This window comes from Bos indicus x Bos taurus, chromosome 21 (genome assembly GCF_003369695.1).
Source record: "Bos indicus x Bos taurus breed Angus x Brahman F1 hybrid chromosome 21, Bos_hybrid_MaternalHap_v2.0, whole genome shotgun sequence".
Lineage (NCBI taxonomy): Eukaryota > Metazoa > Chordata > Mammalia > Artiodactyla > Bovidae > Bos > Bos indicus x Bos taurus.
The window spans coordinates 2,657,686-2,729,774 of NC_040096.1; the positions used below are offsets into that span (position 1 = coordinate 2,657,686).

Consider the following 72,089-nt stretch of genomic DNA (forward strand, 5'->3'; position numbering starts at 1 on the left):
GCTTGGGTTCCTCAAGCTGCTTCTGTGTCCTCCCTATCCCTTCTAGCTCCAGGAGCTTCTGATCCCAGCTGCCAGATTGCTGGAATAGCCAGTTGTCCCCCAAGTCCCCACTCTCTATTGCTACCAATGCTCCCTTGAATCACGAGGGCACTGGCTATGTTTCCACTTTCCTGGCTGAGCTCAGCTCCTGCCAAGGATCTGAGTAACCCTCCTTCTCCCCAGTCCTTGTTGGCAGTTTGGATTTCCTGTTTCTCCCTGTCTTTTCCTGTGGACTGGGAAAGCTGGTGAAAAACAGCCGGCTTGGAAGAAAGAATTGCAGTGGCAAGGGGATTCTAGAATAGGGCATCTTCCCACCCAGCCATCTTTGCACCCTTTCCCTGGATCATTTCAGATTTTCTTCCAATAGGAAGTGTGTGCCTCCAAAGGTAGTGGCGGGTTGTGCTTTGCACTCATGAGGAGGACGCAGGGAGCATGATGATTCTGCTGCCACAGCAGGAGGTGCACCAGCACTGGGGGCTGTCTGGCCTGCAGAAAAGTCTCAGGCACTTGCTGCTGCGTTTTCCATGTCTAGACAGGAATGTGCACAGGAGCACAGAGGTCTGTGGGGCTGCTGCCTCCATGTGTCAGGGACGTGCGTGGGCTCATGAGTATGCATTCAGCAGGCTATGCAGTGGGCATCCAACATACATAGTGTGTGAGGCAGTGTGCTGAGATCCAGGCAGACTGCCCATAGTTAGAATGTGGCCTTGAGCAAGGAAAACTACTTGACCCCTGGTCCTTTTACTGCCATCTGAAGATAGACGGTTATGTGTGTGTGTGTGTGTGTGTGTGTGTGTTATATACACATACACACATATATATTTGCATACACATGTGCTATATATGTGTGTATATATATGTATGTATATGTACATATATATATACACATACATACGTATATATAGGCTTACCATGTGGCACTAGTGGTAAAGAACCCACCTGCCAAGGCAGGAGGCATAAGAGAAATGGGTCAGGACGATCCCCTGGAGGAGGGCATACAACCCACTCCAGTATTCTTGCCTGGAGAATCCCATGGACAGAGGAGTCTGGTGGGCTACAGTCCATGGGATCACAAAGAGTGATTGAAGCAACTTTGCAAGCAAGCATATATATGTGTGTGTGTGTGTCTTTTAATTAAAAACAAAACTCCAAAGCAATAGTCCCCAGGTGCCAGTCCCTGTGTGGTGCCCAGCACTGATGAAGTGTTCATGGGCCCCTGTCAAAACAGACAAACCAGGACAATGGAATTGCAGAAACAAAATATAATCATGTTGAGATTATGTCCTCCTTACTTTTTTGGTGGTAAAATATTCTTTCTCTAATCAAATGGTGGTGACACTAAAGGATATTTTTTAAAAATTAAGTTCTTATTGGCAAAATTAAAAGATACCATTCACCCCCTTTTAATATGCTGCTTTGTGAAAATGCGGAAACTACTAATGTGATGGGTAAAATTCTATTAGGGGGTAATGTGTTTGGATTTTATACTGTGTGGTTCTTGACACCAGGAAAGTTTTTTTTTTTTAAGCAAGTGTTTACTGGGGCCCCTGCTACAGGAGGGGGGTGGGACGGTGAGAACAAACAACCGATTCCCTTGCTGCTTGCTCCCTGAGTGTTATCTTGAATGGAGAGGATTTTCTTTGTGTGACCTATGGCCTTGGGATTCAGAAGTGTCCCAACAGGATGGTCCTATGTTTGCCCTTCAAATTTCACGAGTTCCAGGCTAGTGGATATATTGAATTTTCAGTGTATGGTTTCTGCATCTTATGATGCAGAACTTGGATTCTCTCCTGTAAATGATACCAGTTTGGGATTTTGATTTCTGTGAGGTGACATTTTTTAAATTTATTTTTTTATTGAAGGATAATTGCTTTACAGAATTTTGTTGTTTTCTGTCAAACCTTAACTTGAATCAACCATAGGTATACATATATACCCTCCCTTTTTGAAACTACCTCCCATCTCCCTCCCCATCTGACCCCTCTAGATTGATACAGAGCCCCTGTTTGAGTTTCCTTAGCCATACAGCAAAATCTCATTGACTATCAATTTCACATAGGGTAATGTAAGTTTCCATGTTACTCTTTGCATGCATCTCACCATCTCTTCCCCTCTCCCCATGTCCATAAGTCTATTCTCTGTCCATAAGTCTATTCTCTGTCCATAAGTCTGTTCTCTATGTCTCTTTCTCCATTGCTCTCCTATAAATAAATTTCTCAGTACCATTTTTCTAGATTCCATATATATGTGTTAGAATATGATATTTATCTTTCTCATTCTGATTTACTTCATTCTGTATAACAGGTTCTAGGTTCATCCACCTCATCAGAACTGACTGAAATTCATTGCTTTTTATGGCTGAAAAATATTCCATTGTGTATATGTACCACAACTTCTTTATCCTTTCATCTGTTGATGGACATCCAGGTTACTTCCATGCTCTAGCTATTGTAAATAGCACTACAATGAACAAGAGGATATATGTGTCTTTTTCAATTTTGGTTTCCTCAGAGTGTATGCCTAGGAGTGGAATTGTAGGGTCATATGGTGGTTTTAGTCCTAGTTTTTTAAAGAATCTCCATACCGTCCTCCACTATCACAGACAACTAGCTAATCTGATCACACAGACCAAAGCCTTGTCTAACTCAATGAAACTAAGCCATGGCATGTGGGGCCACCTAAGATGGACGGGTCATGGTGGAGAGGCCTGACAGAATGTGTTCCACTGGAGAAGGGAATGGCAAACTATTTCAGTATTCTTGCCTTGAGAACCCCATGAACAGTATGAAAAGGCAAAAAGATAGGACGCTGAAAGATGAACTCTCCAGGTCAGTAGATGCTCAATATGCTACTGGAGAGGAGTGGGGAAATAGTTCCAGAGAGAATGAAGAGATGGAGCCAAAGCAAGGCAATGCCCAGCTATGGATGTGACTGGTGATGAAAGTAAATTCCAATTCTGTAAGAGCAATATTGCATAGGAACCTGGAATATTAGGTCCATAAATCAAGGCAAATTGGAAGTGGTCGACATTTTAGGAATCTTGAACTAAGACAGACTAGAATGGGTGAATGACCATTATATCTATGACTGTGGGCAGGAATCCCTTAGAAGAAATGGAGTAGCCATCATAGTCAACAAAGAGTCCAAAATGCAGTACTTGGATGCAATCTCATAAACGACAGAATGGTTTCTGTTCGTTTCCAAGGCAAACCATTCAATATCACAGTAATCCAAGTCTATGCTCTGACCAGTAACCCTGAAGAAGCTGAAGTTGAACAGTTCTATGAAGACCTACAAGACCTTCTAGAACTAACACCCAAGAAAGATGCCCTTTTCATTATAGGGGACTGGAATGCAAAAGTAGGAAGTCAAGAAACACCTGGAGTAACTGGCAAATTTGGCCTTGGAGTACAGATTGAAGCAGGGCAAAGGCTAATAGAGTTCAGCCAAGAGAACGCACTGGTCATAGCAAACACCCTCTTCCAACTATGTGTAGAGAAGACTCTACACATGGACATCACCAGATGGTCAATAGTGAAATCAGATTGATTATATCCTTTGCAGCCAAAGATGGAGAAGCTCTATACAGTCAGCAAAAACAAGACCAGGAGCTGACTGTGGCTCAGATCATGAACTCCTTATTGCCAAATTCAGACTGAAACTGAAGAAAGTGGAGAAAACAACTAGACCATTCAGGTATGACCTAGATCAAATCCCTTATGACTATACAGTGGAATTGAGAAATAGATTTAAGGAACTAGATCTGATAGACAGAGTGCCTGATGAACTATGGATGGAGGTTCATGACATTGTACAGGAGACAGGAATCAAGACCATCCCCAATAAAAAGAAACACAAAAAAGCCAAATGGCTGTCTGAGGAGGCCTTACAAATAGCGGTAGAAAGAAGGGAAGTGAAAAAGAAAGGAGAAAAGGAAAGATATACCTATTTGAATGCAGAGTTCCAAAGAAAATCAAGGAGAGATAAGCAAGTCTTCCTCAGCAATCAATGAAAAGAAATAGAGGAAAACAATAGAATGGGAAAGACTAGAGATCTCTTCAAGAAAATTAGAGATACCAAGGGAACATGCAAAGATGGGCTCGATAAAGGAAAGAAATGGTAGGGACCTAACAGAAGCAGAATATATTAAGAAGAGGTGGCAAGAATACACAGAAGAACTGTACAAAAAAGATCTTCACAACCAAGATAATCACGATGGTGTGATCACTGACCTAGAGCCAGACATCCTGGAGTGTGAAGTCAAGTGGGCCTTAGAAAGCCTCACTGTGAACAAAGCTAGTGGAGGTGATGGAATTCTAGTTGAGCTATTTCAAATCCTAAAAGATGTTGCTGTGAAAGTGCTGCACTCACTATGCCAGCAAATTTGGAAAACTTAACAGTGATCACAGGACTGGAAAAGGTCAATTTTCATTTCAATCCCAAAGAAAGACAATGCCAAAGAATGCTCAAACTACCACACAATTGCACTCATCTCACATGCTAGTAAAGTGATACTTAAAATTCTCCAAGCCAGGCTTCAGCAGTACATGAACCATGAACTTCCAGATGTTCAAGCTGGTTTTAGAAAAGGCAGAGGAACCAGAGATCAAATTGCCAATATCCTCTGGATCATGGGAAAAGCAAGAGAATTCCAGAAAAAACATCTATTTCTGCTTTATTGACTATGCCAAAACCTTTGACAGTGTGGATCACAATAAACTGTGGAAAATTCTGAAATAGATGGGAATACCAGACCACTTGATGTGCCTCTTGAGAAACCTGTATGCAGGTCAGGAAGCAGCGGTTAGAACTGGACATGGAACAACAGGCTGGTTCCAAATAGGAAAAGGAGTACGTCAAGGCTGTATATTGTCACCCTGCTTATTTAACTTATATGCAGAGTACATCATGAGAAATGGTGGGCTGGAAGAAGCACAAGCTGGAATCAAGATTGTCAGGAGAAATATCAATAACCTCAGATATGCAGATGACACCACCCTTATGGCAGAAAATGAAGAAGAACTAAAGAGCCTCTTGATGAAAGTGAAAAAGGAGAGTGGAAAAGTTGGCTTAAAGCTCAACATTCAGAAAACTAAGATCATGCATGGCATCCAGTTCCATCACTTCGTGAGAAATAGATGGGGAAACAGTGGAAACAGTGAGAGATTTTATTTTGGGGGGGCTCCAAAATCACTGCAGATGGTGATTGCAGCCATGAAATTAAAAGACACTTACTCCTCGGAAGGAAAAGTTATGACCAACCTAGAGAGCATATTGAAAAGCAGAGACATTACTTTGTCAACAAAGGTCCATCTAGTCAAGGCTATGGTTTTTCCAGTAGTCATGTATGGATGTGAGAGTTGGACTATAAAGAAAGCTGAGCACCAAAGAATTGATTCTTTTGAACTGTGGTGTTGGAGAAGACTCTTGAGAGTCCCTTGGACTCTAAGGAGATCCAACCAGTCCATCCTAAGGGAGATAAGTTCTGGGTGTTCACTGGAAGGACTGAAGTTGAAGCTGAAACTCCAATACTTTGGCCACCTGATGCGAAGAGCTGACTCATTTGAGAAGACCCTGATGCTGGGAAGGATCGAGGGCAAGAAGAAAAGGGGATGACAGAAGATGAGATGGTTGGATGGCATCCCCGACTTGATGGACATAAGTTTGAGTAAACTCTGGGAGTTTGTGATGGACAGGGAGGCCTGGCGTGCTGCAATTCATGAGGTCTCAAAGAGTCGGACACGACTGAGCGACTGAACTGAACTGAACTGAATTGATAGGTGCATGGGTTTGTTTCTAGGCTTTCTATCTTATCCCATTTGTCTATATTTCTGTTTTTGTGCCAGTAACATACTGTCTTGATGACTGTAGCTTTGTAGTATAATCTGAAGTCAGGAAGGTTGATTCCTCCAGCTCCCTTCTTTATCAAGAATGCTTTGGCTATTCAGGAGCTTTTGTGTTTCCATATGAATTGTGAAATTTTTCGTTCTAGTTCTGTGAAAAATGCTATTGGTAATTTGATAGGGATCACATGGAATCTGTATATTGCATTTGGTAGAATAGTCATTTTAACAATATTGATTCTTCCTCTCCAGGAGCATGGAATAGCTCTCCATCTGTTTATGTCATCTTTGATTTGTTTCATTAGTGTCTTATAATTTTCTGTGTACAATTGTTTTGTCTCCTTAGGTAAGTTTATTCCTAGATATTTAGTTATTTTTGTTGCAATGGTAAATGTGACACTCATGGCGGATTCATGTTGATGTATGACAAAACCAATACAATATTGTAAAGTAATTAGCCTCCAATTAAATAAATTTAAATTAAAAAAAAAATAAATAAACTAAAATTGTGATTTACTCCTTGATTTCTCTTTCTGATTTTTCATAGTTAGTATATAGAAATACAAGTGATTTTTGTGTATTGATTTTTTATCCTTCAACTTTGCTAAATTCACTAATTAGCTCTAGTAATTTTCTGATACTATCTTTAAGGTTATCTATGTACTGTATCATGTCATCTGCAAACAGTAAGAGCTTTACTTCTTCTTTTCTGATCTGGATTCCTTTTATTTCCTTTTCTTCTCTGATTGCTGTAGCTAGGACTTCCAGAACTATGTTGAATAGTAATGGTGAAAGTGGACACCCTTGTCTTGTTCTTAAGGGGAATGCTTTCAGTTTTTCACCATTGAGAATAATGTTTGCTGTAGGCTTATCATATATGGCCTTTATTATGTTGAGGTAGGTTACTTCTATGCCCATTTTTTGAAGAGTTTTAATCATAAATGGGTGTTGAATTTTGTCAAAGGCCTTTTCTGCATCTATTGAGTTTATAATATAGTTTTTATCTTTTAATTTGTTAATATGGTGTATCACATTGATTTATTCAAGTATATTGAAGAACTCTTGATTCCTGGAATAAACCCAACTTGATCATGGTGTATAAGCTTTTTAATGTGTTGCTGAATTCTGTTTGCTAAATTTTTGTTGAGGATTTTTGCATCTATGTTCATTAGTGATATTGGTCTGTAGTTTTCTTTTGTGTGTGTTTGTGTTGTCTTTGTCTGGTTTTGGTATCAGGGTGATGGTGTCCTTGTAAAATGAGGTTGGAAATGTTCCTTCCTCTGCAATTTTTTGAAAGAGTTTTAAAAGGATAGGCATTAGCTTTTCTGTAAATGTTTGATAGAATTCTCCTATGAAGCCATCTGGTCCGGGGCCTTGGTTTTCTGGGAGATTTTTGATCACAGCTTCAATTTCAGTGCTTGTAATTGGGTTGTTCATAATTTCTATTTCTTCCTGGTTCAGTCTTGGAAGATTGAACTTTCCTAAGAATCTTTCCATTTCTTCCATATTATCCATTTTATTGCCATATAGTTGTTCATAATAGCCTCTTATAATCCTTTGTATTTATGCATTGTCTGTTGTAACCTCCTTTTTCATTTCTAATTTTGTTGATTTGATTCTTCTCTCTTTTTTTCTTGATGAGCCTGGCTAAAGGCATGTCAATTTTGTTAATCTTCTTAAAGAAACAGCTTTTAGTTTTATTAATATTTACTATTGTTTCTTTCCTTTCTTTTTCATTTATTTATGCTCAGATATTTATTTCTTTCCTTCTACTGATTGTACAGCTTTTTTGTTCTTTTTTTCCAGTGGTTTTAGGTGAAAAGTTAGATTTTCTATTTGATGTTTTTCTTGTTTCTTGAGGTAGGGTTGTATTGTTATAAACTTCTCTCTTAGAACTGCTTTTGCAGCATCCCATACGTTTTGAGTTGTTGTGTTTTCATTGTCATTTGTTTCTTGATTTCTTCAGTAACCTGTTGGTTATTTAGAAACCTGTTGTTTAATCTCCATGTGTTTGTGTTTCTTATAGTTTTTTTTTTCTTCTTGTAATTGATATCTAGTCTCATAGCATTGTGGTCAGAGAAGATACTTGATATGATTTCAATTTTCTTAAATTTACTGAGATTTGATTTGTGACCAAAGATGTGGTCTAGCCTTGAGAATGTTCCATGTGCACTTGAGAAGAAGGTGTATTCTTCTGCATTTGAATGTAATATCCTGAAAATATCACTGAGATCCATCTCATCTAACGTATCATTTAAGACTTATGTTTCCTTATTAATTTTGTTTTGATGATCTGTCCATTGGTGTGAGTGAGGTGTTAAAGTCTACTATCAATGTGTTACTGTCAATTTCTCCTTTGATGTCTGTTAGTGTTTGTTTTATGTATTGAGGTGCTTTTATGTTGGGTGCATAGATATTTACAATTGTTATGTCTTCTGCTTGGATTGATCCCTTGATCATTATGCAGTGTCCTCCCTTATCTCTTGTAATCTTTTTTATTTTAAGGTCTATTTTGTCTGCTATGAGGATTGCTATTCCAGCTTACTTTTGCTTCCCATTTGCATGGAATATATTTTTCCATCCTCTCACTTTCAGTCTATAGGTGTTTTTAGGTCTGAAGTGGGCTTCTTGTAGACAGCATATATATGGGTCTTGCTTTTGTATCCATTCAGCCAGTCTGTGTCTTTTAGTTGGAGCATTTAATCCATTTATATTTAAAATAATTATTGATATATATGTTCCTATTGCCATTTTCTTAACTGTTTGAGGTTGATTTTGTAGATATTTTTTCTTCTCTTGTATTTCTTGACTATATAAGCCCTTTGTTGTAAAGCTGGTTTGGTGGCACTGAATTCTCTTAATGTTTGCTCATCTGAAAAGCTTTTTATTTCTCCATCAATTTTGAATGAGATCCTTGCCAGGTACAGTAATCTTGGTTGTAGATTTTTCCTTTCAGTACTTAAAATATATCCTGCCATTCCCTTCTGGCCTGCAGAATTTCTGCTGAAAGATCAGCTGTTAAGCATATGAGGTTTCCCTTTTATGTTACTTGTTGCTTATCTCTTGCTGCTTTTAATATTCTTTCTTAGTGTTTAGTCTTTGTTAGTTTGATTAGTATGTGCCCAACATTCAGAAAACGAAGATCATGGCATCTGGCCCAATCACTACATGGGAAATAGATGGGGAAACAGTGTCAGACTTTATCTTTTTGGGCTCCAAAATCACTGCAGATGGTGACTGCAGCCATGAAATTAAAAGACACTTACTCCTTGCAAGGAAAGTTATGACCAACCTAGATAGGATATTCAAAAGCAGAGACATTACTTTGCCAATAAAGGTTCGTCTAGTCAAAGCTATGGTTTTTCCTGTGGTCATGTATGGATGTAAGAGTTGGACTGTGAAGAAAGCTGAGTGCCAAAGAATTGATGCTTTTGAAGTGTGGTGTTGGAGAAGACTCTTGAGAGTCCCTTGGACTGCAAGGAGATCCAACCAGTCCATTCTAAAGGAGATCAGTCCTGGGTGTTCTTTGGAAGGAATGATGCTAAAGCTGAAACTCCAGTACTTTGGCCACCTCATGCGAAGAGTTGATTCATTGGAAAAGACTCTGATGCTGGGAGGGATTGGGGGCAGGAGGAGAAGGGGACAACAGAGGATGAGATGGCTGGATGGCATCACTGACTCGATGGACGTGAGTTTGTGTGAACTCCGGGAGATGGTGATGGACAGGGAGGCCTGGTGTGCTGCGATTCATGGGGTCACAAAGAGTCGGACACGACTTAGTGACTGAACTGAACTGGCATGTTTATCATTGGGTTTACCCTGTATGGTACTCTTTGTGCCTCTTGGGCTTGATTGACTATTTCCTTTTCCATGTTGGAGAAATTTTCAACTATAATCTCTTCAAAAATTTTCTCATACTCTTTCTTTTTCTCTTCTTCTTCTGGGATCTCTATAATTCAATGTTAGTGTATTTGCTATTGTCCCAGAGGTCTCTGAGACTGTCCTCAGTTCTTTTCATTCTTTTTACTTTATTCTACTCTTCAGAAGTTATTTCCACTATTTTATCTTCCACGCATTGATTCATTCTTCTGCCTCAGATATTCTGCTATTGATTCCTTCTACAGTATTTTTAATTTCAGTAATTGTGCTGTTTGTCTCTGTATGCTTATTCTTTAATTCTTCCTTGCATTATGGGTCTTGTTGCATCATTTTCCTTAGATTCTGATCAACCCTCCATTTTTGTAAGGTCTCTCACCTCGTAACTTACATCAAGCTTAACTTATATTAAGACTTGCTTCACAGAGAGTTTGCTCATCCTGTTTGTGTGGCCCTGGGGGGATTTCCTGACTCTCACAGCCACCATTTCCAGTCATGCATTTGGGTTAATTGTATCACCTGATGAGTTTATCTTAATGATTGGATGAGACAATATATCTGAGAATTCTCTATATGTTAAAAATGCTCGTAAATTGGAATGCAAACTTATACAACCACTTTGGAAGGCAGTTTGGGGAATTTTTAAAAATAAAACTAGACATCCTCATACTGTACAATCTAGCAATTGTGCTCCTTGATATTTACTCAAAGGAGCTGAAAACCTATGTCCACACAAAAACCCACAACTGAATGTTTATCTAAGTTTTATTCATAATTGTCCAAAACTTGAAGGCAACCAAGATGTCCTTCAGTAGATGAAGAGATAAGTAAACTGATGCATGCATGCATGCTAAGTCTCTTCAGTCATGTCTGAATCTTTGGGACCCTGTGGACCATAGCTCACCAGGCTCCTCTGTCCATGGGATTCTCCAGGCAAGAATACTGAATTTGGATGCCATGCCCTCCTTCAGGCATCTTCCCCACTCAGGGACTGAACCCACATTTCTTACATCTCCTGCATTGGAAGGCAGGTTCTTTACCACTATGCCACTTGGGAAGCCCAAATACATTCAGATAATGTAATATTATTCAGTGCTGAAAACAAATGAGCTATCAAGCAGTGAAAAAGCATGGAGACTTGAATGCATTTTACTAAGTGAAAGAAGCCAGTTTGAAAAAACTTTAAATGATTACAGCTCTATGACATTTTGTTAAAGGCAAACTATGGAGAGAGTAAGGAAGATCAGTGATTGCCAGGAGTTGGGGGGAGAGATAAATAGATGGAGCATAGAGAATTTTTAGGACAATGAAACTGCTTTGTAGGATACTATGATGGTGGATACATGGAATCATATATTTGTTGAACCCATAGGATGTACTCCACAAGAGTAAACCCTAATGTAAACTATGGACTTTGAGTGATAATTATGTGATACTGTTGATTCATGGATTGTAGCAAGTGGTGGGGGATGCTGTTAATGTGAGACACTATACATGTGTGTGAGTAAAAGGTATATGTGTACAGAAATTTCTGTATCTTCCCCTCAGTTATATGGTGAACTTGAAGCTGATCTAAAAAATAATGTCTCTTAACTTAGAAAATATGCAGTGTTGGTTAATTATCGTTGTTTCATCTCCACGATGAGGGATTGAACTCAGGGACACAGATGTGAGCCGAGAAGGGGAGTGGCAGGTGTTGGAATAGCATCCATCACTGGGACTCTGCCCTATAGGCTCACATGATTCCAGCCCAGGAACAAGATCCAGGGCTCGGATTCATTCAGCCTCAGATTTCACACATGGCACACCTGGCTGGACACCTGTCCAGTGTGCCTGACTCTGGGGCAACCCTGGAACCATTCAGCTGTGACCCTTGAATGGCTTGTTCATGTTTCTGGGACCATAACTTTACCTACACCATGGACAAGGCAAATTCTCTTGCATACCCTTCCTGCCCTGGGGTCAGCAGCGTCCTGGCAGGAAGTGGCCAGCCAGATTTCTTCTCACAAGTGGCTCAGCTTAATGTCTCTTGTCTGTAGTTTATACAGACTAATAAATAAATATATAAGCCATATCATCATTAATAACAAAACTAATTTTTTAAATACTTTCTTTTAAAATACCAATATATTGTAGTGTAGAGGGTGGGAAGATTTGGGAGAATGGCATTGAAACATGTAAAATATCATGTAAGAAACGAGTTGCCAGTCCAGGTTCGATGCACGATACTGGATGCTTGGGGCTAGTGCACTGGGACGACCCAGAGGGATGGTATGGGGAGGGAGGAGGGAGGAGGGTTCAGGATGGGGAACACATGTATACCTGTGGTGGATTCATTTTGATATTTGGCAAAACTAATACAATTATGTAAAGTTTAAAAATAAAATAAAATCAGAAAAAAAATTAGAAATAAAATAAAATACCAATATAACAGTAGATAAGAAGGAGATATCAGAAACTCCATATGCACAATGCTGAAATAAATGCAAATTGACCCAAGTGGATTGAGCTAAAAAATTAAGATGTGGTTCAGTTCAGTCATTCAGTCGTGTCCAACTCTGCGATGCCACAGACTGCAGCATGTCAGGCCTCCTTGTCCATCACCAACTCCTGGAACTTGCTCAAACTCATGTCCATCGAATTGGTGATGCCATCCAACCATCTCATCCTCTGTCATCCACTTCTCCTCCCATCTTCAATCTTTCCCAGCATCAGGGTCTCTTCCTAAGAGTCAGTTCTTCACATTAGGTGGCCAAAGTACTGGAGTTTCAGTTTCAGCATCAGTCCTTCCAATGAATATTCAGGACTGATTTTCTTCAGGATTGACTGGTTGGATATCCTTGCAGTCCAAGAGACTTTTAAGAGTCTTCTCCAACACCACAGTTCAAAAGCATCGATTCTTTGGTGCTTAGCTTTCTTTATAGTCCAACTCTCACATCCATACATGACTACTGGAAAAACCATAGCTTTGACTAGGGAGTGGGAATTCTAGAAGGACACACGAGAGCTCTTAAATCAGTGCCCTGTGTGTTTCTATGTGAGTTGTCAGCTCTGTGGAGGAGACTGAAGTTTGCAAGCTCATTTCCAGTCATCGAACTGGCAGGCTATCCAGACTAAGGGGAACGTGAGGGTAACATACATGAGGCAGTGCCAGTGTGGGGACAGCTGAACCTGATAGGAATTAAATGAGTAATGCTGGAGACATAAGAGTTCTTTCCATGGTCCTAAATTCCACTACATAACCATTACTTGATACACCATCTGGAAAGCACATCACAAAATCTTGCTCCTTTTAAGCCAGGTTTGCACATGCATACATGTATTCTGAAGATAGCGGGGAAAAGCAGATATATGGGAGAATTCCAAAAGGTGATTTTTGCCTGCTCTCTATTGCATATTTTCTTGGCAGCATTGTGAATATAGTATGCCACTTGTACAGAAAATCATTGTTGTTGGCTAGAACTGAACCCTGTGGATAGCACACACTCAACCAAGCCTACAGTCATTATGTCTTCATAAGGAGGGACACCTTTAAATCTTTATTTAGGAAATTGGATTCATTGGCTGCTCATGTAAAGAATAATTTGAAGAATAACTGAATTACTGAGAATACCAACATATAGCATTCAGAGAGATGGGGCCAGTGACTGCTTTGAGGACCCATGGTATATTTCTGAGGCACATGGGCCTACCACACAATTGCACTCATTGCTCATGCTAGCAAGGTCATGCTCAAAATCCTCCATGCTAGATTTCAACAGTATGTGAACTGAGAACTTTCAGATGTTTAAGCTGGATTTAGAAAGGCAGAAGTACCAGAGATCAAATTGCCAACATCTGTTGGATCATAGAAAAAAGCAAGAGAATTTCAGAAAAACATCCACTTCTGCTTCACTGACTATGCTAAAGCCTTTGTGTGGATCACAACAAACTGTGGAATAGTCTTAAAAGAAATGGGAATACCAGACTACATTATCTGCTCTCTGAGAAACCTGTATGCAGGTCAAGAAGCAACAGTTAGAACCAAACATGGAACAACACACTGGTTCCAAATCGGGAAAGGAGCATGTCAAGGCTGTATAATGTCACCCTGTTTATTTAATTTATATGCAGAGTACATCATGCAAAATGCCAGGCTGGATGAATTACAAGCTGAAATCAAGATTGCCGGGAGAAATATTAATAACCTCAGATATGCAGATAACACCACCTTTATGGCAGAAAGCAAGGAGAAACTAAAGAGCCTCTTGATGAAGGTGAAAGCGAAGAATGAAAAAGTTGGCTTAAAACTCAACATTCAAAAAACAAAGATCATGATATCCTATCCCATCACTACATGGCATATAGATGAGGAAACAATAGGAACAGTGAAAGATCATTTACTTGGGCTCCAAAATCACTGGTGACAGTGACTGCAGCCTTGAAATTAAAAGATGCTTGCTCCTTGGAAGAAAAGCTATGACAAACCTAGACAGTGTATTAAAAGGCAGAGACATCACTTTGCTGACAAAGGTACATCTAGTCAAAGCTATAGCTTTTCCAATCAATAGTCATGTATGGATGTGAGAGTTGGACCATAAAGAAAGCTGAGCCCTGAAAAATTAATGCTTTTGAACTGTGGTGTTGGAGAAGACTCTTTAGAATCCCTTGGACTTCAAGGAGGTCAAACCAGTCAATCCTAAAGGAAATCAACCCTGAATATTCATTAGAAGGACTGATGCTGAAGCTCTAATACTTTGGCCCCCTGATGTGAAGAGTTGACTTATTGAAAAGACGCTGGTGCTGGGAAACATAGACGGCAGGAGGAGAAGGGGACGACAAAGGATGGGATGGTTGGGTGGCATCACCAGCTCAAAAGACATGAGTTTGAGCAAGCTCTGGGAGATGGTGAAGGACAGGGAAGCCTGGCGTGCTACAGTCATGGGGTATCAAAGAGTCAGACACAACTGAGCGACTGAACAACAGGGGCCTGTTGCCAGGAGTCTTATTTAAAAGATTCCTCAGAATAGGCCAATGTGGGTGCCAGCAAGATCTGTCTTGGAATACTTAGGATTATGCTCATACTTTCATGGCCAAAGCTGTCCATTTCTGGATGCCAGGCTTTTGTTTGAAACTTGTCACTGTGACCTGAAGACAAAGCTGGATTGTGGCTGCTGTCAGCCCCACATAGCTGTGTTTTTCTTCTTGCTTGAGAAGCCAGAAATGGATGCACACCTGAGCTCTAGACATCTTGAAAAATTTCCTCAAGGAAAATTTTCCTTGAGTGAAAATGATAGCAATTACTTCAGTTAAGATATAAGATACTTTTACACATGTTCATTGCAGCACTGTTTACAATATCCAGGACTTGGAAGCAACCTAGATGCCCATCAACAGATGAATGGATAAAGACATTGTGGTATGTGTATACACACACACACACACACACACACACAAAGGGATATTACTTAGCTATAAAAGGGAATGAATTTGAGTCAGTTGAACTAAGGTGGATGAACCTAGAGCCTGTTATACAGAGTGAAGTAAGTCAGAAAGAGAAAAACAAATATATTAACACATGTATATGGAACCTAGGAAAATGGTGCTGCAGGGCAGCAATAGAGACATAAACATAGAGAACTGACCTGTGGACACAGCAGGAGAAGGAGAGGGTGGGACAAACTGAAGAGTAGCACTGAAACATGTACATCACCATATGTAAAACAGATACCCAGTGGGAGTTTGCTGTATGATGCAGGGAGTTCAACCTGGTGTTCTGTGACAAAATTTTCAAGTTATTGACCCAGCTTATTTTTCATCAAAGTATGAAAGTCTAACTTGCCTCAAATCTTCCCCAATACTTGGTATTGCCAAACTTTGCATTTCACTGATGAGTAATGATAGTGAAAGTGAAAGTGAATGTCGCCTAGTCGTGTCCAACTCTTTGCAACCCCATGGACTGACTATACAGTCCATGGAATTCTCCAGGCCAGAATACTGAAGTGGGTAGCCTTTTACTTCTCCAGGGGATCTTCCCAATCCAAGGATTGAACCCAGGTCTTCCGCACTGCAGGCGGATTCTTTACCATCTGAGCCACAAGGGAAGCCCAAGAATTCTGGAGTAGGTAGCCTATTCCTTCTCCAGTGGATCTTCCTGACTCAGGAATCAAACTGGGGTCTCCTGCATTGCAGGTGGATTCTTTACCAACTGAACTATGAGGGAAGCCTGATGAATAATGATGATGAACATTGATTTATATGATTATTGGGCATTTGGATATACTCTTGTAAACTGCATGTTCAAGTTTTTTGCCCATTTTTACTTGAGTTGTTCATATTTTTATTATTTATTCATAGGAATTATTTATATATTCTAGATGAGTCTTTTATCATGTTTATTTATTGCAGATATATTCTTCCATTTGTCTCGACTTTTCCTTTTCTTAATGATGTCCTTTGTTGAACAAAAGGTCTTCATTTTGAGAGTCCAAATTGCCAGATTTTTCTTTTGTGGTTTGTGCTTTCTATATCATATTTTTAAAGTCTTAACCTATTATAGCATTATGAAATTCTACTATACTTTCTCCTAAAATTTAGATTTTTTTAGTTTTTATGCTGAGATAAATGATCCATCTTGACTTAACTTTTGTTTAAAATGTGAGATAGGAGTTGAGGTTTATTTTTCTCAAACAGATAGCTAATTGATTTATTTATTAGAAACACCATCTGCTTCTGACTGACTAGCAATGAGTCACGTTTGGCATAAGTCATGTTTGTGTCTATTTTTGGACCGTGTATGGGTTATGCTTTTCTCTATCCATCTTCCCTCCACTACCTCTCTATCTGAATGCCTGTAACATCATGTTGATGTATGGCAAAACCAATACAATATTGTAAAGTAATTAGCCTCTAATTAAAATAAATAAATTTAAATTTAAAAAAGTCTTGAAATTTTTGAATTTGCTTTTCTTCTTTAACTGTGCTGTTTCTTCTAGTTCCTTTGCATTTTCACATATATTTTTAAATTAGTTTGTCTATTTTCTTCACAAGAACAAAAGCAAGTAGGATTTATTTGAATTCATCAAGCAATATGGCAAAACTTGAAATCCTAACAATCTGATCTTCTCAACCTTATGAATTTGGAATAGTTCTCCATTTATTCAATCTTTTCATTTCTTTCAGTGAGAGTTTCTAGTGTATTAGGAAATTCTCCAGAGAAACATAACCAACAGGATGTGTGTGTGCACACATTCACACACATATAAAGATGTTTATTTTAAGGAATTGACTCATGTGATTGTGAAGCTTGGTAAGTCCAAAAATTGCAGGGTTGCAATCCAAACCCAAAGACAGTCATCTGGCAGAATTTCTTCCTGCTCAGGAGAAGTCAGTCTTTGTTTTATTAAGGCTTCGATTGACTGGATGAGGTCCACGAACATTATGGCGTGTAATCTGTTTTACTCAAAGTCTATCAATTTAAATGTCAGTTTCATCCTAAAAGGGCCTTCAGAGAAACATCCAGCTGTTTGATCAAATATCTGAGTAGTATGATCCATCTAAGTTGACACAAAATTATTCATCACAATTTCACCCATTGTCAACTTGGCACCCATATGAATCTCCTTAAACATGTCATTGTTGTTGTTCAGTTGCTCAGTTGTTGTCTGACTCTTTGTGACACCATGGACTGCAGCATGCCAGCCTTCCCTGCCCTTCATTATCTCTCAGAGTTTGCTCAAACTCATGTCCCTTGAGTTGATGATGCCATCCAAACATCACATCCTCTATCATCCCCTTCTCCTCTTGCTCTCAATCTTTCCCAGCACCAGGGTGTTTCCAATGAGTCATCTCATTGCATCAGGTGGCCAAAGTATTGGACCTTCAGCTTCAGCATCAGTCCTTCTAATGTATATTCAGGATTGACTTCCTTTAGGATTGACTGGTTTGATCTCTTTGCAGCCCAAGGGACTCTCAAGAGTCTTCTCTGGGACCATGATTTGAGAGCATCAATTCTTTGGTACTCAGCCTTCTTTATGGCCCAACTCTCATATCCATACATGGCTACTAGAAAAACCATAGCTTTGACTATATGAACCTTTGTTGGCAAAATGATACATTTGCTTTTTAATACACTGTCTAGATTTGTCTTATCTTTTCTTTCAAGGAGCAAATAAATGTCTTTTAATTTCATGGCTCCCATCACCATCCACAGTGATTTTGGAGCCCCCAAAAATTGTCTGTCACTGTTTCCATTGTTTCCCCATCTATTGGCCATGAAGTGATATGATCAGATGCCATGATCTTTGTTTTTTAAATGTTGAGTTTTAAGCCAGTTTTTCACTCTTCTCTTTCATCTTCATCAAGGGGGCCTTTAGTTACTCTTTGCTTTCTGCTATAAGATTGGTGTCATCTTCATATCTGAGGTTATTGATATTTCTCCCAGCAATTTTGATTCCAGCCTTTGACTTACCCAGCATGGCATATTGCATGATATACTCTGCAGATAAGTTAAACAAGGAGGTGGTAATGTACAGCCTTGACCTACTCCTTTCCCAATTTTGAACCAGACTTGCCAAAGCAATCAGAAAAAAACAAAAAAACAAAACAAAAATATAAAGCTGGAGGCATAACCATTCCAGACTTCAGACAACGTTAAAAAGCTACTGTAATCAAAACAACATGGTATTGTCATAGAAATAGACATAATGATTAATGAAACAGAATTGTTGTTGCTTTTTAGTTGATAAGTCATGTCGACTGTTTCGCAACTACATGGACTGCAGCCCGCCAAACTCATCTGTCCATGGGATTTCCCAGGCAACTGTACCAGAGTGGGTTGCCATTTCCTTCTCCAGGGAATCTTCCTGACCTAGGGACTGAACCTGCCTATCCTGCAATGGCAAGCAAATTTTTACCACAGAGCCACCAGGGCACAATAGAATGTTAGTCAGCCATAAAAAAGAATGAAATACTGTCATCAGCAATATGGATGGAAATAGAATTATCACACTAAGTGAAGTAAGTCAGACAGTAAAAGACAAATATATTACTTATCTGTAGAATCTAAAAAATAATTCAAGTGAACTTATTCACAAAACAGAAACAGATGCACAGACATAGAAAACAAACTTATGGTTCAGTTCAGTTCAGTTTAGTTCAGTTGCTCAGTCGTGTCCCACTCTTTGCGACCCCATGAATCGCAGCACGCCAGGCCTCCCTGTCCATCACCATCTCCCGGAGTTCACTCAGACTCACGTCCATCCAGTCAGTGATGCCATCCAGCCATCTCATCCTCTGCTGTCCCCTTCTCCTCCTGCCCCCAATCCCTCCCAGCATCAGAGTCTTTTCCAATGAGTCAACTCTTCGCATGAGGTGGCCAAAGTACTGGAGTTTCAGCTTTAGCATCATTCCTTCCAAAGAAATCCCAGGGCTGATCTCCTTCAGAATGGACTGGTTGGATCTCCTTGCACTCCAAGGGGACTCTCAAGAGTCTTCTCCAACACCACAGTTCAAAAGTATCAATTCTTCGGTGCTCAGCTTTCTTCACAGTCCAACTCTCACATCCATACATGACCACAGGAAAAACCATAGCCTTGACTAGACGGACCTTTGTTGGCAAAGTAATGTCTCTGCTTTTCAATATGCTATCTAGGTTGGTCATAACTTTCCTTCCAAGAAGTAAGCGTCTTTTAATTTCATGGCTGCAGTCACCATCTGCAGTGATTTTGGAGCCCAAAAAGATAAAGTCTGACACTGTTTCCCCATCTATTTCCCATGTAGTGATGGGACCAGATGCCATGATCTTAGTTTTCTGAATGCTGAGATTTAAGCCAACTTTTTCACTTTCCTCTTTCACTTTCATCAAGAGGCTTTTGAGTTCCTCTTCACTTTCTGCCATAAGGGTGGTGTCATCTGCATATCTGAGGTTATTGATATTTCTCCTGGCAATCTTCATTCCAGTTTGTGCTTCCTCCAGTCTAGCATTTCTCATGATGTACTCTGCATAGAAGTTAAATAAGCAGGGTGACAATATACAGCCTTGATGGACTCCTTTTCCTATTTGGAACCAGTCTGTTGTTCCATGTCCAGTTCTAACTGTTGCATCCTGACCTGCATACAGGTTTCTCAAGAGGCAGATCAGGTGGTCTGGTATTCCCATCTCTTTCAGAATTTTCCACAGTTTATTGTGATCCACATAGTCAAAGGCTTTGGCATAGTCAATAAAGCAGAAATAGATGCTTTTCTGGAACTCTCTTGCTTTTTCCATGATCCAGCAGATGTTGGCAATTTGATCTCTGGTTCCTCTGCTTTTTTTAAAACCAGCTTGAACATCTGGAAGTTCATGGTTCATGTATTGCTGAAGCCTGGCTTGGAGAATTAGAGCATTACTTTACTAGCGTGTGAGATGAGTGGAATTGTGTGGTAGTTTGAGCATTCTTTGGCATTGCCTTTCTTTGGGATCGGAATGAGAACTGACCTTTTCCAGTCCTGTGGCCACTGCTGAGTTTTCCAAATTTGCTGGCATATTGAGTGCAGCACTTTCACAGCATCATCTTTCAGGATTTGAAATAGCTCAACTGGAATGCCATCACCTCCACTAGCTTTGTTTGTAGTGATGCTTTCTAAGGCCCACTTGATTTCACATTCCAGGATGTGTGGCTCTAGATGAGTGATCACACCATTATGATTATCTTGGTCATGAAGATCTTTTTTGTACAGTTCTTCTGTGTATTCTTGCCACCTCTTCTTAATATCTTCTGCTTCTGTTAGGTCCATACCATTTCTGTCCTTTATTGAGCCCATCTTTGCATGAAATGTTCCCTTGGTATCTCTAATTTTCCTGAAAAGATCTCTAGTCTTTCCCATTCTGTTGTTTTCCTCTATTTCTTTGCATTGGTCACTGAGGAAGGCTTTCTTACCTCTTCTTGCTATTCTTTGGAACTCTGCATTCAGATGCTTATATCTTTCCTTTTCTCCTTTGCTTTTCACTTCCCTTCTTTTCACAGCTATTTGTAAGGCCTCCTAAGACAGCCATTTTGCTTTTTTGCATTTCTTTTCCATGGGGATGGTCTTACCAAAGGTCAAAGAAGGAAAGGGATGAATAAATTAGGAGTATGTGATTGACAGATACACACTACTAAACATAAAAAGGAAGGATTTACTGTATAGCACATAGAATTACATTCACTATCATAAAGTAACCTATAAAGGAGAAGAATCTGAAAAAGAATATATATATATTCACATATATATAAAAAACTGAATTACTTTGCTATACACCTGAAACTAACACTATTTTGTAAATCAAATATACTTCTTTTTCTTTTAATTTCTTATTTATTGATTGCATGCCCTTATGTACAATTTGAATAGGAAAAGCAGAATAAAAGCTTTCATTCTTTCCCTTTATTCCAAAAGAATGAACTGGCCTCCAGGCATCAACAAAATGAGCCCAGAATTTTGTTATTGTTGCTACTATTATTATCCTTATGATTTAATGGATTTAATGAATTTGATTTGTTTTTAGCCTGTAGCATTATTAGCTTTCTTGAGGCTACAGTTCTCTTATCTTGTCCATTGGAAGCCTCTTCAGACAGACTCTGAGTCTTTTTGGCATGACCCTAGGAGGCTGAAAGTTTCCTTGATTTCTGCTCATGTAATACACTTCCTTCTTCAGTTCAGTTCAGTTCAGTGGCTCAGTTGTGTCTGACTCTTTGCGATCCCATGAACTACAGCTCGCCGGCCTCCCAGTCCATCACCAACTCCCGGAGTTTACCCAATTCATGTCCATTGAATCAGTGATGCCATCTAACCATCTCATCCTCTGTCGTCCCCTTCTTCTGCCTTCAATCTTTACCGGCATCAGGTCTTTTCAAATGAGTCAGCTCTTCTCATCAGGTGGCCAAAGTATTGGAGTTTCAGCTTCAACATCAGTCCTTCCAATGAATATTCAGGACTGATTTCCTTTAGGATTGACTGGTTGGATCTCCTTGCAATCCAAGGGACTCTCAAGAGTCTTCTCCAACACCACCATTCAAAAGCATAAATTCTTTGCTGCTCAGCTTTCTTTTTTTTTTTTTTCTCCAATTTTATTTTATTTTTAAACTTTACATAATTGTATTAGTTTTGCCAAATATCAAAATGAATCCGCCACAGGTATACATGTGTTCCCCATCCCGAACCCTCCTCCCTCCTCCCTCCCCATGGGGCTGCTCAGCTTTCTTTACAGTCCAGATCTCACATCCATACATGACTACTGGAAAAGCCATACCTTTGATTAGAAAAACTTTTGTTGGTGAAGTAATGTCTCTGCTTTTTAATATGCTATCATGGTTGGTCCTAGCTTTTCTTCCAACGAGCAAGCATCTTTTAATTTCATGGCTGCAGTCACCATCTGCAGTGATTTGGAGCTCCCCCAAAATAAAGTCTGTCACTGTTTCCATTGTTTCCCCATCTATTTGCCATGAAGTGATTGGATTGGATGCCATGATGTATTTTTTGAATTTTGACCTTTAAGCCAATTTTTTCACTCTCCTCTTTCACTTTCATCAGAGGCTCTTTATTATTTTTTAATTAATTAATTTATTCCCTTTCTTTTTTATTATTATTTTTTGTTGTTGAAATATTTTTTTTTATTTTTTAACTTTACAATATTGTATTGGTTTTGCCATATATCAACATGAATCTGCCACAGGTATACACGTGTTCCCCATCTTGAACCCTCCTCCCTCCCCCCTTTTACTTTACAATATTGTATTGATTTGGCCATATATCAACATGCATCTGCCATGGGTGTACACGTGTTCTGCATCCTGAACCCCCCTCCCACCTCCCTCCTCATACCATCCCTCTGGTTCATCCCAGTGCACCAGCCCCAAGCTTCCTGTATCCAGCATCGAACCTGGACTAGCGATTCATTTCTTATATGATATTATACATGCTTTAATGCCATTCTCCCAAATCATCCCCTCCCTCCCTCTCCCACAGAGTCCGAAAGACTGTTCTATACATCTGTGTCTCTTTTGCTGTCTTGCATACAGGGTTGTCGTTACCATCTTTCTAAATTCCATATATCTGTGTTAGTATACTGTATTTGTATTTTTATTTCTGGCTTACTTCATGCTGTATAATAGGCTCCAGTTTCACCCACCTCATTAGAACTGATTCAAATGTATTCTTTTTAATGGCTGAGTAATACTCCATTGTGTATATGTATCACAGCTTTCTTATCCATTCGTTTGCTGATGGACATCTAGGTTGCTTCCATGTCCTGGCTATTATTAACAGTGCTGCGATGAACATTGGGGTACACATGTCTCTTTCAATTCTGGTTTCCTGAGTGTGTATGCCCAGCAGTGGGATTGCTGGGTCATATGGCAGTTCTATTTCCACTTTTTTAAGGAATCTCCACACTGTCCTCCATAGTGACTGCACTAGTTTGCATTCCCACCAACAGTGTAAGAGGGTTCCCTTTTCTCCACATCCTCTCCAGCATTTATTGCTTGTAGACTTTTGGATTGCAGCCTTTCTGACTGGTGTGAAATGGTACCTCATTGTGGTTTTGATTTGCATTTCTCTGATAATGAGTGATGTTGAGCATCTTTTCATGCATTTGTTAGCCATCTGTATGTCTTCTTTGGAGAAATGTCTATTTAGTTCTTTGGCCCATTTTTTGATTGAGTCATTTATTTTTCTGGAATTGAGCTGCAGGAGTTGCTTGTATATTTTTGAGATTAGTTGTTTGTCAGTTGCTTCATTTGCTATTATTTTCTCCCATTCTGAAGGCTGTCTTTTCACCTTGCTTATAGTTTCTTTTGTTGTGCAGAAGCTTTTAACTTTAATTAGATCCCATTTGTTTATTTTTGCTTTTATTTCCAATATTCTGGGAGGTGGGTCATAGAGGATCCTGCTGTGATGTAAGTCGGAGAGTGTTTTGCCTATGTTCTCCTCTAGGAGTTTTATAGTTTCTGGTCTTATGTTTAGATCTTTAGTCCATTTTGAGTTGCAACAAAAAGAATAAAATACTTAGGAATATATCTACCTAAAGAAACTAAAGACCTATATATAGAAAACTATAAAACACTGATGAAAGAAATCAAAGAAGACACTAATAGATGGAGAAATATACCATTTTCATGGATCAGAAGAATCAATATAGTGAAAATGAGTATACTACCCAAAGCAATCTATAGATTCAATGTAATCCCTATCAAACTACCAGTGATATTTTTCACAGAGCTAGAACAAATAATTTCACAATTTGTATGGAAATACAAAAAACCTTGAATAGCCAAAGCAATCTTGAGAAAGAAGAATGGAACTGGAGGAATCAAGCTGCCTGACTTCAGGCTCTACTACAAAGCCACAGTCATCAAGACAGTATGGTACTGGCACAAAGACAGAAATATAGATCAATGGAACAAAATAGAAAGCCCAGAGATAAACCCATGCACCTATGGACACCTTATCTTTGACAAAGGAGGCAAGAATATACAATGGAGAAAAGACAATCTCTTTAACAAGTGGTGCTGGGAAAACTGGTCAACCACTTGTAAAAGAATGAAACTAGAACACTTTCTAACACCATACACAAAAATAAACTCAAAATGGATTAAAGAGGCTCTTTAGATATTCTTCACTTTCTGCATAAGATTGGTGTCATCTGCATATCTGAAGTTATTGGTATTTCTCCCAGCAACCTTGATTCAAGCTTGTGCTTCATCCAGCCTGGCATTTTGCATGATATACTCTGCATATAAGTTAAATAAGCAGTATGACAATATACAACCTTGACGTACTCCTTTCCCAATTTGGAACCAGTCTGTTGTTCCATATCTGATTCTAACTGTTGCTTCTTGACCTGCATACAGATTTCTCAAGAGGCAGGTGAGGTGGCTTGGTATTCCCGTCTCTTTAAGAACTTTCTACAGTTTGTTGTGATCCACACAGTCAAAGGCTTTGGCATAGTCAATAGAGCAGAAGTTTTTCTGGAATTGTCTTACTTTTTTGATGAGCCAACAGATGTTGGCAATAGAATCTCTCATTCCTCTGCCTTTTCTAAATCCAGCTTGAACATCTGGAAGTTCACGGTTCATGTACAGTTGACGCCTGGCTTGGAGAATTTTGAGCATTACTTTACTAGCGTGTGAGATGAGTGCAATTGTGCGGTAGTTTGAGCATTCTTTGGCATTGCCTTTCTTTGGGATTGGAATGAAAACTGACCTTTTCCAGTCCTGTGGCCACTGCTGAGTTTTCCAAATTTGCTAGCATATTGAGTGCAGCACTTTCACAGCATCATCTTTCAGGATTTGAAATAGCTCAATTGTAGAAAACATATAACCCCAAAGTCAAATTTGTAAAACACACTAAACTGAGAACAATCTATTGTTTATTTTGTATTCAAAAATATAAGCTCACATATACATACATACCTATATATTACATGTAATATGTGTATATTTTACCTCTACCCTGACCAGATAAATGAAGCATGCTACATGCAACAGATTTTTTCCATCTTTCTTTTCTCTTAAAAAATATATCCTGGAGTTTACTCCCCAGCATAATCTCTTTTAATAGTAAGACAGTACTCCAACTTCTGTATGCACCACCAATTTATATGTCAGGATTTGGATGTACCACTCAGCTAGGACTCCTTATATCCTATTCAAAGCCTGAGGTTCCTTTGGCACATAGAGAGATCAAAGGCAAGCTGCAAGTCTAGGCACAGGTTTATTTATGTCCACTTCACTCTCACCCTGGAAGTGTTGGCCTTTAGAGCCCTGACTCTATGTCAATGTGGTCTATTTGCAGTCCTATTTTAGGAGGCTTGGAGTTTTGACTTGAATTCCTTCTGACCTAAAAATCAGTTTTCTTGCTGTTTGTGTATAGAGAAGATTCCCAGGGGAAAATACCTCTGAGTCTTTGGCTTACCTTTTCTGTTTTTTTTGTCTTCTTTTAAAGTGTGGTCTGAATAGTTCTTTACTCTCTAGTTAGCTCTTGGATGGAGCTTCCCAGGTGGCACTAGTAGTGAAGGACCTTCCCGTCAATGTGGGAGACATAAGAGATCTGGGTTCGATCCCTGGGTTGGAAGATACTCTGGAGGGGGGCATGGCCACCAACTCCAGCATTCTTCCCTGGAGAATCCCCTGGACAGAGGCTGGTGGGCTACAGTCCATAGGGTCACAAACAGTTGGACACAACTGAAGTGACAGCATGCCCACATATATGTAACTTTTGGATGCTTTTAAGATGATATATTTTAGCATAATCCAGATAGTTTAGCTTTTCCTAGAACAAGAGCTGGTCTGAATTGCTCAGTTTATCATTGCTAGAACAATTTATTACTTCCATAGTTGGGAAAAATTAAACAGAAGCATTTATAATAATTTGGGGTATAAATGTCAGTTCTGACTATGGATGCTGAATCAAAAAAGTCATGTTAGCATTAGCATCTTCTCCTTTTGTGTATGGGCTTCCCAGGTGGTATGGTGATAAAGAATCAGCCTGCCAATGCAGGAGATGCAAGAGATGTGGGTTTGATCCCTAGGTCAGGAAGATCCCCTGGAGTATGAAATGGCCCTACTCCTGTATTCTTGCCTGGAAAATTCCATGGGCAGAGGAACCTAGTGAGCTACAGCCCATGAGGCTGCAAAGAGTAGGACACACATTAGCAACTGAGCACTCTTTGTCTGTATAGATCTTTTTGATCACATAAGTTTAAGCACTTTAGAAAATAAAGCTTCTGTGTGAGCCTTGGGATGTTCCAAAAGCAGTTACAGGTTAATGGACCATGATTTGTAGGGAGGTACTGCAGATATTTTTAAAGAAAGTCTTCCAATACATCCAAATCTCATTATCCAAAGCTGAGAGAGACTGCAGAAGCAAGGCAGAGTCTCAGAGCCCAGCAATCATTTCTCAGATAGAGATGTGAGGGAATGAACAGATACATAGAAGGAACAAATCAGAGATCACTTGTTTCTAGGCCCGAACTTTGCAAAAAGGAGCCCAGTGCTACATGTGACCTGAGTGGTCGCTGGGAGAACATCAAGGACAGTTTACATGGACTATGCATGCAATTATCATGTGCCCAATTGTGCACCTCATTTTCTACACTAAGGCCCTCTTCAGGAGATGCTGTAACATTTGATATAAAAAGTCATGCGGATGACCTCTCCAGAAGGGCTTTTTGTCCAGTGCATCTGTGCCTAGGACCAGAGTGAGGTGAGAGACATGGGCCCGCAGTGTAGCCAGTTGTCTCTCAGGAGAGCTTAAGGGAGTGTTATCAGCAGCTGCTGAGGAGGGAGGAAGCACGATGAGAATGGAACTGAGTCAAGCCCCATCTGTCCCCACCAGTATCCTGGGCACCATGGACCCCAGCATCAGACACTCAGCCTTGTTCCCTAGACCTGAATTTCCATGCTATGATGGTCCCCAGGACTGAAAGAGAGCACTGACAGCCAGGGGTCAAGAAGAGCAGGAAAAGTAAGGCAAAAATGTGTCTAATTTTGTTGAAAAGAGATGCAGGGCCCCATCTGGTCTTTGCTGCTGATTCTATACGGCCAAAAAAGTGGCATGTGAAGGGCTTATGGATGGTGCAGCATCTGTGTGAACAGAAGCTCCTCTGTGTGACTCCAGCTATTATCCACGTGGTAAGCAATGGAGTGAAAATTAAAACAGTGGAAGAAGGCCATGTTGGTGTTTGTGATCTAGTCTTGCCTCAGGAGGAAAGCCCTCTCATGCTGATGTGGCTTCTGTTTGTAGTCCTCCTTCTCAGCCACCCAGGTCCTGCTTGGTGATTGCTGCTGTCCATGGAGAATCAGAGTTCTGTTGGGATGGTATACAGGTCAACAGCTCCCTAAGCACTCTGTCTGGAGAACATATTAACTTCAGATTCTCAGATCCTAAGCTGGGTGAGCAAAGTATCTCTTGTTGTTCAGTCCCCAAGTTATGTCTGACTCTTTGTGACCCCATGGATTACAGCACACCAGGCTTCTCTGTCCTTCACTATCTTCCAGAGTACATTGCTCTTCTTTAGGATTGGAATGAAAACTGACATTTTGCAGTCCTGTGGCTACTGCTCAGTTTTCCAAATTTGCTGGCATATTGAGTACAGCACTTTAAGAGCATCATCTTTTGGGATTTGAAATAGCTCAGCTGGAATTCCATCACCTCCACTAGCTTTGTTTTTACTAATGCTTCCTAAGGCCCACTTGACTTCACACTCTAGGATGTCTGGTTCTAGGTAAGTGATAACACCATCGTGGTTATCTGGGTCATTAAGATCTTTTTTGTATAGTTCTGTGTATTTTTGCTCTCTTTTCTTAATATCTTCTGCTTCTGTTAGATCCATGACATTTCTGTCCTTTATTGTGCCCATCTTCACATAAAATGTTCCCTTGGTATTTCTAATTTTCTTGAAGAGATCTCTAGTCTTTCCCATTCTATTGTTTTCCTTTATTTCTTTGCATTGTTCACTTAGGAAGGCTTTCTTATCTCTTCCTGCTATTCTCTGGAACTCTGCATTCAGATGGGTATGTCTTTCCTCTTCTCCTTTGCCTTTTGCTTCTCTTCTTTTCTCAGCTATTTGTAAGCCCTTTTTTAGTCAACCACTTTGCCTTTTTGCATTTCTTTTTCTTGGAGATGGATTTGGTCACCACCTCTGGTACACTGTTATGAACCTCCATCCATAGTTTTTCTGACACTCTATCAGATCTAGTCCCTTGAGTCTATTTGTCATTTCCTTTGTATAGTCATAAGGGATTTGATTTAGGTCATACCTGAATGATCCAGTGGTTTCCCCTACTGTCTTCAATTTAAGTTTGAATTTTGCATTAAGGAGTTCATGATCTCTGGATGACTCTATTTTCCAGAGTGAATAATTCATTTTCTCCTATTTGCAGAGGCAGGCTGCTGGCCTTCCCTGTCCTGTCCCTGGGTTTTAGGACTTCCCCTAGATCATGTGGAGGCCTGGCTGATCGTTCCCTACCTTCCTACTGCAGAGTTCGGTGACAGCTTTCAGAGTGTCTGCTGGCATTGGAACACACTGATTCCAGAGAAGGAGATACTTACAGGACATATACATACGTGCAAAGCTATCCATTTACTTATTAGATGCTGGCTCATCTCCATTTCTTTTATTTTCTTTGTTATTTTTTTCCTCCTTCAGATTTCAGTTTCTTCTCCTCCTCCAGAAATCCTTTTTTCAACAACATAAAAGAGTAAATTCCCTCAGACTAGTCTGAGTAAAAACCAAAAAAGAATTTAAAAAAAGAGAGACTGGCCCAGTTTCTGACATGTTGAGTTCTCTGTTGCCATCAATAAAAAATAAAATAAAATAAAATGGCCAGTACAATGTAGAGAGTTGCTTTCTCAAAGTCGGTGTGATTTCCCCCTTAGTTAGCATATCTGAACCAGTATCTAAAGTTTACCTCTTTTCATCCTATTAATAACATCTCTGGAATTTGTACATTGCTGGATCTGGCAGCTTTGATGAATGTTTTTGTCATCTGTTCTATTGGTTCTTATAATTCACTGTCCATCTGCCTGGACTATCCCCTGCAGATTGGCCCACTTTGAAGCATTTACATGGGTCCTAATGAAGATTATGCACCATTCACTGAGATGCTGGTCTCAGAAACTGGGATCAAGAAGCTGCTTCACAGATTCTATTTACCTGAGGAAAATGTGACCTTAACTGAAATGTGTAAATTGTCCTTGTGACTTCTTTAATATTATGTATAGAAATTTCATCATACTTTTACTTGCCATACTTAAAGGTTATGTTATCAATAAGTTTAAAAAAAAACATAAATTTACCATGAAATCCATCAATTCCACTTCTAGGTATATACCACAAAGCTTTAAAAGCAGGAACTCAAACACATTTGCATGTTTATGTTCATAGTAGCATTACTCACAATAGCCAAAAGAAAATAATTCAAAAGTTCATCAAAAGATAAATGGATAAACAAAATGTGGTCTATACATACAATGGAATAGTATTCAGTCTTAAAATAGAATGGCACATGCTACAGCATGGATTAGCTCTGAGAACTTTATGCTAAGTGAAAAGTAGCCAGTCACAAAAGGACAAATATTGTATGATTCCATTTATACAAAGTAGCTAGAGAAAACAAACCCACAGAGATAGAAAGAAGAATGGTTGCCATGGGCTGGGGAGTGAGAAGAAAATGGGGAGTTGTACATTAATGAATACAGAGTTTTAGTTTGGGAAGCTGAGAAGTTGGAAGACAGATGGATGTTGGTGATTGTTACATGACAATGTGAATGTCATTGCTAAAGAAAACTTAAGAAGCTAAAGTGCTAAACTGAAGCTTCAGGGTTATTTTGATTCAAAAACATCTTGGAATCCATATCTACACTGTTCCACCACCTAAAACAGTGGTGATGTTCATGGATTTTTCAGTGAAGTAACTTACCATAGTTCTGACACCCAGACACAGATGGAGGAGTATGGAAGATCTTCAACATGGCTACAACATGACCTCATTGTATTCTTGGGGCTATCAAACCCAATTTGGCACAGTTTTAAAAAGGGAAATCTTTTAGTCAAGTTAAAGTATTCTTGATGAAACTGTCTACACTAAATCCAAGTGCAGCTTTGTTTTGACATCTAGTTTATAGGAGAGTGTCAAATGATGCAAAAAATGACATCACCATCAAATCCAGAACTTGGACATTTCATGAGGCAATTGTCCTAGTCTCTTCCAAATATCATGATCAAAAAGGACTGAGAAGATGCAGTCACCAAATACAACATGTCAATCTTGGTTGCATCTACATTTTTTTTTAATTGAGCTATAAAAAACATTTCAGAGAGGTGGTGGTCCCAAGATGGTGGAGGAATAGGGGAGACCACTTTCTCCCTTGTGAATTCATCAAAAGATCATTTGAATGCTGAGCAACTTACACAAAACAACTTCTGAACGCTGGAGAGGACACCAGGCACCCAGAAAGGCAGACCAATCTCTTCAAAAGGAGGTAGGACAAAATATAAAAGACAAAAAGAGAGACAAAAGAGTTAAGGACAGAGACCTGTCCTGGGAAGGGAGTCCTGAAGGAGGAGAAGTTTCCAAACAGCAGGAAACCCTTTCACAGGCAGGTCTGTGGGGAGTTTTGGACTCTCAGAGAGCAACGTAACTGGGAGAAGAAAAAAACTACAGAATACACGCCTAACCACAAGGGCCAGTGGAGAAGTAGCCCAGACGCCTGTGTATGCCACCTGGGACTGGGGGCTAGACAGAGAGGCATGGGCTGCATAATCAGTGCTTAGGATAAGGACCGGGCCTGAGTGCCCTGAGGACAATCTGAGGGAGCTAATGGGAGACGGCAACCCAAACTGTGGAATTGCCAGAGAGAAATGAAAGAGAACTTTCCTGCGAAAGGCTCTAACGTGCACACCGGCCTGCTCACAGAACAAAGGATTGCTCCAATACCAAAGAAGAGCTAACCAGCTGCATACAGGCCCCTCTCCCACTCCCCCTCCCACCCCTGCTGGAGGCTGAGAGGTAGGAGAGCGACACCCAGAGCTAGAAGGCAAGGGGCTGCTGCAATCTTGGCCACAGAGACTGGCATCCTCCACCACACTGTGAGCAGGCTCCCAGTTGCTAACCACATCTTCCTGGACGGTTGACATCTGCCAGTAGGGTCACAGCCTGAGATCAGCTCCCCAGAGGAGACACACAGCACATCTGAGGCAGTGCTCTCGTGGAGCACCCTGGAAACAAAGTGGCTGGGACTGGGGAGGTGATTAAGATGCAGAGACCACATGCGACAGTGCGCTCACCAAGCACCTGGTCACCGGAGCTGCTTGGACCTGGGAAGGGCACAAAACGCAGGCCCAACTGAGTCTGTGCCCTTGTGGAGTACCCAAGAACCTGAACCTAAGTGGCTTAGACCTGGGAAGTGCACGAAACCCAGGGCCCACTTTGGACAGTTCCCCTGCAGAACAACCTGGAGCCTGAGCACTGTAGACTGGGAAAGCACATGCCCTGTGAGTGGGAGCAAACCCACTGTGGCCAAGACACTGCGAGCACTCCCCACACATGCCAGTGATATTTGTTTGCAGTGTTTCTCCCTTCCCACAGCACGGCTGAACAAGTGAGCCTAAATAAGTGACCACCTTTGCCCCCTTGTGTCAGGGCGGAAATTAGACACTGAAGAGACTTGCAAAAAGAGGATCCCAGGGGGATGGTATGGGGAGGGGGGAGGGAGGAGGGTTCAGGATGGGGAGCATGTGTATACCTGAAATTTAAAAATGTTAAAAATTATTAAAAAAATATGAAAATATAAAACTTGAACAAAAAAAAAAAAAAAAAAAAAAAGAGGATCCAAAGTAAAGAAGGAACTGCTCTGGAAGTGACAGGTGCGACAGATTAAAACCCCGTCATTAACATTGACTAAGCATTGGAAGGAGCCTATGCTTGAAAACAAGCACAAGCTGGAACAAGGAACTGTCAAACTGAATTGATCCCATACTGCCCAAAACAGCTCCAGAGAAATTCCTAGATATATTTTTACTATTATCACTTTTTAATTTTTTAAAAATTTAAGTTCTTTATTACTCCTTTAATTTTCATATTTATAACCTATTACTTTGCAAAAAAGACTATTTTTTATGATGCTCCCTATTCAATTTATTAAAAATTAAAATAAACTAAATAAGCAAACTTATGCTCCAAACTTATGCTGCTCATGTGGAAGACACAATAGAGACTGTCTTGCAATAATAAGTACAAATTCTTGCTACAGAGATGGAGAAATAAAAGGACAATTCCATTTGCCAAAAGAAAATTCACTGTACACATTTTATTTACAGTTTTGTACACTGTCTTAATATGAATGGGACTGCCTTTCTACTTGACCCAATTTTTTAACCAAAACAAAATAACCTAAATAATACAAAGTGTTAAAATACAGCATAAAGATACAAAAACAGACATACTAATTCTAATTAGGAATGAATTATGATGTTACTTTCTTTTTATAATCCACAATTAAGTTAGGGAAATCACAAAAACATAGATCACTGATTTGAATGAAATGCATAAATTTTTAGTAAAGTGTTGTAGTTAAGTTACAAAAGAAAATTACCAAAGAATGCACAAAATTGATGTTTATTCCACCTTTGTGTCATATTCCTGGATCCTTCACCAATATTACATGAGAAAGAAAAACTAAAGCAAAACAAATGAAAAACTGAAATCAGAATCACTAATCTTATCAAGTGGGAAAAAAATAAATTAAAATCTAGCAACCATCAGCAAGAGTATAGCAAAGATAATGCTGTAAAAATAAACAAAGAAAATTGCCAGAAAACTGTATGCATCATACTCTTTCAAATCAGCAAAATATGCTCCTGCATACAATAGAACATAAACAAAATCATTGTCTTGTCAGGAATAGAAATGAAAGCTCTTTTTCTTTCTTTCTTTTTTTTTTAGTAGTGTAGATGGGTCAAATGTGTTTGTAATGGTTAATTCTATTAAGCTATTACAGAGTGGAACAGGAACACATTTATGGATTCTGGGGATGATGTGTACTTAATTCTTTGATTGGGATAATGGACACTCAAAAAAAAAAAAAAGAAGAAGAAGAAGAAGAAGAAGAAGAAAATATGTACACAGAAGTATAAGACAAAGGCAAATGAGACTTCTCTTATATCTTAGCCACATTTAGATGGAAATCAAATTTAAATGCAGTCCACGCTTCTTTTGAAGAGGATTTGGTTCGGTTCCAAAATTTCAATTGCTTGAGGCAGTCTCCTATGAGAATACTTAGAAGGTGTCTTCTTAAATGACAAACCTATTTTTAATGGTGGAGCCACTCTGAGTGCCTGCATAGGACTGATAACCAATCACTGTCTTTGGAGGAAGTCCTAACCTTTCCTTGTGCACCTTCTCTACGTGTATAGCAGCTTCTCTGTTTTCACATTCAGTAGTCTATATTGCTATTTTATCACCTTTAGCTCTAACATTAACAATAACTCTACATACATCATCACTGTAGCCATCAAAAGATTCTCCAATAAGGCACAGCAGTGTCTCTAGCCAAAAACAATCGAGGTCACTTCGTCTCTGCTGTTTGTTCAGAGTAATTAGCTGTCATCCTCCTCGTTTGTTTTTCTCATCTTCCCACATAGACTCAATACCATCCTTTAAAAGTGAGTAGTCACAGCCAGGCATTAAATTACTAGACAACTGGATGTGGTTGTACAGAGCCCAAAAGTCATCAACAATATCAAACTTAGAGATTAATCAAAGGTTTGCTTGCCAAGTTTTGCTTTTATCATTTTTTAAAAACCAGAGTGCCCATCTGTTCTGTAAAGGGTGTTTAATATAGTGTTCTGGGTTAGCAACCTCCTGATTAGATTCTGTTTTCTCTTCTATGTAGGCGGGGGATTTGGAGTAGGGGTGTTTTCCTAAATTGGGAGGGAAGCCAGTAGAAGAGATAAAGAGAAAATCAAATGGAAAATTAACTTGAAAAGTTGTTTCTATTTTCAATAAACTGTGTCTGTGAGATCTTCCAGACGGTAAAGACTCAGAAGAACAGACAGATCTAGACCCATTTGCATTCTCTGAGGCATGCACGCAGAATAGAAAGGATGAATGAATGGAAGACAGGCACGTGTGAAACCCAGCAGGTCCTGCTGGCAACCACACAGGCAGCAGCTCTCCATAGGCCTCGCTTCTCCCCAAAAATGACCCTATTTTTAATGTAAATTTCATATATATATATATATATATATATATATATACACATTTTTTTTTTACAATTTTTGTGGTTGGTTTTGTTTTGTATTTTTAATATTGTATTTTTGAGAGCCTAAACTCTACTCTAGATTTTTAATCTTTGCTTTTTGGTATTTGTTATCAATTTTGTACCTTTAAGAATTTAATCTTCAGTATCCATTTTCACTTAGGGGTATGATTATTTGTTTGATTGCTCTCTCCCCTATTGACTCTCCCTTTTCTTCCCCAAGTCACCTCTATCTCCTCTCTCCCCCTTCTCTTCTCTACTTAACTTCGTGAATCTCACTGGGTGTTCCAGGCTGTGGGGAACACTTAGGAAACTTATCACTGGCTAGATTGGGCTCTCCTCTTTTGACTCCCCCTCTTCTCCTGATCACCTCTATCTCCTTCCTCCCTCTTCTCTTCTCCATGTAACTCTGTGAACCTCCCTGGGTGTCCCTCACTGTGGAGAATTGTTTCACCTTTAACCTAGAAGTTTTATCATCTGTGCTGTATGGATGGATAAGCCTTGAGGCTACTGTAAGAATAAGACTGAAAGCCAGAGGCAGAAGGCTTAATTCCAAAACTTGAGAACATCAGAGAACACCTGATTCCAGGGAACATGAATAGACAAAAGCTCACCCAAAAGCCTCCATACCTACACTGAAACCAAGCTCCATCCAGGAGCCAACAAGTTCCATAGCAAGACATACCAAGCTAATTCTCCAGCAGAGCAGGAACACAACCCTGAGCATTAAAAGAAAGGCTGCCCAAAGCCATGCCAAAGCTATAGACACCCCAAAACTCACTACTGGACATTTCATTGCAATTCAGAGAAGAGATCCAGCTCCACCCACCAGAACACAGATGCAAGCTCCCCTAACCAGGAAACTTTGTCCAACCCCAGCTACAGGGAGCAGGCTCCACAATAAAGAGGAACCATGAACTTCCAGCCAAAGAAAGGACACCCCAGATACAGAAATCTAAACAAAATGAAATGTCAGAGAAATATTTGGCAGGTAAAAGAACATGATAAATGCCCACCAAACCAAACCAAAGAGGAGGGGATAGGGAGTCTACCTGAAAAAGAATTCAGAATAATGATAGTACAGATGATCCAAAATCTTGCAAACAAAATGGAGTTACAGATAAATAGATTAGAGACAAGGATGGAGAAGATGCAAGAAATATTTAACAAGGACCTAGAAGAAATAAAGAAAAGTCAGTCAATAATGAATAATGCAATAACTGAGATCAAAAGCACTCTGGAGGGAAACAACAGTAGAATAACTGAGGCAGAAGATAGGTTAAGTGAGGTGGAAGATAGAATGATGGAAATAAATGAAGCAGAGAGTGGAAAAAAAGAATTAAAAGAAATGAGGGCAACCTCAGAGACCTCTGGGACAATGTTAAATGTCCCAACATTCGAATCATAGGAGTCCCAGAAGAAGACATAAAGAACGGGCATGAGAAAATACTTGAGGATATAATAGTTGGAAACTTCCCTAAAATGGGGAAGGAAACAGCCACCCAAGTCCAAGAAACCCAGAGGGTCTGAGACAGGATTAAACCCAAGGTGAAACACCCCAAGACATGCATTAATCAAACTAATGAAGATCAAACACAAAGAGCAAATGTTAAAAGCAGCAAATAACATACAAGGGGATTCCCATACGGATAACAGCTCATTTTTCAATAGAAGCTCTTCTATTAAAAGAAGCCAGAAGGGAATGGCAGGACATACTTAAAGTGATGAAAGGGAAAAGCCTACAACCCAGATTACTATACCCAGCAAGGATCTCACTCAAATATGAAGAAGCCAAAAGCTTTAAAGACAAACAAAAGCTGAGATAATTCAGCAATCATGAAACCAGCTCTTCAACAAATGCTAAAGGATCTTCTCCAGACAGGAAACACAAAAAAAGTTTTATAAACTCAAACCCAAAACAACAAAGTAAATGGCAATGGGATTATACTTATCAATAATTACCTTAAATGTAAATGGGTTGAAAGCCCAATCAAAAGATGAAGACTGGCTGAATGGATATAAAAACAAGACCCTTATATATGCTGTCTACAGGAGACCCACCTCAAACCAAGAGACATAGCAGACTGAAAGTGAAGAGTTGGAAAAACATATTTCATGCAAATGCAGACCAAGACAAAGCAGGAGTAGCAATACTCATATCAGATAAAAGAGACTTTGAAGTAAAGACCATGAAAAGAGACAAAGGAGGACACTACATAATGACCAAAGGATCAATCCAAGAAGAGGATATAACAATTATAAATACATATGCATCCAACATAGGAGCACCTCAATACATAGGCAAACGCTAACAAGTATGAAAGGGGAAATTAACAGTAACACAATAATAGTGGGAGACTTTAATACCCCACTTGGGCCTATGGATAGATGAAGCAAACAGAAAATTAGCAAGGAAACACAAACTTTAAATGATACAATAGACTAGTTAGACCTAATTGATATCTATAGGTCATCCCCCCCCCCTCCCAAAAAAAAAACAATGAATTTCACCCTTTTCTCAAGTGCACATGGAACATTCTCCAGGATAGATCACATCCTGGGCCATAAATCTAGCCTTAGTAAATTCAAAAAAATTGAAATCATTTCAAGAATCTTTTCTGATCACAATGCAGTAAGATTAGATGTCAGCAACGGGAGAAAAAAACTATTAAAAATACAATCATATGGAGGCTATACCACACACTTCTCAATAACCAACAAATCATGGAAGAAATCAGAAATGAAATAAAAATTTGCATAGAAACAAATGAAAATGAAAACATGACAACCCAAAACCTGTGCTGCTGCTGCTGCTGCTAAGTCACTTCAGTCGTGTCCAACTCTGTGAGACCCCATAGATGGCACCAGGCTCCTCTGTCCCTAGGATTCTCCAGGCAAGAATACTGGAGTGGGTTGCCATTTCCTTCTCTATCCAAAGCCTATGGGACTCAGTAAAAGCAGTGCTAAGGGGAGGATTCATAGCAATACAAGTTTACCTCAAGAAACAAGAGAGAAAACAAATAAATAACCTAAACCAACTAGGAAAAGAGGAAATGAAGAACCTCAGGGTTAGTAGAAGGAAAGAAATCATAAAAATTAGAGCAGAAACAAATGAAAAAGAAACAAAGGAAACTATAGCAAAAATCAGCAAAACTAAAAGCTGGTTCTTTGAGAAGATAAAGAAAATAGACAAACCATTAGCCAGACTCATAAAGAAAAAAGGGGAGAAGAATCAAATCAACAAAATTAGAAAAGAAAAAGGAGAAACCACAACAGACAACACAGAAATACAAAGGATGGTAAGAAACTACTATCAGCAACTATATGCCAATAAAATGGACAACTTCAAAGAAATGGACGAATTCTTAGAAAAGCATAACCTTTCAAAACTGAACCAGAAAGAAATAGAAAGTATTAACAGACCCATCATAAGCACAGGAGTCGAAACTGTAATCAAAAATCTTTCAACAAACAAAAGCCCAGGACCAGATGGCTTCAGAGGTGAATTCTACCAAAAATTTAGAGAAGAGCTAACACCTATCCTACTCAAACTCTTCCAGAAAATTGTAGAGGAAGGTAAACTGCCAAATTCATTCTATGAGGCCACTATCACCCTAATACCAAAACCAGATAAAGATGCCACAAAAAAAGAAAACTACAAGCCAATATCACTGATGAACATAGATGCAAAAATCCTCAACAAAATTCTAGCAAACAGAATCCAACATCATATTAAAAAGATCATACATCATTAACAAGTAAGCTTTATCCCAGGCATGCAAAGATTCTTCAATATTCACAAATCAATCAATGTGATACACCACATTAACAAATTGAAAGATAAAAACCATATGATTATCTCAATAGATGAAGAGAAAGCCTTGGACAAAATTCAATACCCATTTATGATAAAAACTCTCCAGACAGCAGGTGTAGAAGGAACATACCTCAGCATAATAAAAGCCATATATGATAAACCCACAGCAAACATTATCCTCCATGGTGAAAACTTGAAAGCATTTCCCCTAAAGTGAGGAACAAGACAAGGGTGCCCACTCACTACTACTATCCAACATAGTTTTGAAAGTTTTAGCAACATCAATCAGAGAAGGAAAAGAAATAAAGGGAATCCAGATTGGAAAAGAAGAAGTAAAACTCTCCCTGTTTGCAGATGACATGATCCTTTGCATAGAAAACCCTAAAGACACTACCAGAAAATTACTAGAACTAATCAATGAATATAGTAAAGTTGCAGGATATAAAATTAACACACAGAAATCCCTTGCATTCCTATACACTAACAATGAGAAAACAGAAAGAGAAATTAAGGAAACAATCCCATTTGCCATTGCAACAAAAAGAATAAAATACTTAGGACTAAATATACCAAAAGAAACAAAAGACCTATATACAGAGAACAATAAAACACTGATGAGAGAAATCAAAGGTGACACGAATAGATGGAGCAGAACATAGAGCAGAAATAAATGAAAAAGAAACAAAGGAGACTGTAGCAAAAATCAGCAAAACTAAAAGCTGGTTCTTTGAGAAGATAAAGAAAATAGGCAAACTATTAGCTGACTCATCAACAAAAAAAGAGAGAAGAATCAAGTCAACAAAATTAGAAATGAAAAAGGAGAAATCACAACAGACAACACAGAAATACAAAGGATCATAAGAAACTACTATCAGCAACTATATGCCAATAAAATGGACAACTTTTATTGTCTTTTATATACCATGTTCATGGATCAGAAGAATCAATATAGTGAAAATGAGTATACTACCCAAAGCAATCCATAGATTCAATGCAATCCTTATTAAGCTACCAATGGTATTTTTCACAGAACTGGAACAAATAATTTCACAATTTGTATGGAAATACATAAAACCTTGAATAGCCAAAGAAATATTGAGAAAGAAGAATTGAACTAGAGGAATCAACGTGTCAGACTTCACACTACACTACAAAGCTACAGTCATCAAGACACTATGGTACTGCTACAAAGACAGAAATATAGATCAATGGAACAAAATAGAAAGCCCAGAGATAAATCCATGCACCTATAGACACCTTATCTTTGACAAAGGAGGGAAAAATATGCAATGAAGAAAAGACAATCTCTTTAATAAGTGGTGCTGAGAAAACTGGTCAACCACCTGTAAAAGAATGAAACTAGAACACTTTCTAGCACCATACACAAAAATAAACTCAAAATGGATTAAAGATCTAAATGTAAGACCAGAAACTATAAAACTCCTAGAGGAAAACATAGGCAAAACACTCTCTGACATACATCACAGCAAGATTCTTTATGACCCACCTCCCAGAGTAATGGAAATAAAACCAAAAATAAACAAATGGGACCTAATTAAACTTAAAAGTTTTTGCATGATGAAGGAAAGTATAAGCAAGGTGAAAAGACAGCATTCAGAATGGGAGAAAATAATAGCAAATGAAGCAACTGACAAAGAATTAATCTCAAAAATATACAAACATCTCATGGAGCTCAATATCAGAAAAATAAATGACCCAATCAAAAAATGGGCCAAAGAACTAAACAGACATTTCTTTAAAGAAGATGTATAGATGGCTAACAAACACATGAAAAGATGCTCAACATCACTCATTATCAGAGAAATGCAAATCAAAATCACAATGAGGTACCATCTCACCCCAGTCAGAATAGCTGCTATCAAAAAGTCTACAAACAATAAATGCTGGAGAGGGTGTGGAGAAAAGGGAACCCTCTTACACTGTTGGTGGGACTGCAAACTAGTATAGTCACTATGGAGAACAGTGTGGAGATTCCTTAAAAAACTGGAAATAGAACTGCCATATGACCCAGCCATCCCACTGGTGGGCATACACACTAAGGAAACCAGAATTGAAAGAGGCACATGTACCCCAATGTTCATGGCAGCACTGTTTACAATAGCTTGGACATGGAAGCAACCTGGATGCCCATTGGCAGAGGAATGGATAAGAAAGCTGTGGTACATATACACAATGGAATATTACTCAGCTATTAAAAAGAACTCACTTAAATCAGTTCTAATGAGATGGATGAAACTAGAACCTATTATACAGAGTGAAGTAAGTCATAAAGAAAAACACCAATACAGTATATTAATGCATATATAGGGAATTTCAAAAGATGGTAAGGATGACCCTATATGCGAGACAGCAAAAGAGACAGATGTAAAGAAAAGGCTTTTAGACTCTGTGGGAGAAGGCAAGGGTGGGATGATTTGAGAGAATAACATTGAAACATATATATTACCATATGTGAAATAGATAACCAGTCAAAGTTTGATGCATGAAACAGGGCACTGAAAGCCAGTGCTCTGAGAAAACCCAGAGGGGTGGAGTAGGGAGGGAGGTGGGATGAGTTTCGGGATGGGGGACACTTGTACAGCCATGACTGATTCATGTCAATGTGTGGCAAAACCACCACAATATTGCAAAGTAATTAGCCTCCATTTAAAAGAAATACATTAATTAGAAAACATTTTAGAGACAACTGGTAAATGCTAATATGTAGAAGATATTAGATGATATTAGGGAATTGAAGTTAAGTGTAATTGAAGTTAAGTGTAATTATGCTGTTGAAGGAATACTTCAACCTTACTTGCCTCCTGATAAATCTGTATGTAGGTCAAGAAGGAACAGTTAGAACTTAACATGGAACAACAGATTGGTTCCAAACTGGGAAAGGAGTACTTCAAGGCTGTATATTGTCACCCTGCTTATTTAACTTTGGAGAAGGCAATGGCACCCCACTCCAGTACTCTTGCCTGGAAAATCCCATGGATGGAGGAGCCTGGTGGGCTGCAGTCCATGGGGTCGCTAAAAGTCAGACATGACTGAGTGACTTTACTTTCACTTTTCACTTTCATGCATTCGAGAAGGAAAGGGCAACCCACTCCAGTGTTCTTGCCTGGAGAATCCCAGGGACAGGGGAGAATGGTGAGCTGCCGTCTATGGGGTCGCACAGAGTCGGACACGACTGAAGTGACTTAGCAGTAGCAGTAGCAGTTATTTAACTTATGAGCAGAGTACATCATGTGAAATGCCAGGCTGAATGAAGCACAAGCTGGAATCAAGATTGCCAGGAGAAATATCTATAATCTCAGATATGCAGATGACACTACTTTTATGCCAGAAAGTGAAGAGGAACTCTTAATGAAAGTGAAAGAGGAGAGTGAAAAAGCTGACTCAAAACTCAACATTAAAAAAACTAAGATCATGGCATCTGGTCCCATCATTTCATGGCAAATAGATGGGGAAACATTGGAAACAGTAGAGATCTTTTTTGTTGTTGGGGGGGGGATCTCCTAAATCACTGCAGATGGTGACTGCAGCTATGAAACTGAAAGACACTTGCTCCTTGGAAGAAAAGTTATGACCAACCTAGACAGCATATTAAAAAGCAGACATTACTTTGCCAACAAAGGTCTGTCTAATCAAAGCTATGGTTTTTCCAGTAGTCATGTATGGATGTGAGAGTTGGACTATAAAGAAGGCTGAGTGCTGAAGAATTGATGCTTTTGAACTGTGGTGTTGGAGAAGACTTGAGAGTTCCTTGAACTGCAAGGAGATCCAACCAATCCATCCTAAAAGAAATCAGTCCTGAATATTCATTGGAAGGACTGATGTTGAAGCTGAAGCTCCAATCCTTTGCCCACCTGATGTGAAGAACTGACTTCTTAGAAAAGATACTGAAGCTGGGAAAGATTGAAGGCAGGAGGAGAAGGGGACAACAGAGGATGAGATGGTTGGATGGCATCAGCAATTCCATGGACATGAGTTTGAGCAAGTTCTGGAAGTTGGTGATAGTCAAGGAAGCCTGGCATGCTGCAGTCCACGAGGTTGCAAAGAGTTGGACACGACTGAGTGACTGAACTGAACTGAACTGATGCTGTTGTAGTCATGGATAATTATTTTTTTCCCCAAGAGATGCATGCTGAAGAGGTAAAGTAGTGTAATGTACTTTATAATAGGTCCAAAAAGAGTGCAGCTAGGTTAGGTAGAGAAATTCACATGACAAAGTGTGGAATATTGAATATTGTTGGTGGATATGTGAATGTTCACTGTAGTAGTCCTTCAATTCTTCTTTATGTTTAAATTTTTCATAATAAAAATTTGGGAGGAAAATTGATTACGTTTACCATCATATAGTCAACATAATATTGCTAGGTAGTCAAGTCCAGGTTTGTTTTTGGCCTCCTGAGGAATCTGTTTGTTGATATGAAAAGGAACTTCATGAACAGAAATCCAATTTGAGCAAGAGAAATGAAGCTCACAAGCAAGTTCCCATGTTAAATTTTGAAGCTCAGAAAAACAACCACAAAAAGAGAATTTAGAGTATGTAAAGGTAGGGCTACTCTCACTCCAAGTCTGAATGGGAAGAGATGCTAACCCAGAGCCCTGTCATTAAAACCTATAGTGGACTGAGCCTTCACCATGGTCAGCACAGAGGGGCACCCTTCTTGGGCAGTGCCTGAGAGGGAGGGTGCAAAGCAGAGTGTAGGCTAGATCTCTGCAGTTTCACCAGGACTGATCTAACACAGTTCTGTTACACTGTTGGGGACTTTTTGCATACACTAAGTTGGCGTTTTCCTTTAATTTACCACAAATTTCTGACCTGAAAAAAAACGTAACTGGAGAAATGCCAATTAGGATGGATGAAAAAAATATTTTCAATGTGCAGTCTTGATTCTTGAAGAAACATAATGCATCTTTAAGCAACATGACACGCCTTCTTTCTGCCCTGCCCTCCCTCCACCCCTGCCTACCTGGCCTGACCACCCTGCTCGATGCACCGTGCCGCTCCAGCTTTCCCAAGTTTTCTAAACTGGTCTGAAGGCACATATCCTGTCCAACCCTCCAACTACCCTTTCTGCTCCATGTCCATCTGGCCTACCACTTCCAGGGCAATTTTTCTAATATGTAACACCAATCATGTGTTCTCTCCTTCTTAAAATACTCTAAGAGTTCCCATCACCCCTTCAGAATGAAGCCTAGTTCCTCACTATGTCACACCAGACTCTTGCCTCTCAGTTCAGTTCAGTTCAGTTCAGTCACTCAGTTGTGTCCGACTCTCTGCGACCCCATGTACTGCAGCACACCAGGTCTTCTCTTGCCTCTGCCTCCTCTGAATTTCTAATTTCACCTCTTTCCTTGGTTTTCCCACCTCAGCTCTACCAGACTAGCCTGTCTCCCAGCTGGAGTGTTTCCTTGTGTTTTTCCCTTCTCTTCTTCCTCATAATAAGTATTTACCTAGCACTGACTGTGTCCTCATCCCACAGGGACTAAGGAGGGAGTGGACAAGGTAAATGGGGACCTGACTATCTGCAGGTGATCAGATAAGAATGGAGAAAGTGTTCGAGTATTTCCTTTTCTGGAAGCTCCTTGTCTCCCTTGTCTACCTGAGGAAGGCTCATCTTCCTCTGTAGCATTTCCCTTGACCTTCCTCCCCTCCACATACCCTTCCACACACTCCAGAACCTTCAGCTGTCTCCAACCCTTCCTCCCATGTTTGGAACAGTTTGCATTTTTCCACCACAAATGTAGCCCCGTCAGGATCAGGATTTCTGTCTCATTCACCAAGGAAGGGAGTGTGTCTCGCAGGGACCTAGTGACCTGTGCCATTGGGACATGCTGGTAAATCCCTTAGAGAGGACTTAGTTTCCACAGCAGTGAGACTTGGATGCAGCCATGGGAGTGTGAATGTGGGAACAGGACCCAGTGGGCTCTGTGCTGGAGACTGACTGGACCAACACATTACTTCACTAAATTATGTGGCTGGTTGATGGGAAAATTAAGGGAGAGTTTTGGATTTCCTCCCTGATGCCCAGCAAGTACAGTCATCTCTCAGTACCCACAGAACCGTCTCCCCCACCCTCACTCCTAAAGATGCTAAAATCCATGCATGTTCAAACTCCTTTTATAAAATGATATGATATTTGCATGTAATCTGTGCACATCCTACCATATATTATAAACTGTCTCCAGATTACTTATCTAGGATGGGCACAATAAAGGACAGAAACAGTAAGGACTTAACAGAAGTGGAAGAGATTCAGAAGAGGGTAACAATACACAGAAGAACTATACAAAAAGTCTTAATAACCCATATAACCGCAATGGTGTAGTTACTAACCTAAAGCCAGACATCCCAGAGTGTGAAGTCAAGTGAGCCTTAAGGAAGCATTACTAGGAACAAAACTACTGGAGGTGGCAGAATTCTAGTTGAGCTATTTCAAATCCTAAAAGATGATGCTGTACTCAATATGCCAGCAAATTTGGAAAACTCATTAGTGGCCACAGGACTGGAAAAGGTTAAAAAGGTCAGTTTTCATTCCTATCCCCGAAAAGGGCAATGTAAAAGAATGCTCAAACTACCATACAACGACACTCATTTCACATGCTAGCAGGGCTATGCTCAAAATCTTTTGAGCTAGTCTTCAACAGTACGTGAACCGAGAAATCCCAGATGTACAAGTTGGGTTTATAAAAAGCAGAGGAACCAGAGATCAAATTGCCAACATTCATTGGATCATAAAGTAAGAGAATTCAAGAAAAAAATCTACTTCTGCTTCATTGACTATGCTAAAGCCTTTAACTGTGTGGATCACAACAAACTGTGGAAAATTCCTAAAGAGATGGGAATACCAGACCACCTAATCTGTTTCCTGAGAAACCTGCATGCAGGTCAAGAAGTAACAGAACTGTACATGGAACAATGGACTGGTTCAAAATTGGGAAAAGGGTATATCAGTGCTGTATATTGTCACCATGCTTATTTAACTTATATGCTGCTGCTGCTGCTACTAAGTCACTTCAGTCATGTCTGACTCTGTGTGACCCCTTAGACGTCAGGCCACCAGGCTCTCCTGCCCCTGGGATTCTCCAGGCAAGAACACTGGAGTGGGTTGCCATTGCCTTCTCCAAGGCATGAAAGTGAAAAGTGAAAGTGAAGTCGCTCAGTCATGTCCGACTCTTAGAGACCCCATGGACTGCAGCCCACCAGGCTCTTCCATCCATGGGATTTTCCAGGCAAGAGTACTGGAGTGGGGTGCCATTGCCTTCTCCAAACTTGTATGCAGAGTACATCAAATGAAATGCTAGGCTGGATGAAGCTCAAGCTGGTATCAAGATTGCCGGGAGAAATATCAACAATCTCAGATATGCAGATGATACCACTTTAATGGCAGAAAGTGAAGAGGAACTAAAGAACTTCTTGGTAAAGGTGAAAGAGGAGAGTGATAGAGCTGGCTTAAAACTCTACATTCAAAAAACTAAGATCATGGCTTTCTGTCCCATCACTTCACAGCAAATAGAAGGAGAAAAGATGGAAACAGCACCAGATTTTATTTTCTTGGGTTCCAAAGTCACTGCAACTCTGACTGCAGTCATGAAATTAAAATATGCTTGCTCCTTGGAAGGAAAGCTATGGCAAACCTAGACAGCATATTAAAAAGCAGAGACATCACTTTGCTGAGAAAGGTTAGTTTAGTCAAAGTTATGTGTTTTTTTCAGTAGTTAGGTATGGATGTGAGAGTTGGATCATAAAGAAGGCTGAATGGGGAATAACTGATGCCTTTGAATTGTGGTGCAGGGAAGACTCTTAATCCCTTGGACTTCAAGGAGATCAAACCAGTCAATCAATCAGTCCTGAATAATCCTTTGGCCACCTGATGCAAGGAGGCAACTCACTGGAAAAGACCCTCATGCTGGGAAAGATTAAATGCAAAAGGGGAAGGTGGTAGCAGAGGATGAGATGGTTAGATAGCGTCATAGACTCAATGGACCTGAATCTGAGCAAACTCTGGGAGACAGTGAAGGACAGGGAAGCTTGGCTTTCTGCAGTCCATGGGATCTCAGAGTTGGAGATGAAGAATTGATGCTTTTGAACTGTGGTGTTGGAGAAGACTTTTGAGAATCACTTGGACAGCAAGGAGATCCAATCAGTTCATCCTAAAGGAGTTCAGTCTTGGGTGTTCATTGGAAGGACTGATGCTGAAGCTGAAACTCCAGTACTCTGGCCACCTCATGTGAAGGGTTGACTCATTGGAAAAGACCCTGATCCTGGGAGAGATTGGGGGCAGGAGGAGAAGGGGACGAGAGAGGATGAGATGGCTGGATGGCATCACCGATTTGATGGACAGGAGTTTGAGTGAACTCCGGGAGTTGGTGATGGACAGAGAGGCCTGGCTGCTGCAATTCATGGGGTGGCAAAGAGTCAGACACAACTGATCCACTGCACTGAACTGAATTGAACTTATGACTGAACGGCAACAACATAACTACTTATAACATCTGATACAATGTAAATACTATGTAAATAGTTGTAAATATAATGCAAATAACTGCTACATGTGGCCAGTTTTGCTTTTTGGAACTTTCTGGCAGTTAGTTTTTTTTTTTTTCCAGAATACTTTTGATCCAAAGTTGATTGAATATGCAGAGAGGAACCCACAGACTCCAAGGGCAGACTATACTTCCATCCCCTTGCCCTGCTTCTATTATTTCTCAAGCACTGACCACCTTCAACACAGCACATCATTGATCGTCTGTCTTCTCTTTGCAAAAAATAGATCTTCACAGGTAGGAATTTTTATTTATTTTTTGTTGTTACTGTTAACTGGGGTATCCTAAGTGTCCACAGTTGTGCCTAGCACCTAGTAGGTGCTTAATAAATATCCTGTGAGGAAATGAATGTCTGTGTCTTAATCCCTTTGGGCTTTATAACAAAATGACACAGAGTGGATGACTTATAAACAACAGAAGTTTATTTCTCATGGTTCTGGAGGCTGGGAGTCCAAGATTAAGGTGTGGGTGGGATCTTGGTCTGCTGAGAGGCTGCATCCTGGTTCATAATCTGCACCTTCTTGCTGTATCCTCACATGGAGGGGCTGAGACATCTCTCTGGAGCCTCTTTTATAAAAATCCAATCCCATCCCTGAAGGCTCCATCCTTATAGTTTAATCACCTCCCAAAGATCCCATCTCCTAATGCTATCATCCTTGAGCATTTGGATTTAGCATATGAACTTTGAGGAGAGAGAAAATTCAGATCATAGCAGTGTGAAAATATAATTTGAGTTTGGAAATACCTTCAGACACTTTGGCCACACCAAGAAGAATCCCTATCCAGGTGTGCTTTGCTCATGGCTCAGGCTGTGATGGGCTTTGTGACTGCAGCTCAGAAGCAGAAGCCAGTGGGGATGACAGACAAGGACAGAAAAGGACGTGGTCACTCTGGTTTCCTCTTAGTTCATATTCATGGTGTGGCTGCATCCCTTGAAAACACAGGATGGTGAAGTTTGTCAATAACTTAGATTCCTGGGCCTGGCCATCTACATCCCACTTCTGTCCAACAGGATGGCACAAGAACACCCAGTGTTTCCTGCAGCTTCCCCCTGCTCTGTGATTCCTTGTCCTTCCTCTCCATTAGGACCGGTTTCCTGTTCTGTATACTGTTAAATGTCCCCAAGGAGTCAGCCTGTCCCTGCTATCCTTGGAAGACTGGGAGGATAGGAGCAAGGCCAGCGATCAGAGCTGGCCCTGTTGCCCTGAGGTGGGGCATATGAAGGGGGAGCACCTCCTGGACCCACAAGGAAATCAAGCACAAGGCACCCCCTCCCCAAAGAGCAGCAGGAACCTCCAACCCCTGACTGCCTCAAATGCAGGGGTTTCCCTCTCTAGGGATGGTCCCTAGTGGGTGTCACACTGCCTGCCCCCGGCCCCTGCAAAACTGGGAAGAGCAAAAAGCTACCTCCAAACACAAAGACAGTCCTTGTGGAGTCCTCACCACATACTATCACTTTTCCCCAGAAGTGGGCTGAGTTTTCTTGGATGGTTCAGGAGACTGACTGTGCTCATCTCAGCCCAAACCCATCTTCAGGGACCTCCTGTTGTAGCTTGATATAGGCCACAGGGGAAGTATTTACACCACAGAAATTGGCAGATGCTATATATAATCAGAGCCAGTTTCCCAGAGAGTCCCAGATAAAAAGCATGTAAAGTTTCATGGCCATCTCTGTGCAGTCGCTACATTACAGTGGAGTGACAGTGAAAGGCATCCCCGCAGTAATTCTCCCAGGTCACAGGTACAGATCAGGATTCTGATGGACACATGGGAACGTGTACCTGTCTAACTCTTTACCAGGTTTGTAATTATTATTCCAAAGCAAAATAATCTTTTAGCTGCACAGCACCGCTTCATCTGGAAACTTGGAAGATTTTTCCTTATTGAACTGTGTATAATTTTCCCAAGTAAATGTATTTGAATAAATGTTTATTAGAATAAACTCCTAAGAGAGTAATTCCTGGGCAGAGGGTATAAACATTATTAAAGTTCTAAATACATGTGATCAAATTGCTTACCCAGAAGCTATCAACATATTCACTCTCCTTGCAGTCAGCCCAATTCACCAATGCCTCTCCAACCCTTGTAATCAGCACAGAGAGAACATTCTCCAGCCACCTCCGTTCATCCCTATGTAGGCTCTGCTTTCCAATTAAGCTGGATAGATTCTGGGAAACAAGCAGATTCTGTCCCTCTGACCTCCGTCTGCTCCTCTGCTTCTGTGTTCCTCCCATACAGAGGCTGTCCCTTTCTCTCTTCTGCCCAACTCTGTCTCTCTTCTGTGAGTGCTGCAGGCACCTCACAAGCAGCTGTCAGCTTGTTGCAACCTCACATGTCACATAGAAACATACAGATGTAAACTACAATATATAAAACAAACAAAAGTGAGGCCCTCAGGATGGCAGAGAAGACATGAAGATCCCCTTCCTTCCTACAAATGCATCAAAAATACTTCTGCATGTGGAACAGCTCCTACAGAACACCCCCTGAATGCTGGCAGAAGACCTCAGACTGCCAAAATGGTAAGATGATCTCCACATAACAGGGTAGGGTAAAGAAATTTAAAAAAATAAAATAAAAGAGAGAGAGAGAGAGAGAGAGAAAGGAATCCAGACAGAACCTGTGCCTCTAGGAGGGAGCTGTGAAGGAGGAAAATTTTTTGCACACAAGTGAATCCCCTCACTGGTGGGGACAGGGGGAAGTTTCAGAGCCTCAGAGGAGTGAAGCAACAGGCATGTGGAGAGCAAAGCAGAGAAAATTCTGCTTAGATGTTGGTGCTAACCAACATCCCTCAGCATGAGACATTTGTTTGCATGTCCGCCGGGGTGGTGGGGGCTGGGTGCTGAGGCATAGACCTTGGAGGTCAGACCCCAGGGAGATGATGGGGATTGACTGCTGTGAAGACAGCCTGGGGGTGCTAATATAACACACCTGAGGGAGTCCAAGGAAAAGCTGGGCTTGCTGGAGAGGCAAGAGATCATTGTCGTGGGGTGCATGGAAAGGGTGGGCCAGCCCAGGAACCTCTAACTCCGTGCGCTCACAGACGGGAGGGCACCATCTACATAGGCTCCAGAGGCGGTACAAACTTTGGCTGCTATCTCCAAGTTCAGAGGTGGGCAGGAGACCTGCCTCGGCTTCTACAAACGTGTGAGCAAGCACAGGTCACCACCCATAGCTTCCCAGAAGCCTGCAGCCTGGCACTGCCATGCATCCTATGGCCCAGGTACGACTCCCCCAGGAGAACACGTGACCCACCTCAAGCTGTAGCAACTCCCTGACAGCCTCTGCCACCACAGGCACTCGCCACATGTTCCGACTGGGACTTCCATATCACCCACTCTGCCTGGCCTGAATGAGCCACTGAGCCCCAGGCAACCACAGCTTTCACCTTCTCATCTGGGTAGAGAACAGCCATCAGAGGACAGCACACAAACAGAGGCAGATCCAAAACTGAAACTGAGTTCCAGAAGTGTGACCAGTGAAGAGGAAGAGTCTCGTGTGCAGCTGCGGGAGCAACAGGTTAAATTTCCGCAATTGGCTTAGTAAACTACATCTGTGAGCTGTGTGCTTGGTCGCTCAGCCTGTCATGTCCAGCTCTTTGTGACCCCATGGAATGCAGCCAGTCAAGCTCCTCTGTCCATGGGATTCTCCAGGCAAGAATACTGGAGTGGGTTGCCATGCCTCCTCCTCCAGGGGATCTTCCCAACCCTAGAAAATGTGTGTTCTCACATTTGAGGCTATGAACTTTGGGGGCAATTGCAGATTTTGGAGTCAAGCACATGCTGGCATAAGGCCAGATCAGAGCCTGAGCTGGTCCCACATTGTGCACAGCAGGTCCAGAGACCTTCCTAGAAATACTGAAGGACTTCCTGGGTAGGCACACTGGGTAAGGCTCACTGTGGAGGTAAGGGCATTGACAGCTGAGGCTACAGGAAAATATTCTTCTTCCTACTACTCTCTCTATATATATGCTTCCATTCTACTGATGTTCTTTTTATTATTCTTTTAATATTTATTTTATTTCCATTTTATTTCTTATGCTGTAATTTTAAAATATATTTTAATTTTACTTTTACTATTTCTACTGTACTTTTTGGTTATATTCCCTTTTTCCCATGTTTTTCTTTTTTCTTTTGTTTGAATCTTATTTTAACTATATTTTATATTTTCCTATTTTTACTGTACTTCTTTGATGTTTGGTAACTTTTCCTTTTGTTTCCATCTCTCTTTTGTTTTTAGATTTTTCCTTTTCATTGTATTTTTGCTTGCTTTATGTTTTCTTTGCCCTTTTTTAGTTTGTTTTCTGTGTTTGATTTCCTCTTTATTTTTTGTTTTTGCTAGTTGCTTTTAGTTTTGTTTCCCTTTCTGGGCTGTCTTATTGATTTGATCGCTCTCTTCTTTTTTGTTTCCTCTTTTTTCTTTCTTTCTTTCTTATTTTTTTTTTTTCTCTTCTTACTTTTTCTGAGTGTATTTCTTTGTGTGTTTTTGGCTGTTTAGTTTTTCTTTTACCATTTGCCTGGGGTTTTCTCTCTCCACTTTTTTTGTTTGTTTATTTACTTGTTTTTTTTTTCCCCCTTCCTCCTTTTCTTTTGTGCTGTGTGGCTTGCAAGGTCTTGGTGCTCTAGCCAGGGGTTAGTCATGAGCCTCCAAGGTGGAAGACCTGAGTCCAGAATGTTGAAGCACCAGAGAACTCCCAACTGCACAGAATGTTAATTGGTAAGAACTCTCCCAGAAGCCTGTATCTCAATACTAAGACCTAGCTCCAACCAACAGCCAGCAAGCTCTAGTGCTGGATGCCTCATACCAAACAACTAGCAAAATAGGAATGCAACCCTGCCCATTAGCAAAAAGTCTGCCTAAAGCTATACTAAGCTCATAGACAGCCCAACCCAAAGCACACCACTGGATGCAGCACTGCCCAACAAAGAGACAAGATCCAGGTCTACCCACGGGAACACAGGCATGACTTCTCCCCACCAGGAAGCTTGCACAAGGCTCACTAGGGGCAAACACCACAAGCAAGAGGAGCTATTACCCTGAAGCCTGCAGAAAGGAGACCCCAAACAGTAAGTTAAACAAGATGAGAAGATAAAGAAATATGCAGCAGGTGAAGGAAAAAGGTAAAAATCCATGAGACCAAACAAATGAAGAGGAAATGGGCAGTCTACCTGAAAAAGAATTTACAGTAATGATAGTAAAAATGAACCAAAATCTCAGAAATAGAATGGAGGCACAAATAAATAAAATGGAGGCACAGATTAAGAAGATACAAAAAATGTCTAACAAGGACTCACAAGGACTCAGTCAGTCAGTTCAGTCACTCTGTTGAGTCTGACTCTTTGTGATCCCATGGACTGCAGCACACCAGGCCTCCCTGTCCATCACCAACTCCTGGATTTACTCAAACTCATGTCCATTGAGTTGGTGATGTCATCCAACCATCTCATCTTCTGCGATGTATGAAACTAAAGAACAAATAATCATTGATGAACAGCACAACAACTGAAATAAAAAATACAGTAGCTGGAACCAATAGCAGAATAACCGAAGCAGAAGAATGGGTAAGTGAGATGGAAGACAGAATAGTGAAAATAAGTGAAGCAGAGTAGAATAAATAGAAAAGAATGAAAAAAAGTGAAGACAGTCTCAGAGACCATTGGGACAACATTAAGCACACCAACATTCAAGTTATAGGGGTTCCAGAAGAAGAAGACAAAATGAAAGGGTATAAGAAAATATTTGAGGAGATTATACTTGAAAACCTCCCTAAGATGGGAAAGTAAATAGCCACACAAGTCCAGAAAGTCCCACACAAGATAAACCCAAGGAGAAATATGCCAAGACACTTAATAATCAAACTAACAAAACTTATACACATATAAAAATATTAAAAGCAGCGAGGGAAGAGCAACAAATAACATGCAAGGGAATCCACATAAGGTTAGCAGCTGATCTATTAGAAGAAATGCTGCAGGATAGAAGTGAGTGGCAGGATATGCTTAAAGTGATGAAAGGAAAAATCCTACAAGCAAGATTATTTACCAAGCAAGGATCTCATTCAGATTCAATGGAGAAATCAAAAGCCTTACAGACAAGTGAAAGAGAATTCAGCATCACCAAACCAGCCTTATAACAAATGTTAAGGAACATAAGAGAAGGAAAAGAAAAGGAAACAGAAGAAAAGGAAAAGACTTAAAAATGATAATAGGATCATATATATCAAGAATTACCTTAAATGTAAATGGACCAAATGCCCCAACCAAATGACAAAACTGACTAAATGAATACAAAAACAAGACCCATACACACACTGTGCACAGAGACCCACTTCAGACCTAGTGGCACATACAGACTGAAAGTGAGGCATTGGAAACAGGTATTCCATGCAAATGGAATTCAGAAAAAATTGGAGTAGCAATACTTATATCAGACTTTAAAGTAAATACTGTTACAAGAGACAATGAAGAACACTACATAATGATCAAAGGATCAATCCAAGAAGAAGATATAGCAATTAAAAATATACATACACCCAACATAGAAGCATATATAAGTTAAATAAGCAGGGTGACAATATACAGCCCTGACGTACTCCTTTTCCTATTTGGAACCAGTCTGTTGTTCCATGTCCAGTTCTAACTGTTGCTTCCTGACCTGCATACAGATTTCTCAAGAGGCAGGTCAGGTGGTCTGGTATTCCCATCTCTTTCAGAATTTTCCAGTTTATTGTGATCCACACAAAGGCTTTGGCATAGTCAATAAAGCAGAAATAGATGTTTTTCTGGAACTCTCTTGCTTTTTCCATGATCCAGCAGATGTTGGCAATTTGATCTCAGGTTCCTCTGCCTTTTCTAGAACCAGCTTGAACATCTGAAATTTAACAGTTCACGTACTGCTGAAGCCTGGCTTGGAGAATTTTGAGCATTACTTTACTAGCATGTGAGATGAGTGCAATTGTGTGGTATATTGTCAAGGCTGTATATTGTCACCCTGCTTATTTAACTTATATGCAGAGTACATCATGATAAACTCTGGACTGGAAGAAGCACAAGCTGGAATCAAAATTGCTGGGAGAAATATCAATAACTTCAGATATGCAGATGACACCACCCTTATGGCAGAAAGTGAAGAGGAACTAAAAAGCCTCTTGATGAAAGTGAAAGAGGAGAGTGAAAAAGTTGGCTTAAAGCTCAACATTCAGAAAACGAAGATCATGGCATCTGGTCCCATCACTGCATGGGAAATAGATGGGGAAACCGTGGAAACAGTGTCAGACTTTATTTCACTGCAGATGGTGACTGCAGCCATGAAATTAAAAGACGGTTACTCCTTGGAAGGAAAGTTATGACCTACCTAGATAGCATATTAAAAAGCAGAGATATTCCTTTGCCAACAGAAGTCTGTCTAGTCAAGACTATGGTTTTTCCAGTGGTCATGTATGGATATGAGAGTTGGACTGTGAAGAAAGCTGAGTGCTGAAGAATTGATGCTTTTGACCGTGGTGTTGGAGAAGACTCTTGAGAGTCCCTTGGACTGCAAGGAGATCCAACCAGTCCATCCTAAAGGAGATCAGCCCTGGGTGTTCATTGGAAGGACTGATACTGAAGCTGAAACTCCAATACTTTGGCCACCTCATACAAAGAGCTGACTCATTGGAAAAGACCCTGATGCTGGGAGGAATTGGGGGCAGGAGGAGAAGGAGATGACAGAGAATGAGATGGCTGGATGGCATCACTGACTCAATGGACGTGAGTCTGAGTGAACTCCGGGAGTTGGTGATGGACAAGGAGGCCTGGCGTGCTGCGATTCATGGGGTTGCAAGGAGTCGGACACGACTGAGCAACTGAACTGAACTGAACATAGAAGCACCTCAATACATAAGGCAAACATCAACAGCTACAAAAAGGGGATTTGACAGTAACACAATAATAGTGGGGAACTTTAACACCCCACTTACACCAATGGACAAATCATCCAGACAGAAAATTGACAAGGAAGTGCAAGCCCTAATAACACATTAGACCAAATAAATTTAATTGATATCTACAAGACATTCCATCCAAAAGGAGCAGAATACACTTTTTTCTCAAGTGCACATGGAACAATCCCCAAGATAGATCACCTCTTGGGACACAAATCAAATCCCAGTAAATTTAAGAAAATCCAAATCATATCCAACATCTTTTCTGACCACAATGCTATGAGATTAGATATCAATTACAGGGGAAAAAATCTATGAAAAACACAAACACATGGAGATTAGCAATATGCTTCTAAATAACCAACAGGTTACTGAAGAAACCAAAGGGGAAATAAAAACATACCTATAAACAAATGACAACAAAACATGATGACCCAAAACCTATCAGTTCAGTTCAGTCACTCAGTCGTGTCTGACTCTTTGTGACCCCATGGACTGCAGCATGTCAGGCCTCCCTGTCCACCACCAGCTCCCAGTTTACTCAAACTCATGTCCATCGAGTCAGTGATGCCATCCAACCATCTCATCCTCTGTTGTCCCCTTGTCCTCTTGCCTTCAATATTTTCCAGGATCAGTGTCATTTCCAAAGAGTCAGTTCTTCATATCAGGTAGACAAAGTATTGGAGTTTCAGCTTCAATATCAGTCTTTCCAATGAATATTCAGGACTGATTTCCTTTAGGAGTGACTGGTTTGATCTCCTTGCAGTCCAGGGGACTCTCAAGAGTCTTCTCCAGCATCACAGCTCAAAAACATCAATTCTTTGGTGCTCAGCTTTCTTTATAGTTCAACTCTCAAATACTTACATAACTGCTGGAAAAACCAGAGCTTTGACTAGACAGACCTTTGTTGGCAAAGTAATGTTTCTGCTTTTTAATATACTATCTCCATTGGTCACAGCTTTTCTTCCAAGGAGCAAGTGTCTTTTAATTTCAGGGCTTCAGTCACCATCTGCAGTGATTTTAGAGCTCCCTTACCCCACAAAAGAAGTCTGTCACTGTTTTCATTGTTTCCCTGTCTATTTGCCATGAAACGATGGGACCAGATGCCATAATCTTAGGTTTTTGAATGTTGAATTTTAAGCCAACATTTTCACTCTCCTCTTTCACTTTCATCAAGAGACTCTTTAGTTCCTCGTCAATTTCTGTCATAAGGATGGTATGATCTCCATATCTGAGGTTATTGATATTTCTCCTGGCAATCTTGATTCCAGCTTGTGCTTCATTCAGCCTGGCATTTCGCATGATGTACTCTGCATATAAGTTAAATAAGCAGGGTGACAATATACAACCTTGACGTACCCCTTTCCTAACCTGGAACAAGTCCATTGTTCCATGTCCAGTTCTGTTGCTTCTTGACCCACATTCAGATTTCTCAGGAGGCAGATATGCCTCGGTACCTTTCTCAGCACCTTTCTCAGGAGTCTGGTATTCCCATCTCTTGAAGAATTCTCCACAGTTTGTTGTGATCCACACAGTCAAAGTCTTCGGCATAGTCAATAATGCAGAAGTAGATGTTTTTTATGGACCTCTTTTGCTTTTTTGATGATCCAGTGGATGTCAGCAATTGGATCTCTGGTTCCTCTGCCATTTCTAAATCCAGCTTGAACATTTGGAAGTTCTTAGTTCACGTACTGTTGAAGCCTGGCTTGGAGAATTTTGTGCATTACTTTACTAGCGTGTGAGACCAGGACAATCGTGAAGTAGTGTGAACATTTTTGGCATTGCCTTTCTTTGGGATTGGAATGAAAACTGACCTTTTCCAGTCCTTTGGCCACTGCTGAGTTTTCCAAATTTACTGGCATATTGAGTACAGCACTTTCACAGCATCATCTTTCAGGATTTGAAGTAGCTCAACTGGAATTTCATCACCTCCACTAGCTTTGTTCGTAGTGATGCTTCCTAAGGCCCACTTGACTTTGCATCCCAGGATGTATGGTTGTAAGTGAGTGATCACATCATCGTGAGTATCTGGGTCATGAAGATCTTTTCTGTATAGTTCTTCTGTGTATTCTTGCCATCTCTTAATATCTTCTGCTTCTGTTAGGTCTGTACCATTTCTGTCCTTTATTTTGCCCAGTTTTGCATGAAGTGTTCCCCTGGTATCTCTAATTTTCTTGAAGAGGTCTCTAGTCTTTCCTATTCTATTGTTTTCCTCTATTTCTTTCCAATTGATCATTATTCTCAAAGCCTATGTGATGCAGCAAAAGCAGTCCTAAGAGGGCAGTTTGTAACAATACAATTATACCTCAAGAAAGAAAAAAGCATAAAGCAACCCAACTTTACATGTAAAACAACTAGATAAAGAAGGAAAAAAAACCTCAAAGTTAGCAGAAGGAAAGAAATCATTAAAAATCAGAGCAGAAATAAATGAAAAAGGAATGAAGAAAACACTAGTAAAGACCATTAATACTAAGAGCTGTTATTTTGAGAAGATAAATAAAATTGACAAAGCATTAGTAAAACTCAACAAAAAAGGGAAAAGACTAAAATCAATAATATTAGAAAACAAAAAGAAGTTACAGCAGACCATGCAGAAATAAAAGGATCATAAAAGACTATTATGAGCAACTATATGAGAATAAAAAGGACAACCTGGAAGAAATGGACAAATTCTTATAGAAGTACAACCTTCAAGACTAAACCAGGAAGAAATAGAAAATATGTACAGATCAACCACAAGCACTGAAGTCAAACTGTCATCAAAAATCTTCCAACAAACAAAAGCCCAAGACCAGATGGCTTCACAGGTGAATTCTATCAAACGTTTACAGGAGCGCTAACACCTATCCTGCTCTTACAAAAACTTGTAAAGGGAGGAACACTCCCAAACTTACTCTATGAAGCCACCATCATGATACCAAAACCAGACAAAGATGCCACAAAAAAATTACAGACCAATATCACTGATGAATGTAGATGGAAAAATGCTCAACAAAATTCTGACAAGCAGAATTCAATAACACATTAAACTGGTCAATAAACATAATTAATTGGGTTTATTCCAGGAATTCAAGGATTCTTCAAAATACACAAATCAATGCTTGTGATTTATTAATATACTATTAATGAATTGAAAAATAAAAATCATATGATAATCTCACTATTGCAACAAAAATGCTGAAAAAGCTTTTGACAAAGTTGAATACCCATTTGTGATTTTTTAAAAAAGTCTCCAAAAGTAGGCACAGAAGGAGCCCACCTCAACATAGTAAAAACCATACATGACAAATCCACAGAAAACATTATTCTAGATAGTGGAAAACGGAAACATTTCCACTAAGATCAGGAACAAGATGAGAGTGCCACTCTTGCCACTGTTATTCAATATAAGTTTGGAAGGTCTAGCCATGGCAAGCAGAGAAGACACAGAAATACAAGGAACCCAGACTGGAAAAGAGGAAATAAAACCTTCACTGTTTGCAGATGACATGATACTCTACATCAGATCAGATCAGTTGCTCAGTCGTGTCCGACTCTTTGCCACTACATGACTCCCAGCACGCCAGGCCTCCCTGTCCATCACCAACTCCCGGAGTTCACCGAGACTCACATCCATCGAGTCAGTGATGCCATCCAGCCATCTCATCCTCTGTCGTCCCCTTCTCCTCTTGCCCCCAATCCCTCCCAGCATCAGAGTCTTTTCCAATGAGTCAACTCTTCGCATGAGGTGGCCAAAGTACTGGAGTTTCAGCTTCAGCATCATTCCTTCCAAAGAAATCCCAGGGCTGATCTCCTGCAGAATTGACTGGTTGGATCTCCTTGCAGTCCAAGGGACTCTCAAGACTCTTCTCCAACACCACAGTTCAAAAGCATCAATTCTTCGGCATTCAGCCTTCTTCACAGTCCAACTCTCACATCCATACATGACCACAGGAAAAACCATAGCCTTGACTAGATGGATCTTTGTTGGCAAAGTAACGTCTCTGCTTTTGAATACGCTATCTAGGTTGGTCATAACTTTCCTTCCAAGGAGTAAGCGTCTTTTAATTTCATGGCTGCAGTCACCATCTGCAGTGATTTTGGAGCCCAGAAAAATAAAGGCTGACACTGTTTCCACTGTTTCCCCATCTATTTCCCATGAAGTGATGGGACCAGATGCCATGATCTTCGTTTTCTGAATGTTGAGCTTTAAGCCAACCTTTTCACTCTCCACTTTCACTTTCATCAAGAGGCTTTTGAGTTCCTCTTCACTTTCTGCCATAAGGGTGGTGTCATCTGCATATCTGAGGTTATTGATATTTCTCCTGGCAATCTTGATTCCAGCTTGTGCTTCTTCCAGCCAAGGCTTTCTCATGATGTACTCTGCATATAAGTTAAATAAGCAGGGTGACAATATACAGCCTTGACGTACTCCTTTTCCTATTTGGAACCAGTCTGTTGTCCCATGTCCAGTTCTAACTGTTGCTTCCTGACCTGCATACAAATTTCTCAAGAGGCAGATCAGGTGGTCTGGTATTCCCATCTCTTGAAGAATTTTCCACAGTTTATTGTGATCCACACAGTCAAAGGCTTTGGCATAGTCAAGAAAGCAGAAATAGATGTTTTTCTGGAAATCTCTTGCTTTTTCCATGATCCAGCAGATGTTGGCAATTTGATCTCTGGTTCCTCTGCCTTTTCTAAAACCAGCTTGAACATCAGGAAGTTCACAGTTCATGTATTGCTGAAGCCTGGCTTGGAGAATTTTGAGCATTACTTTAGTAGCATGTGAGATGAGTGCAATTGTGCGGTAGTTTGAGCTTTCTTTGGCATTACCTTTCTTTGGGGTTGGAATGAAAACTGACCTTTTCCAGTCCTGTGGCCACTGCTGAGTTTTCCAAATTTGCTGGCATATTGAGTGCAGCACTTTCACAGCATCATCTTTCAGGATTTGGAATAGCTCAACTGGAATTCTATCACCTCCACTAGCTTTGTGCATAGTGATGCTTTCTAAGACTTCACATTCCAGGATGTCTAGCTCTAGGTCAGTGATCACACCATCATGATTATCTGGGTCGTGAAGCTCTTTTTGTACAGTTCTTCTGTGTATTCTTGCCATCGCTTCTTAATATCTTCTGCTTCAGTTAGATCCATACCATTTCTGTCCTTTATCAAGCCCATCTTTGCATTAAATGTTCCTTTGGTATCTCTGATTTTCTTGAAGAGATCTCTAGTCTTTCCCATTCTGTTGTTTTCCTCTATTTCTTTGCATAAAAAGAAATGCAAAAAAGCAAAATGGCTGTCTGGGGAGGCCTTACAAATAGCTGTGAAAAGAGAAGTGAAAAGCAAAGGAGAAAAGGAAAGATATAAACATCTGAATGCAGAGTTCCAAAGAATAGCAAGAAGAGATAAGAAAGCCTTCTTAAGCAATCAATGCAAAGAAATAGAGGAAAACAACAGATGGTCTACATAGCAAACCCTAAAGATGCCACCAGAAAATTACTAGAGCAAATCAGTGAATTTAGAAAGGTCACAGGATACAAAATTAATACACAGAAATTCCTTGCACTCCTACAGACTAACAACAACAAAAAAAATCAGATAATAAAATTAAAGAAACCATCCCACTCACCATTGCAACAAAAAGAATAAAATACCTATGAATCAGATCAGATCAGATCAGATCAGTCGCTCAGTCGTGTCCGACTCTGCAACCCCATGAATTGCAGCATACCAGGCCTCCCTGCCAATAACCAACTCCCGGAGTTCACTGAGACTCACGTCCATCGAGTCAGTGATGCCATCCAGCCATCTCATCCTCTGTCGTCCCCTTCTCCTCTTGCCCCCAACCCCTCCCAGCATCAGAGTCTTTTCCAATGCGTCAACTCTTCACATGAGGTGCCCAAAGTACTGGAGTTTCAACTTTAGCATCATTCCTTCCAAAGAAATCCCAGGGCTGGTCTCCTTCAACCTACCTAAAGAGACAAAATGTCTGTATGCATGAAAGTATAAGACACTGATGAGAAAAATCAAAGATGACACAAACAGGTGGAAAGATATACCATGTTCTTGAACTGGAAAAATTAATATTGTGAAAATGGCTATACTACCCAAAGCATTCTACAAATTCAGTGCAATCCCTATCAAACTACCAATGATATTTTTCACAGAACTACAACAAAATATTTTGTAATTTGTATGGCAACAAAAGACCCTGAATCACCAAAGCAATTTTGAGAAAGAAATGTGGAGCTGGAGGAATCGATTTTCCTGACTTCAGATTATACTTCAAAGTCACTGTCATCAAGACAATATATTACTGGCACAAGAACAGAAATATAGATCAATGGGACAAGATAGAAAGTCCAGAAATAAACCCAAGTACCTGTGGGCACCTTACCTTTGACAAAGGAGGCAAGATACACAATGGAGAAAAAACAACCTCTTCAAAAAGTGATGCTTGGAAAACTAGATGGTTACGTGTAAAAGAATGAATTAGAGAACTTCCCAACACCATACACACACACACACACACACACACGCAAAGCTCAAAATGGATTAAAGACCTAAGTATAAGAACAGAAACTATAAAATTCTTCGAGGAAAACATAGGCAGAACACTCTTTCAATGTAGATCACAGCAATATCCTCTATGACCCACGTCCTAGAGTAATGGAAATAAAAGCAAAAATAACAAATAGTTTTATTTAAACTGAAATAGCAAACATATTTTAATTAAATTTAAAATCTTTTGCACAGCAAAGGAAGCTATAAGCAAAATGAATAGATAGCCCTCAGAATGTGAGAAAATAATTACAAATGAAGCAACTTACAAAGGATTAATCTCCAAATTATACAAGCAGCTCATGCAGCTCAATATAAGAAAAGCAAACAACCCATTCAAAAAATGGGTGGAAGACCTAAACAGACATTTCTCTGGAGAAGACATACAGCTGACCAACAAACATATGAAAAGATGCTCAGCATTGTTCATTATTATAGAAATGCAAATCAAAACTACAATGAGGTATCATCTCACACCAGTCAGAATGGCCATCATTTAAAAATCTACAATAATTGCTGCAGAGGATATAGAGAAAAGGGAACCCTCTTGCACTGTTGGTGGGAATGAACAATGATACAACCACCATGGAAAACTATATGGAGGCTTCTTTAAAAGCTAGGAACAAAGCTACTATATGACCCAGCAATCCCTCTACTGGGCATGTACCCTGAGAAAACCACTATTCAAAAAGACACAGTACCCCAGTGTTCACTGCAGCACTATTTACAATAGCCAGAACTTGGAACCATCCTACGTGTCCATCAGCAAATGAGTGCATAAAGAAATTGTGGTATATATATACAATGGAATATTACTCAGCCATAAAACAGAATGAATTTGAGTCAATTGAAATGAGGTAGATGAACCTAGAACCTGTTATACAGAGTGAAATAAGTCAAAAAGAGAAAAACAAATATCATATGTTAATGTGTATATATGGAATCTAGAAAAAATGGTACTGATGAAACTATATGCATGGCAGAAATAGAGACACAGATGTAGAGGAGGATGGTCTTATGGACACAACAGGAGAAGGAAAGGGTGGGACAAATCGAGAAAGTAGCATTGACATATACACCACCATATGTGAAACAGATAGCTAATGGTAAGCTGCTATATAACACAGGGAGCCCAGCCTGACACTCTGTGATGACCTAGAGGGGTGAGACGGGAGTGGGAGGGAGGCAGACTAAAGAGGGAGGGGATATATACATATGTACTTATGGTTGATTTGTGTTGTACAGCAGAAACTGGTACAATATTGTAAAGCACCTATCTTCCAATTTAAAAAAGTAAGTCATAAGGATTTATTGTATTCTGAAAGAGATGGGAATACCAGATCACCTGATCTGCCTCTTGAGAAATCTGTATGCAGGTCAGGAAGCAACAGTTAGAACTAGACATGGGACAACAGACTGGTTCCAAATAGGAAAAGGAGTACGTCAAGGCTGTATATTGTCACCCTGCTTATTTAACTTATATGCAGAGTACATGCAGGAGGAGAAGGGGACGTAAGAGGATGAGATGGCTGGATGGCATCACTGACTCGATGGACGTGAGTGAGTGAACTCCGGGAGTTGATGATGGACAGGGAGGCCTGGTGTGCTGCGATTCATGGGGTCGCAAAGACTCGGACACAATTGAGCGACTGAACTGAACTGAACTGAACAGAGAATAAAGCCAATATTTTATAAGCACTATAAATAGAGTATAACCTCTAAAAAACCTTTCTGTTTTGTTGACAGAAAACAACAAAATTCTGAAAAACAAGTATCCTTCAGTTAAAAATAAATAATTTAAAAAAGAAAAAAATCATAAATAGCTATGCTATACACCTGAAACTTATATAATACTGTATATCAACTATACCTCAATATTAAATACAGATAATTTTTAAAAGTAAAATAAACAAGCTATAAGGAGGTGATGTATAGTACAGCAAATATAGCCAGTATTTTATAATAACTGTAAGTGAAGTATAATCTTTAAAAAATTTTGAATCACTATATTTTATACCCGAAACTAATACTATATTGGAAATATACCATACCTCGATTTTTAAAACTATGGGAAAGGGTAAATTGATGAGGGAAACATGTGATCTTCATTTTGATGGGGCTGACACATAAAAAATATCCCTGTGACAAATCTCCTGACTCTCATCTACATTGCAGGAAATGGTGAGTCCAGCATACTCAGCAAACAAACCCTGAAGTACAATGCTCTTCTGTTTAAAGCTCAGAGATGTCTTTGGAGACTGCCCATCACCCTGCACCTGCTCTAGCACCTACCTTTGCACATTAAGTGAAGGTGGCAGACATCTGCATCTCTGCCCAAGGCTTTCTCTCATCATCCCTCTGGCACGGCATGGATGTACCACAGGAGGGCTAGCCAAGACCAGCCTTCCAGGGGTTCTCACATTCAGAAGGACCCTGCTCCGGGTTCAATGCTTTTCTGTCCTTGTCATGAGATTAGAGTAGCTCTATCCTTGGGCTTTTGTAAGCGAAAGTGATGAGGCCTGAGCAGAGGAAATTCCCATGGGGTATGTGATCCCCACTGTCGTTCCTTGCTTCCCCAGTTTCCACAAAGCTTTCCCAATGGCCCACGAGCCCAGAATTTAGGGATCCAGGATGCTGGGAGAGAGTAAGTACAAGGTTAAGTGTGTCACATCCCTGACTGAGTAAAGAGGTGTCAACAGTCCAGGAGGTAACATTTTCTGATCACATCACAACTTGCTTCTTCTACAGAGAGCAGATTCAGGAGCCAACCCTATCTCATCCTTTCTTACTCTTGCTACTTCCCATATTAGCCAATTGGTTATGCTGACAGTGAAGAGACAGAAGGAAATGGAAAGATATGCCAACCCATCTCTCCTTTAGGGCCGTCTTTATTCATCAGTGAGCCAAAGGTAGCCAGTGGAGGGTGGAAGGAATGGATGAAATAAACCCAGATGAGTTAGTTTTATGTGGCCACCATTCTGATAAGAGATATAAATGTGTTGTGAACTACCAAATACAAATTGCATAATTTTGATGATTCTGTATGAGTTAAATGCTGATATTTGCATTTAAAGCCTTGCACAGGATAAAGATGAACATTAAAATTTATGGTAATAATTTACAATGCTTCCTCACCCCTTGGTTGGAATAACTTTGAGGTGTCTTTACCACTGTGGGTAGAGATCCCTACTGAGATAAGCTCCAGCTGTCCCTGTGATTATTTGCTTGATTATACCCCACTCCCCACTCTCCCACCCTCTACCCTGGAGACTGTATTTCCTCCCTTTTGACTTCCCCACCCTCTAGCAGTCTTTTCTGCATCAACTTCCCAAAACACTACCTGCACTTAAATCCTTGAATCAGGGTCTCTTCCACAGAATCCATGAAGAAATTTTTCTCTACACAAGACTTCTGTAGGGATGTCATCTCTGTAATTTTGCTTTGGCCAGTAAGTCCTTGACAAGCCAATAGATAGATAGCTTTTGTATATATCTTCTCAACTCACTTTGGAGCTTACTGTAGATCAGACAGGCCAGGACTGCAGTGTTTTTTGAAAGTTTGTTGACATTTTAAAGGAAATGTTATGTTGCTAGTTTTAGAAGTACTGAAGTCTACATTCAAAATGTTTTTGTTTTTTTTTTTTTTGCGAATGTCAGGAAATCCCAAAATAAATACCCTTTCATCATTTCATCACTTTTTGGAACTTGTAAAACACCTGAAAGACTTTGTTAGCCTCGTGAGGCCTTGAACTTCAATGGACATAGCCAAAGTAAAGCAGTTCAGTTCAGTCACTCAGTCGTGTCCAACTCTTTGTGATTCCACAAACTGTAGCAAGCCAGGCTTCCCTGTCTATCACCAACTCCTGGAATTTATTCAAACTCATGTCCATCGAATTGGTGATGCCATCCAGCCATCCCTGTCATCCTCTTCTTCTCCCACCTTCATTCTTTCCCAGCAGCAGGGTCTTTTCCAAGGAGTCAGCTTTTTGCATTAGATGGCCAAAGTATTGGAGTTTCAGCTTCAACATCAATCCTTCCAATGAATATCCAGGACTGATCTCCTTTAGGATGGACTGATTGGATCTTCTTGCAGTCCAAGGGACTCTCAAGAGTCTTCTCCAAAACAACAGTTCAAAAGCATCAGTTCTTCAGCACTCAGCTTTTTTATAGTCCAATTCTCACATCCATACATGACTACTGGAAAAACCATAGCTTTGACTAGATGGACCTTTGTTGGCAAAGCAATGTCTCAGTTCTTAATATGCTGTCTAGGTTAGTCATAGCTTTTCTTCCAAGGAGCAAGCATCTTTTAAATTCATGTCTGCAGTCACCATCTGCAGTGATTTTGGAGCCCAAGAAAATAAAGTCTGTTACTATTTCCCCATCTATTTGCCATGAAGTGATGAGACTGGTTGCTATGATCTTTGTTTTTTGAATGTTTTGTTTTAAGCCAACATTTTTACTCTCCTCTTTAACTTTCATCAAGAGGCTGTTTAGTTCCTCTTTACTTTCTGCCATAAGGGTGGTGTGATCTGCATATCTAAGGTTATTGATATTTCTCCTGGCAATCTTGATTCCAGCTTGTGCTTCAACCAGCCTGGCATTTTGCATGATGTACTCTGCATGTAAGTTAAATAAGCAGGGTGACAATATGCAACCTTGACATAGTCCTTTTCCAATTTGGAAGCTTCTCAGCTGAGAAGAGCTGAAAAAAGGGAAGCAGAGCCTGTATTAAATGTGGGTGGACCTGTTGTGCCATGATGGACATAGGTCAGAGAGATCTGTTTATCTTTTGTAGATCTCCTGGAGAAGGGAAAGGCTACTCATGCCAGTATTCTGGAGAATTCAGTCCATGGGGATCACAAAGAGTTGGACACAGCTGAGCGACTTTCACTTTCACTTTCATCATGAACTCTTCAGTTCAGTTGTGCAGTCACGTTCGACTCTTTGTGACCCATGGACTGCAGCACACCAGACTTCTTTGTCCATCACCAAATCCAAGAGTTTACTCAGGCTCATGTCCATTGAGCCAGTGATGCCATCCAAGCATCTCATCTTCTGTCATCCCCTTCTCCTGCCTTCAATCTTTCCCAGCATCAGGGTCTTTTCAAATCAGTCAGTTCTTCACATCAGGTGGCCAACAGACTGTGTGGATCACAACAGATTGTGGAAAAGTCTTCAAGAGATGGGGATACCAGACCACCTTACCTGCCTCCTGAGAAATCGGTATGCAGGTCAAGAAGCAACAGTTAGATCTGGACATGGAAAAAGGGACTGGGTCAAAATTGAGAAAGGAGTATGTCAAGGCTCTATATTGTCACCCTGCTTTTTTAACTTATATGCAGAGTACATCATGCAAAATGCTGGGCTGGATGAAGCACAAGCTGGAATCAAGATTGCAGGAAGAAATATCAATAACCTCAGATATGCAGATGCCAACACCACTCTTATGGCAGAAAGTGAAGAATAACTAAAGAGCCTCTTGATGAAAGTGAAAGGAGAGTGAAAAAGCTGGCTTAAAACTCAACATTCAAAAACAAAGATCATAGCATCCAGTCGTATCACTTCATGGCAAATAGATGGGGAAAATGTGGATACAGTGTCAGATTTAATTTTTTTGATCTCCAAAATCAATGTGGATGATAACTGCAGCCATAATTTAAAAGACACTTGCTTCTTGGAAGAAAAGCTATGACCAAACTAGACAGCATATTAAAAAGCAGAGACATAACTCAGCTGACAAAGGTCCATATAGTCAAAGCTAGTTTTTCCAGTAGTCATGTAAGGATGTGAGAGTCAGACCCTAAAGAAGGCTGAGTGCTGCAGAATTGATGCTTTTGAACTGTGGTGTTGGAGAAGACTCTTGAGAGTCCCTCGGACTGCAAGGAGATCAAACCAGTTAATTCTAAGGGAAATCAACCCTGAATATTCATTTGAAGAACTGGAGCTGAAGCTGAAGCTCCAATACTTTGGCCACCTGTTGTTTTGAGCTGACTCATTGGAAAAGACCCTGATGCTGAGAAAGATTGAGGGCAAGAAAAGAAGGGGGTGACAGAGGATGAAACAGTTTGATGGCATCACAGATTCAATGGACATGAGTTTGAGCAAACTCAGGGAGATGGTGAAGGACAAGGAAGCCTGGCATGCTGCACTTCATGCGGTCACAAAGAGTTGCACACTACTGAGCAACTGAACAACAACAGCAACAAATATATACATATATATTATTCCCAAATTACTAATTTAACCCTCCCACCCACCTGTCTCCTTTGGTAACCATAAGTTTGTTTTCTATGACTGTGAGTCTGTTTCTATTTTGTATATAAGTTCATTTGTATTTTTTTAGATTCCACATATAAGTGATATCATATGATATATGTCTTTCACTGACTTATTTCCCTTAGTATAATCATTCCAGGCCCATCCATGTTTCTGCAAATGGCATCATCTCATTCTTTTTTATGGTGGTGGTTTAGTAGCTAAGTCGTGTCTGACTCTTGCGACCCCATGGACTGTAGCCCGCCAGGCTCCTCTGTCCATGGGTTTTTCAGGCAAGAATACTGGGGTGGGTTGTCATTTCCTTCTCCAGGGGTCTTCCCAACCCAGGAATTGAACCTGGGTCTCTTGCATTGCAGGCAGATTCTTTACGGACTGAGCTATGAAAGAAGCCCAACTTTATCCATTTATCTGTCAATGAACATTTAGGTGCAATACTTTTCTGAGATTTGAGACCTTGGCCTTGCCACATGGTTTAACAACCATCCTCCTCCAAATTTGCTTTTTCCTTTGTGTCAAGTGGAGAACCCACAGTCCAGCCCTAGACTTTCTGACCACCTTCTCTGCACTCGAGTGTCACGATCAGTGACAGCACCAGACCCTTCCTTGCAGGAACATGAGGACTTGGACATGTTGACTGTAAGGTCCATCTCCAGTGGAAGTGAGTTGCGACTTGAGCTGACTATTCCAGGCATTTCCCTGAACCTCTTTAGGTTGAAATTAACAGCTGATGATTTGAAAGTCATCCCCAAAGTGCAGCCTAATGCCCATCAGCCATGTGGGATGAGCAGACATGGCCCTCCCCGTCACTGTTCAGATGGGCTCCCTGCATGCTCTGAAGCTTATTCTCTCACACCAAGTTCATTTCCTTAACAGGCACTCCTGCCTTTCTCTAATCTGTCTGTGGTTATTTGGAAACATTCCAGCTTAGAAGGAGAGTTATTTATGCTTCCCTGTGGGCTTAGGGCAGAGATGGGACCAGGCAGCAGGCATGAGAAATGCCTCATCTAGTAGTCCACAGCAAATCTCACGAGGCAATGTAGCAAGAGAAGACAAAGTGTTTTTCTGTTCTGTGCAGAAAGCCCGTCTATGGACAAGAAGCGTGTGGAGAACTTGGTGGAAGCTGGATGTGTCTGGGGAAAGTATGTCTGTGTTCAAGAGCTTAGGAAATGCACCATTCTATGTCCCCTGCTGTGTGCCAGGCTCTTTACTAGGACTTGGGAATGTAGCGATCACAGTGACAAGCCTTGTAGGCTTCTCAGTCTGAGACAGTCAGACTTACAGGTGCATATGAGCAAGCATGTATCTTAGGCATATGAAATACAGTACTGAGAAAGGGACTGTTACGTCTACCCAGCACTCTGCCCATTTAGGTTCTTTGGCCCTAAGCATAAGCACTCCCCTACTTCTTTTATTTAGGGATCAAAAATTTATATGCATTTGATTGTACTCATGTGAGGTCACTAGAATAGTCACATTCACAGAAGCAAAAACCTGCTAGTGGTTACCAAGGGCTGGGAGAGCAAAGAATGGAATTTGTGTTCAATGGGGATGAATTTCAATCAGAGAAGATGAAAACTTTTGAGAGATGGCTGGAGGGGATGGCTGTACAACAGTGTGAATGTCCTTAAACTCATTACAGCATACACTTTAAAATGATTCCGGTGGTAAACTTTATTATATATGTATTTTGCCACAATTTAAAAATAAAAAATATATTCTAAAAAAGCCATGGGAAAAATAAAACATTTTTTAAAATTTAAAGAGGAAAGAGTGATTTTCTGAGGTGGTAAATCTGCCAAGACCATGATCAGATTGCCCTGACCAGGGCCCAGGCTGGCAGCAAGGCTAAGCTGTTCTGTGCCTGGGTGTGGGTTCAGTGGCATAGACATTGGGCTTGTCAGTCTGTCTTCTCTTCTTTCCAGAGAGTCTCGGCCACAGCCAGCTCCCCCTCAGAGGCACCACCAGCCCCCATGAGTGTTGAAGAAGATACTTCGATGTCTGGGACCTGAATGCTTGTCTGCCTTTCACTAACTTGGGCCTGGGGCCACCCTGAGAATGCTGCCCAGCTCCTAGGGGTCCTGCCCACTCTGAAGCCAAGTTCTCTCCATCCTGGCCTGTGTGTTGGCGGCAGACACTCACCAGCTATTGGTGCCCACAAGCTTCCTGTTCACCTGTCAGCAACAGACTGAGACTGCTGAGTCTGAGGAAGGAGACTTGGGACTCTGAGTAAATGGGAAATTGCAGAAAGGGTTAAGTGAAGAAGTATTGAAAGTTGTTTGGCAATGGGGGTTGAGACAATGAGTGTTTTCGAGTTTGGCAGCATTGTGTTTTCTTGAGCAAAGACTCAACATGGCGGCTGAAGTCACTTTCAAGGACCAACCTATTGCAGTTGCAAGCCAAGCACGAGTTTGGTTAGGACTCCTAGCACAGCATTAGAGCAAATACTTTGTGCTGTTGGGAGTTCACAGTTCACAGCTGAGAGCAGCTGTGGTGGATGATGTCTCATTGGAAGGTGCTGCTAAGTGGAAATGTTTCCCTTCATGCCTGGATTCTTCTTGAAGCTGCTTCCAGGGAAATAGTCTTACAGGATTCTGACTACAAGTTCTGTGTGAACCGCCTTGGGCAAGTAGTCACAGGGATACCTACTAGGAAACAAGGGGCTGGTAACTCACAACAAGCAAAGTGTAAAAAGGGACAATGTCCAGACCTGGGAAGGGGACAAGATGGTCTATAGGACTGAAGGTGCTGGACAGGGGCTCACTGAGGGTCTAGCTGTGAAGGGCACAGCAGAAATCATTTGGAGTCTGTGTTTACATATTTTTTTAAATGTCTTTTTAAAATTTAACTATAGATGATTAAAAGACCTTTGTTCCTTGGAAGTTCCTCGGACAGTCCCTGGTGAGCTCCCACAATTGTTGCTGCCTCATCAACACATGCGTGCTCAATCGTGTCCAACTCTTTGTGACCCTGTGGACTGTAGCCTCCCAGACTCTGTCCATAGAACTCTCCAGGCAAGAATTCTGGAGTGGGTTGTCATGACCTAGACAGCATATTAAAAAGCAGAGACATCACTTTGTCGACAAAGGTCTGTATAGTCAGTAGTCATGTATACTTGGTGAGAGTTGGGCCATAAAGAAAACTGAGTGCCAAAGAACTGATGCTTTCAAACTGTGGTGCTGGAGAAGACTCTTGAGAGTCCCTTGAACAGCAAGGAGATCAAACCAGTCAATCCTAAAGGAAATCAACCCTGAATATTTATTGGAATAACTGATGCTGAAGCTGGAGCTCCAAGACTTTGTCCATCTGATTTGAAGAGCTGACTGATTGGAAAGGACCCTGATTCTGGGAAAGATTGAAGGAAAAGGAGAACGGGATAACAGAGGATGAGATACTTAGATAGTATCACTGACTTAGTGGACATAAATTTGAACAAACTCTGGGAGATAGTGGAGGACAGAGGAGACTGGAGTGCTACAGTCCATGGGATCACAAAGAGTCAAACACAACTTAAGTGACTGAATAACAGCAACAAATAGGTGATTTATTATATTATGTTAGTTTCAGGTATACAGCAAAGTGATTCAGTTATGTGTGTGTGTGTGTGTGTGTGTGTGTGTGCGCGCGTGCGCATATATATATATATATATGTATATTCTCTTTCATTATTATTACAAAATATTGTTCCCTGTGTTACACAGTAAGATCTTGTTGTTTATCTATTATAAATATAATAGTGTATCTCTCGGAGAAGGCAATGGCAACCCACTCCAATACTCTTGCCTGGAAAATCCCATGGGTGGTGGAGCCTGGTAGGCTGCAGTCCATGGGGTTGGGAAAAGTCGGACACAACTGAGCGACTTCACTTTCACTTTTTACTTTCATGCATTGGAGAAGGCAATGGCAACCCACTCCAGTGTTCTTGCCTGGAGAATCCCAGGGACAGGGGAGCCTGGTGGGCTGCTGTCTATGGGGTCACACAGAGTTGTACACGACTGAAGTGACTTAGCAGCAGCAGCAGCAGCAGCAGTGTATTTCTCAACTGATAGACTTTCACTTCACTTCACATGTATATATTGGGCTTCCCTTGTGGCTCAGCTGGTAAAGAATCTGCCTGCAACGCTGGAGACCTGGATTCAATCCCTGGGTTGGGAAGATCCCCTGGAGAGGGGAAAGGCTACCCACTCCAGCATTCTGGCCTGGAGAATTCCATGGACTGTACAGTCCGTGGGGTCGCAAGGAACAGGACACGACTGAGTGACTTTCACTTCACTTCACTTCAGTGTATCTATTAATGTGTCTGTTATTTTTAAACTCATAATTTGTCCTTCCCCCCCTCACTTTCCCCCTTGGTAACCATGTTTGTTTTCTATGTCTGTGAGTTTGTTTCTGTTTTGTAAATAAACTTATTTGCATTATTTTTTAGATCCCACTAAGTGATATATCAGAGAAGGCAATGG

The 72,089-nt window shown here is 40.4% G+C and overlaps 1 pseudogene; it reads right to left on the bottom strand.

Annotated features, from left to right (window-relative positions):
- Positions 1–33,550: 33,550 nt before the first annotated feature.
- LOC113879624 lies at positions 33,551–38,737 on the bottom strand (annotated as a pseudogene).
- Between the last annotated feature and the right edge of the window lie 33,352 nt (positions 38,738–72,089).